Consider the following 72089-nt stretch of genomic DNA (forward strand, 5'->3'; position numbering starts at 1 on the left):
ATTAACCATGGATTATTGTCATCACTACTTACCTGGAGTCTCTTTCATGTACTGTATATGAACAAAATATATTTTTTAAACTGTTCAATAAAAGTCATTTACATTTTCAATCTAATTGTGGTCTGTCTTCTTGTAAGTTTAATAATTTTCTTTCACACACACTCATTTTTTTTATTTTCTGAATCGTTAAATAAAGATCTATTTATCCCACATACCTCCCTTATGTTCTTCCAAATGTACATTATTTGCTAAACCTTTAGTTATTTTTATATCTGAATTGTACATTTTCCCATATCTTCCTTCTAAGATGTGAGTGGTTCTTCCTGGGTGTGAAGTAGGAAGAAGCACTCGCGAAACGCTCGTCGCATTTTTGGGATTGGTGCAGACCCAGGTAATATGAATGTGGTGTGGGGTGGTTGGAAGTTTACTTGTCTTGTGACCGCAATATTATTGTGACACACTGAGTGCACTTTGAGTTATGGCCTAACATGTAGGTATACGGCAGCGGGGTTGTGCAAGCCCTGCCTCTGTATTTATCATAAGGACTGCATTGAGTCATATGCATGAACCTTGTTATAGCTAGCTATATATATCCATGCGTTGCCCCCCTCACTTTATACCAGAAATATTGCATTTTCTTATGTATATGCACTTTGATAAAGAATGTTAAGAGGTGGCAATGGTGATTGGTCTTTTTTCTTACAAATGTGTTTTCATGACTAACGGGCAGTGGCAGTAAACCATTATAAATGTGTTTGCATGGCTAATGGACAGTAGCAGTATGCCATTGAACTATAATAGTCCATGATTATTTTTTAGTAATCCAACACCCCATGCATGTGTATTGTTCATATATATAACTCCCTGTGTGTATATGTGTCCTGCACCATGTCTATTGTTTATTTGTGTATTTATATGTATTTAAGCTATCTATAATAAACATAGTAACATAGTTACATAGTTATTAACCCCTTCACCCCCGGAGCTTTTTCCGTTTTCGTTTTTCGCTCCCCTCCTTCCCAGAGCCATAACTTTTTTATTTTTCCGTCAATTTGGCCATGTGAGGGCTTATTTTTTGCGGGACGAGTTGTACTTTTGAACGACATCATTGGTTTCAGCATGTCGTGTACTAGAAAACGGGAAAAAAATTCCAAGTGCAGTGAAATTGCAAAAAAAGTGCAATCCCACACTTGTTTTTTGCTTGCCTATTTTGCTAGGTTCACTAAATGCTAAAACTGACCTACCATTATGATTCTCCAGGTCACTACGAGTTCATAGACACCTAACATGACTAGGTTATTTTTCACCTAAGTGGTGAAAAAAAATTCCAAACTTTGCAAAAAAACAAAACAAAACAAAATTGCGCCATTTTCCGATACTCGTAGCGTCTCTATTTTTCGTGATCTGGGGTCAGGTGAGGGCTTATTTTTTGCGTGCCGAGCTGGCGTTTTTAATGATAGCATTTTTGTGTAGATACGTTCTTTTGATCGCCCGTTATTGCATTTTAATGCAATGTCGTGGCGACCAAAAAAACGTAAATCTGGCGTTTCGAATTTTTTTCTCATTACGCCATTTAGCGATCAGGTTAATGCTTTTTTTTATTGATAGATTGGGCGATTCTGAACGCGGCGATACCAAATATGTGTAGGTTGGGGTTTTTTTTATTGATTTATTTTGATTGGGGCGAAAGGGGGGTGATTTAAACTTTTATATTTTTTTTATTTTTTTCACATTTTTAAAAACTTTTTTTTTTTACTTTTGCCATGCTTCTATAGCCTCCATGGGAGGCTAGAAGCAGGCACAGCCCGATCGGCTCTGCTACATAACAGCGATCATCAGATCGCTGTTATGTAGCTAAAATGCAGGTGTGCTGTGAGCGCCGACTACAGGGGGGCGCTCACAGCCACCGGCAATCAGTAACAATAGAGGTCTCAAGGACCTCTATGGTTACAATGGAGGAGCATCGCCGACCCCCGATCATGTGACGGGGGTCGGCGATGCGCTCATATCCGGCCGCACGGCCGGATGCGGTAGTTAAATGCCGCTGTCTGCGTTTGACAGCGGCATTTAACTAGTTAATAGCGGCGGGTGATCGCGATTTCACCCGCCGCTATTGCGCGCACATGTCAGCTGTAAAAAACAGCTGACATGTCGCGACTTTGATGTGCGCTCACCGCCGGAGCGCACATCAAAGCGGGGGTCCCGACATGTGACGTACTATTCCGTCACATGTCGGGAAGGGGTTAAGGTTGAAGGAAGACTTTAAGTCCATCTAGTTCAACCCATAGACTAACCTAACATGCCCTAACATGTTGATCCAGAGGAAGGCAAAAAAACCCATGTGGCAAAGAGTAAGCTCCACATTGGGGAAAAAATTCCTTCCCGACCCCACATACGGCAATCAGACTAGTTCCCTGGATCAACGTCTATCAAGGAATCTAGTATATATAACCTGTAACATTATACTTTTCAAGAAAAGCATCCAGTCCCCTCTTAAATTTAAGTAATGAATCACTCATTACAACATCATACGGCAGAGAGTTCCATAGTCTCACTGCTCTTACAGTAAAGAATCCGCGTCTGTTATTATGCTTAAACCTTCTTTCCTCCAGACGTAGAGGATGCCCCCTTGTCCCTGTCTCAGGTCTATGATTAAAAAGATCATCAGAAAGGTCTTTGTACTGTCCCCTCATATATTTATACATTAACATAAGATCACCCCTTAGTCTTCGCTTTTTCAAACTAAACAGCCCCAAGTGTAATAACCTATCTTGGTATTGCAGAACCCCCAGTCCTCTAATAACCTTGGTCGCTCTTCTCTGCACCCGCTCCCGTTCAGCTATGTCTTTCATATATACCGGAGACCAGAACTGTGCACAGTATTCTAAGTGTGGTCGAACTAGTGACTTGTATAGAGGTAAAATTATGTTCTCCTCATGAGCATCTATGCCTCTTTTAATGCATCCCATTATTTTATTTGCCTTTGTAGCAGCTGCCTGGCTCTGGCCACTATATGTGAGTTTGTCATCCACCCATACACCCAGGTATTTTTCTTTGACGGTTTTGCCCAGAGTTTTAGAGTTAAGCACATAGTTATACATCTTATTACTTCTACCCAAGTGCATGACCTTACATTTATCCCCATTAAAGCTCATTTGCCATTTATCAGCCCAAGCTTCTAGTTTACATAAATCATCCTGTAATATAAAATTGTCCTCCTCTGTATTGATTACCCTGCAGAGTTTAGTGTCATCTGCAAATATTGAAATTCTGCTCTGTATGCCCCCTACAAAGTCATTAATAAATATGTTAAAAAGAAGAGGGCCCAATACTGACCCCTGTGGTACCCCCACTGCTAACCGCAACCCAGTCCGAGTGTGCTCCATTAATAACCACCCTTTGTTTCCTATCCCTGAGCCAGCTCTTAACCCACTTACACATATTTTCCCCTATCCCCATTATTCTCATTTTATGCATCAACCTTTTGTGTGGCACCGTATCAAAAGCTTTTGAAAAGTCCATATACACTATGAACGCTGGGTTCCCTTGGTCCAGTCCGGAACTTACCTCTTCATAGAAGCTGATCAAATTAGTCTGACATGATCGGTCCCTAGTAAACCCGTGCTGATACTGGGTCATGAGGTTATTCCTCTTCAGATACTCCAGTATAGCATCCCTTACAATACCCTCCAGGATTTTACCCACAGTAGAGGTTAAGCTTACGGGCCTATAATTACCGAGTTCAGTTTTTGTACCCTTTTTGAATATTGGCACCACATTTGCTATACGCCAGTCCTGTGGTACAGACCCTGTTATTATGGAGTCTTTAAAGATTAAAAATAATGGTCTATCAATGACTGTACTTAATTCCTGCAGTACTCGGGGGTGGATCCCATCCGGGCCCGGAGATTTGTCAATTTTAGTGATTTTTAGACGCTGCCGTACTTCCTGCTGGGTTAAGCAGGTGACATTTAATGGGGAATTTTTGTTATCACTGATCATTTTGTCTGCCAAGGGATTTTCTTGTGTAAATACTGATGAAAAAAAGTCATTTAGCATATTGGCTTTTTCCTCTTCCTCATCCACCATTTCACCCACACTATTTTTAAGGGGGCCAACACTTTCATTTTTTAGCTTCTTACTATTTATGCAGTTAAAGAATATTTTGGGATTATTTTTACTCTCTCTGGCAATGAGTCTCTCTGTCTCAATCTTTGCTGCCTTGATTTGCTTTTTACAGAATTTATTTAGTTTTCTGCATTTATTTAATGCCTCATCACTACCTACTTCCTTTAATTCTCTAAATACTTTATTTTTGTCCCTTATTGCGCCCCTTACAGCTCTATTTAGCCATATTGGTTTCCTCCTATTTCTAGTATGTTTATTCCCATACGGTATATACTGTGCACAGGTCCTATCCAGGATGCTAATAAACGTCTCCCATTCTCTTTGTGTATTTTTATGTCTCAGGATATCGTCCCAGTTAATTGCATCCGTTGGAAATTTGCCCTCCTGAAGTTTAGTGTCCTTGTAACCCCCCTACTACCCATCTTATTAAAGGATACATGAAAACTTATTATTTTGTGATCACTATTCCCCAAATGACCCCCAACCCTTATATTTGATATGCGGTCTGGCCTGTTGGTTAACCCCTTAATCCCATATGTCGTACTATCCCGTCGAGGTGGGGTGGGCCTTATTTCCCACCAACGGGATAGTACGTCATATGCGATCGGCCGTGCTCACGGGGGGAGCGCGGCCGATCGTGGCCGGGTGTCAGCTGACTATCGCAGCTGACATCCGGCACTATGTGCCAGGAGCGGTCACAGACCGCCCCGGCACATTAACCCCCGGCACACTGCGATCAAACATGATCGCAGTGTTCCGGTGGTATAGGGAAGCATCGCGCAGGGAGGGGGCTCCCAGCGGGCTTCCCTGAGATCCTCGGAGCAACGCAATGTGATCGCGTTGCTCCGAGCGTCTCTTACCTCCTCTCCTTGCAGTCCCCGGATCCAAAATGGCCGCGGGGCTGCATCCAGGTCCTGTAGGGAGGTGGCTTACCAAGCTCCTGCTCAGTGCAGGCGCTGGTAAGCCAGGAGCGCTGTAAGTCAGATCGCTGATCTGACAGAGTGCTGTGCAAACTGTCAGATCAGCGATCTGTGATGTCCCCCCTGGGACAAAGTAAAAAAGTTAAAAAAAAATTCCCACATGTGTAAAAGAAAAAAAAAATAATTCCTAAATAAAGAAAAAAAAATATTATTTCCATAAATACATTTCTTTATCTAAATAATAAAAAAAACAATAAAAGTACACATATTTAGTATCGCCGCGTCCGTAAAGACCCAACCTATAAAACTGTCCCACTAGTTAACCCCTTCAGTGAACACCGTAAAAAAAATAAAAATAAAACGAGGCAGAAAACAACGCTTTATTATCATACCGTCGAACAAAAAGTGGAATAACACGCGATGAAAAAGAAAAATATAAATAACCATGGTACCACTGAAAATGTCATCTTGTCCCGCAAAAAACGAGCCACCATACAGCATCATCAGCAAAAAAATAAAAAAGTTATAGTTTACAGAATAAAGCGATGCCAAAATAATTATTTTTTCTATGAAATAGTTTTTATCGTATAAAAGCGCCAAAGCATAAAAAAATTATATAAATGAGGTATCGCTGTAATCGTACTGACCCCAAGAATAAAACTGCTTTATCCATTTTACCAAACGCGGATCGGTATAAATGCCCCCCCCCAAAAAAGAAATTCATGAATAGCAGGTTTTTGGTCATTCTGCCTCACAAAAATCGGAATAAAAAGCGATCAGAAAATGTCATGTGCCCGAAAATGTTACCAATAAAAACGTCAACTCGTTCCGCAAAATACATGACCTCACATGACTCTGTGGACCAAAATATGGAAAAATTATAGGTCTCAAAATGTGGAGACGCAAAAACTTTGTTGCTATAAAAAGCGTCTTTTAGTGTGTGACAGCTGCCAATCATAAAAATCCGCTATAAAAGACGCTATCAAAGTAAATCAAACCCCCTTCATCACCCCCTTAGTTATGGAAAAATAATAATATTAAAAAAATGTATTTATTTCCATCTTCCCATTAGGATTAGGGTTAGGGTTAGGGCTAGGGTTAGGGTTAGGGCTAGGGTTATGGCTAGGGCTAGGGTTAGGGCTAGGGTTAGGGCTAGGGTTAGGGTTAGGGCTAGGTTTATGGCTAGGGCTATGGTTAGGTCTAGGGTTAGGGTTAGGGCTAGGGTTAGGAATGGGGCTAGGGTTGGAGCTAATGTTAGGGTTGGGGCTAAAGTTAGGGTTAGGGCTAAAGTTAGGGTTAGGGTTGGGGCTAAAGTTAGGGTTAGGGTTGGGGCTAAAGTTAGGGTCAGGGTTTGGATTACATTTACGGTTGGGATTAGGGTTGGGATTAGAGTTAGGGGTGTGTCAGGGTTAAGGGTGTCGTTAGGGCTACCGTTGGGATTAGGGTTAGGAGTGTGTTTGGATTAGGCTTTCAGTTAGAATTGGGGAGTTTCCACTGTTTAGGCACATCAGGGGCTCTCCAAACGCGACATGGCGTCCGATCTCAATTCCAGCCAATTCTGCGTTGAAAAAGTAAAACAGTGCTCCTTCCCTTCCAAGCTCTCCCGTGCGCCCAAACAGGGGTTTACCCCAACATATGGGGTATCAGCGTACTTGGGACAAATTGGACAACAAGGTTTGGGGTCCAAGTTCTCTTGTTACCCTTGGGAAAATAAAAATTTGGGGGGCTAAAAATCATTTTTGTGGGAAAAAAAGATTTTTTATTTTCACGGCTCTGCGTTGTAAACTGTAGTGAAACACTTGGGGGTTCAAAGTTCTCACAACACATCTAGATAAGTTCCTTGGGATGTCTAGTTTCCAATATGGGGTCACTTATGGGGGTTTCTACTGTTTGGGTACATCAGGGGCTCTGCAAATGCAACCTTACGCCTGTAGACCAATCCGTCTAAGTCTGCATTCCAAATGGCGCTCCTTCCCTTCCGAGGTCTGCCATGCGCCCAAACAGTGGTTCCCCCCACATATGGGGTATCAGCGTACTCAGGACAAATTGGACAACAACTTTTGGGGTCCAATTTCTCCTGTTACCTTTGGGAAAATACAAAACTGGGGGCTAAAAAATAATTTTTGTGGAAAAAAAAATATTTTTTATTTTCACGGCTCTGCATTATAAACTTCTGTGAAGCACTTGTTGGGTCAAAGTGCTCACCACACATCTAGATAAGTTCCTTAAGGGGTCTACTTTCCAAAATGGTGTCACTTGTGGGGGTTTCAATGTTTAGGTGCATCAGGGGCTCTCCAAAAGCAACATGGCGTCCCATCTCAATTCCAGTCAATTTTGCATTGAAAAGTCAAATGGCGCTCCTTCCCTTCCGAGCTCTGCCATGTGCCCAAACAGTGGTTTACACCCACATATGGGCTATCAGCGTATTCAGGACAAATTGCACAACAATTTTTGGGGTCCAATTTCTTCTCTTACCCTTGGTAAAATAAAAAATTGGGGGAGAAAAGATCATTTTTGTGAAAAAATATGATTTTTTATTTTTATGGCTCTGCATTATAAACTTCTGTGAAGCACTTGTTGGGTCAAAGTGCTCACCACTAGTGTTGAGCGATACCGTCCGATACTTGAAAGTATCGGTATCGGATAGTATCGGCCGATACCCGAAAAGTATCGGATATCGCCGATACCGATACCAATACAAGTCAATGGGACACCAAGTATCGGAAGGTATCCTGTATGGTTCCCAGGGTCTGAAGGAGAGGAAACTCTCCTTCAGGCCCTGGGATCCATATTAATGTGTAAAATAAAGAATAAAAATAAAAAATATTGATATACTCACCTCTCCGACGCAGCCTAGACCTTACCGATGAAACCGGCAGCTTCCGTTCCTAAGAATGAGCGCTTGAAAGACCTTAGATGATGTCGCGGCTTGTGATTGGTCACGTGGCGGTCACGTGACCGCTCACGCGACTAATCACAAGCCGCAATGTCATCTAAGGTCTTTCAAGCGCTCATTCTTAGGAACGGAAGCTGCCGGTTACATCGGTAAGGTCCAGGCTGCGTCTGAGAGGTGAGTATATCAATATTTTTTATTTTTATTCTTTATTTTACACATTAATATCGATCCCGATACCGATTCCCGATATCACAAAAGTATCGGATCTCGGTATCGGAATTCCGATACCACAAATATCGGCCGATACCCGATACTTGCGGTATCGGAATGCTCAACACTACTCACCACACATCTAGATAAGTTCTTAAGGGGTCTACTTTCCAAAACGGTGTCACTTATGGGGGGTTTCAATGTTTAGGCACATCAGGGGCTCTCCAAACGTAACATGGCGTCCCATCTCAATTCCAGTCAATTTGCATTGAAAAGTCAAATGGCGCTCCTTCCCTTCCGAGCTCTGCCATGCGCCCAAACAGTGGTTTACCCCCACATATGGGGTATCAGCATTCTCAGGACAAATTGTGCAACAACTTTTGGGGTCCATTTTCTCCTGTTACCCTTGGTAAAATAAAACAAATTGGAGCTGAAATAAATTGTGTGTGAAAAAAAGTTAAATGTTCATTTTTATTTAAACATTCCAAAAATTCCTGTGAAACAACTGAAGTGTTAATAAACTTCTTGAATGTGTTTTTGAGCACCTTGAGGGGTGCAGTTTTTAGAATGGTGTCACACTTGGGTATTTTCTATCATACAGACCCCTCAAAATGACTTCAAATGAGATGTGGTCCCTAAAAAAAATGGTGTTGTAAAAATTAGAAATTGCTGGTCAACTTTTAACCCTTATATCTCCCTAACAAAAAAAAATTTTGGTTCCAAAATTGTGCTGATGTAAAGTAGACATGTGGGAAATGTTACCTATTAAGTATTTTGTGTGACATATCTCTGTGATTTAAGGGCATAAAAATTCAAAGTTGGAAAATTGCAAAATTTTCTAAATTTTTGCCAAATTTCTGTTTTTTTTCACAAATAAACGTAAGTTATATCGAATAAATTTTACCACTATCATGAAGTACAATATGTCACGAGAAAACAATGTCAGAATCGCCAAGATCCGTTGAAGCGTTCCAGAGTTATAACCTCATAAAGGGACAGTGGTCAGAATTGTAAAAATCGGCCCGGTCATTAACGTGCAAACCACCCTTGGGGCTTAAGGGGTTAATATTAGGTCTAGCAGTGCCCCCCTTCTTGTTGGGTCCTGAACTAATTGTGAAAGGTAATTGTCTCTCATAGTTGTCAAAAACTGATTACCTTTGCTGGAACTGCAGGTTTCTGTTCCCCAATCTATTTCAGGGTAGTTGAAGTCCCCCATAATAATGACCTCTCCTTAAGTCGCAGCTTCATCTATTTGCTTTACGAGGATATTCTCCGTTGCTTCCATTATTTTGGGAGATTTATAACAAACCCCTATCAGTAATTTATTATTTTTCCCCCTCCCCTTATCACCCACAGGGACTCTACATTTTCATTAGATTCAACTACATTATCACGCCGGATGGGTTTTAAGGACGATTTTACATACAGACACACCCCACCCCCTCGCTTATCTGTACGGTCATTTCTGAAAAGGCTATAGCCCTGCAAGTTAACAGCCCAGTCATGGCTCTCATCCAGCCATGCTTCAGATATCCCCACCATGTCATAATTATGCTCCAACAACATTAGTTCTAATTCGTCCATTTTGTTGGCGAGGCTTCTGGCATTAGTATACATGCACTTGATGTTCCTCTCTGCACCTCTGTTCTTTCTTAAATTATTAACTGTTCTAACCCCACCCCCCATGCCACCGCCACCCCCAACCTCCTTATTTGGGCCCAGGTCTAAATATATTTTGTTTTTTAAGATATCTATGTGACACTTCTTTGACCATAGTGTATAGAACTGTGGGATTAGTATGATGTATCATTATATGAAGTGTTGCCCATTCCTTGTCTAGGGAGAATGCACTTGGGTAGTATGTTTACCATCTCTATGGGAAGGTAGGATCCTGCTGTAATTAAAAACACCTGAGGCTGAGGGTGATGTGCTCAGTCAGAGAGCCAATTTATTATTATTATTATTATTATTATTATTATTATTATACATTTTTACAGCGCCATTTATTCCATGGCGCTTTACATGTGAAAAGGGGCAAATATAGACAAATACAATAAACATGATCAAAAAACAAGGCACTAACAGGTACAGAAGGAAGGAGGACCCTGCCCGCGAGGGCTCACAGTCTGCAGGGGGTGGGCGAGGACACACTAGGAGAGGAACAGACCCAGATTTGGTCTGCGCTCTGCTGTACTTTGCGGTCTGCTGAAATTCCCTCACTGCCATTAGAGCTTTTAGACAAGGGGGACCTCTGTCACCCCACTGAATTGCCTAATGACAGCCTGAGGCGAAGGGATGTCCGAACGTAAAGCTTTACTATGGGGCCTGTGGATTTCTATGCACTCCTCTGCTGACTTGGTTTTCTTGAGGTTAATTAGGTGAACTAACCTGATCTGTGACCTCCCAGTATTCCTCTCTTTGCATATCACACTGTGATTACACCTTCATACTTGTCATTTTTAAAATATTATTTATATGTTTGATTTTTTTTCTAAAACTGTATATTTTGCATCATAATAAAACACATGAATTGGACATTTCTTTTCACTTAACTGATTGGTTGCAGTGGTCATCCAGTGGCCCTGATGGAGTAGAAGGCCAGGATATCGGCGGGGGGCACAGTATTACAAGTCTGGTAGCTGAGCATGTGTGTTTTTTATATTTTATTTAGAACCACCATAATAAACATGTTCTACAGGGACTGAGGTTTGTATAGGGAATAATGCACCAACTAAAATAAATTATATAAAATATATTATTCCTCGAAATCTAATATTCTCAGTGTGTGTCTTCTAATATTCTTCAGACTCTATATATACTGTATATACACATATAATGAGAATATTAGATGCCTAGTAACCTTACAATATGTGTTATAATACACAATAATATAACATATATAATACATATAACAGAGTGGAGGGTCGGCCATTACTAGCGCGCTGCTGCTCTCACATATGATTTCACACTGACATAGAATGTTGTGAGGTTCTACAATCTCTGCGCACGGTGATATCAGCGCCATTTTCAGAGTTGAAGCTTTCGCTGAGACTCCACTTTGGTCTTGGAAGTGCGAGCTAGTTTGTGTCATACATTTAGTGCTTTACTTCTACAGCTTTGTATTCATATTTGGGCACCATAACATCTGTGCTATCAGAGAACTTAGTTCTCATTTTCTATCTTTCCATCATCTCAGCCCCTGAAAACGAAGCCATGACTACCCGGGAGCTGCATCGGCTTATTGCTGACAATAAGACATGGGTGAGCTGACCAGAAAATGAGGGTAAGTGAGAGAATATTCCCCCTTATAGGAGGTTTTCTGGGAGATTTCCCTGGGGTAAGAGGCTTCAGGACACTCAGTGCATCCTCCACCTTCCCATTCATATTCCTTGGGGGCGGTGTTAGTTACAGTCTGGTCCCACCCCTGCTTTGCGGTGTTGCAGGGAAGGGATACACTGAGCAGGTTTATTTAGCTCAAATATTAATCAATTTTAGCTCCTCTCCCTAAACCCTAAAGTAACAGCATGTTCTATCCCTTTGGCCCAAAAGTGTTGTTTTTTTTAATCAAATTTTGTATTATTAATTATAGTAAATGTTATTTCTTTATAGGTCAGGTCATGACTGTCCATCAATTGAGATCTTCTCAATGTGATCAGAGAAGACCAACTCCTACTGATGGACACCAATCAGACATCACTGCTGTCACTGCGAGAGGGAGACAGGCCAGAACTCCTCTGCGGCAAAGAGGACTAAAGAGATGGGAAAGAAGCCACTCTCCACTTAGACCGGTCCCTGTAGAGTCCTCCAGAGAAACATCAGAGAGCGGAAGGGATGACAATGGATCCTCAGACACCGCCACTGAGTTTGAGTTCAGACGGCCATTTCCCGTTCCACCCAATCGAAGACCCAGGGAGTTTCCAGCTGCAAGTGGATCTCCAGTACAATTACAGCAGGAAAGCCGTATATTCAACATCATCCTTCAGCGTCAGAGAATGGGAGTGATGACGCCTCCGTCACAGATACGGCCACCACCACCTGCACAGTATCATCTGCTGCAGGAAAGGCAGCAGACGTGGCGAGAGCAGCAAATTAGGAACCTCCCAACAAGAGCTGTAACATCTCAGGAGGAGGCCGAGTCGTGTGTCATCTGCATGACGGAGTATGAGAGCGGAGAGGACGTCACAGTGCTTCCATGCGACCATTGTTTCCATCAGGGTTGTATCTCCACCTGGCTCAGCTCCAACCTTCGGTGCCCCCTGTGTCGCAAACACTGCTTCCTTCTAAAATTCAAAGGAACATCTTAACGCTTCAAGGAAGGAGCTAAGTGTTTGTCAGTGACACTAGAAGAGTCCATCTTGTGCTTCAGGCCAGGTAAGAGAGAACTTATGGATAATAACTATATTGTTGTCAAATGCCTAAACAATAATTCCCCTTTACTTCTATTCTGTCTTTTCTTTAGTTTACCATCAGCTTTGGCTAACATCGTACCAAGCATAAAGGGCTCCTCACCTACTGTATTCTCACCCATCCCTTGTAGATTGTGAGCCTTCGCGGGCAGGGTCCTCTCTCCTCCTGTACCAGTTTTGACTTGTATTGTCTAAGAATATTGTACTTGTTTTTATTATGCATATGGAGCGCCCCCACAGTCGCAGGGCCGAGGGGCACGACGGTTGCGAAGTGTGGCAAAGCATCGCAAAGCGACGCTAATGCAAAGCAATGGAGAAAAAACGCATCCTGCAAGCACTTTTGCAGGATGCGTTTTTTCTACAAAACGACGCATAGCGACGTGCAGTGCACGACGCTAGTGTGAAAGTAGCCTAAGAGTTACTGTGTCCGCCTCAGGGGTTTCTATTTGACTGGTTGGCAGGGATTTTATTGTTACGTTTATTATTCTTTGCTTTTCTTTGTTACACTTTTATTCTCTCTTCTATTTCTTTTATGATGTGTGACTTTGTGCTATATGTGCAGACGGATGAATTGTATCAACTCCAATTCTGTTTTTAAAGTGAAAATATTAAATATTAGTTAGATTGATTGGTAACAAGAGGGGGAGAAACAGCCTTTTCCAAAAAAAAAAAAAAAAAAGAGATCTAAGAGCTAGCCTTCTATAAATGTGGACATAACTTGGGGATGCATTCATGCAGGGGTGCATTCGTGCACTATTATTCGTGTACTTTTTTTCAAAGTATATATTTTTTTTAAGTATGACGCAGTTATAACATGGCAGTTAGACAGGGCAGGAGACAGGTAAGACAATCTAAACCTACTCCCTACTCACTTGAAACAGAACAAATACACACCATATGTATCTGTTTAATCTATATCCTGGCTGCTGCATTCACTCACCGCCCTTGCATAAACTCTTTAAACTCCATCCATATTGGCCCCTCTGTCCTTGCCTCTCCTATGTATAGCACTCATGCTTTGTTCACTTTGCTTAACAGCGCAGATCCATTCAGTCCCACCATCCAACACAAAAGACGCTCTCACAAATCACTTAACCATCTGCTCACTCTTTCTATCCTCCTTCTCCTAGTCGCTGGAGACATCTCTCCAAACCCCGGCCCCCCATGTTATAGCCAGTCAAACCTCCCAACTGCTACACCCAGAAACCCCTCTAACCTTATTAATATTCCATGCATGCCTTCTGTCTCTTTCAATTGTGCTCTTTGGAATTCTCGCTCTGTGTGTAATAAACTCTCCTTCACCCATGATTACTTCCTTTCTAAGGCTCTTAATCTCCTGGCTCTTACTGAAACCTGGATCCAGCAGTCAGACACAACCGCTGCTGCTGCTCTCTCCTATGGTGGACTACACTTTTCTCATACCCCAAGATCAGACAACAGAGCAGGTGGAGGCGTTGGATTGCTCCTTTCACCCAAATGTACCTTCCAAGTTATCCCCCAAGTACCCTCACTTGTATTCCCTTCCTTTGAAGTCCATGCTGTCAGACTCTACGTCCCCTTCTCCATGCGAGTGGCGGTGGTGTATCGTCCTCCTGGCCCCTCTCATCAGTTCCTGGATCACTTTGCCACCTGGCTTCCACACTTTCTCTCCTGTGACACCCCCACCCTTATCATGGGTGATTTCAACATCCCCATTGCTTCTCCCCTTTCCCCGTCTGCTTCTCACCTTTTATCTCTAACCTCCTCTTTCGGCCTCTCGCAGCATACTAACTCTCCAATGCATGAAGATGGAAACTCCCTTGACTTGGTCTTCTCCCGACTTTGCTCAGTGGATGATTTCACAAACACCCCTCTCCCGCTCTCTGACCACAACCTTCTTTCATTCTCTATCAAGAACTGCCATCCCGCTCAGGTCACCCCCACTTTCCACACTTATAGAAACATACAGGCCATTAACACCCAGAAACTTATGAAGAACTTGCAGTCCTCATTGGCCCCAATCTCCTCCATCTCATGTCCTGATTCTGCTCTGAACCATTAAAATGAAACCCTGCAAAGTGCCCTGGATGAAGCTGCTCCTCCTATACATAGAGCAACTCGACACAGACGGCGACAACCATGGCACACGCTGCAAACACGTTTCCTGCAGCGGTGCTCCAGGTGCGCCGAACGTCTGTGGAGAAAATCTAATCTACCCGAAGATTTCATCCATTATAAGTTCATGCTAAAAACATACAACTCTGCCCTTCACCTCTCCAAACAAACCTATTTCAACACCCTCATCACCTCACTGTCCAATAACCCTAAACGTCTCTTCGACACTTTCCAGTCCCTACTCAACCCAAGAGAGCAGGCCCCAACCACAGATCTCCGCGCTGACGATCTGGCCAATTACTTCAAAGAAAAAATTGACCACATTCGACAGGAAATCATCTCCCAATCTTTTCATACCAGGCACTGTCCTCCCTCCCCCACTGCATCTAGTTCACTCTCTGACTTTGAACCAGTTACTGAAGAAGAAGTAAGCAGGCTCCTTGCATCTTCTCGCCCGACCACTTGCACCAGTGACCCCATTCCGTCACATCTCCTCCAGTCCCTTTCCCCGGCTGTCACCTCTCACATAACAAAAATATTCAACCTTTCCCTCACTTCCGGTATTTTTCCCTCCTCATTTAAGCATGCCATCATACATCCATTACTTAAAAAACCCTCCCTCGACCAAAACTGTGCCGCTAATTATAGACCTGTCTCTAATCTTCCCTTCATCTCTAAACTCCTGGAACGCCTGGTCCACTCCCGTCTTACCCGCTATCTCTCAGATAACTCTCTTCTCGACCCTCTTCAATCTGGCTTCCGCTCTTTACACTCTACTGAAACTGCCCTCACTAAAGTCTCTAATGACCTACTAACAGCTAAATCTAATGGTCACTACTCCATGCTAATTCTCTTGGATCTTTCCGCAGCATTCGACACTGTGGATCATCAGCTCCTCCTCACTATGCTCCGCTCCATTGGCATCAAGGACACCGTTCTCTCTTGGTTCTCCTCCTATCTCTCTGACCGATCCTTCACTGTATGTTTTGCTGGTTCCTCCTCCTCTCACCTTCCCCTTACTGTTGGGGTTCCTCAAGGATCAGTCCTAGGCCCCCTCCTCTTCTCTTTGTATACTGCCCCTATTGGACAAACAATCAGTAGATTTGGGTTCCAGTACCATCTCTATGCTGATGACACCCAATTATACACCTCTTCTCCTGCTTTCACTCCGACCTTCTTAGAAAACACCAGTGATTGTCTTACCGCTGTCTCTAACATCATGTCCTCCCTCTATCTGAAACTGAACCTGTCAAAAACTGAACTCCTCGTGTTCTCTCCCTCTACTAACCTACTTTTGCCTGACATTGCCATCTCCGTGTGCGGTTCCACCATTACTCCAAAGCAACATGCCCGCTGCCTTGGGGTCATCCTTGATTCCGAGCTTTCATTCACCCCCCACATCCGATCACTGGCTCGCTCTTCTTATCTGCATCTCAAAAACATTTCTAGAATTCGCCCTTTTCTTACTTTCGACTCTGCAAAAACTCTTACTGTTTCTCTTATTCATTCCCGTCTGGACTATTGTAACTCTCTACTAATCGGCCTCCCTCTTACCAAACTCTCCCCGCTCCAATCTGTCCTGAATGCTGCTGCCAGGATCATATTCCTCACCAACCGTTACACCGATGCCTCTACCTTGTGCCAGTCATTACACTGGCTATTAGTGTTGAGCATTCCGATACCGCAAGTATCGGGTATCGGCCGATACTTGCGGGTATCGGAATTCCGATACCGAGATCCGATACTTTTGTGGTATCGGGTATCGGTATCGAAACAACATTAATGTGTAAAATAAAGAATTAAAATAAAAAATATTGCTATACTCACCTCTCCGACGCAGCCTGGACCTCACCGAGGGAACCGGCAGCGTTCTTTGCTTAAAATGCGCGCTTTTCCTTCCTTCCGTGACGTCACGGCTTCTGATTGGTCGCGTGCCGCCCATGTGGCCGCGACGCGACCAATCACAGCAAGCCGTGACGTAATTTTCAGGTCCTTCTAGGCATTCAGTATTTTAAAATTACGTTCTGGCTTTGTGATTGGTCGCGTCGCGGTCACATGGGCGACGCGACCAATCACAAGCCGTGACGTCACGGGAGGCAGGAAACGCGCGCATTTTTAAAATTACGTCACGGCTTGTGATTGGTCGCGTCGCCCATGTGACCGCGACGCGACCAGTCACAAAGCCGGAACGTAATTTTAAAATACTGAATGCCTAGAAGGACCTGAAAATTACGTCACGGCTTGCTGTGATTGGTCGCGTCGCGGCCACATGGGCGGCACGCGACCAATCACAAGCCGTGACGTCACGGAAGGAAGGAAAAGCGCGCATTTTAAGCAAAGAACGCTGCCGGTTCCCTCGGTGAGGTCCAGGCTGCGTCGGAGAGGTGAGTATAGCAATATTTTTTATTTTAACTCTTTATTTTACACATTAATATGGTTCCCAGGGCCTGAAGGAGAGTTTCCTCTCCTTCAGACCCTGGGAACCATCAGGAATACCGTCCGATACTTGAGTCCCATTGACTTGTATTGGTATCGGGTATCGGTATCGGATTAGATCCAATACTTTGCCGGTATCGGCCGATACTTTCCGATACCGATACTTTCAAGTATCGGACGGTATCGCTCAACACTACTGGCTACCCATCCACTCCAGAATCCAGTACAAAACTACTACCCTCATCCACAAAGCACTCCATGACTCAGCACCACCCTACATCTCCTCTCTGGTCTCAGTCTACCACCCTACCCGTGCCCTCCGCTCCGCTAATGACCTCAGGTTAGCATCCTCAATAATCAGAACCTCCCACTCCCGTCTCCAAGACTTTACACGTGCTGCGCCGATTCTTTGGAATGCACTACCTAGGTTAATACGATTAATCCCCAATCCCCACAGTTTTAAGCGTGCCTTAAAAACGCATTTTTTCAGACTGGCCTACCGCCTCAACGCATTAACCTAACTATCCCTGTGTGGCCTATTAAAAATAGAAAAAACAAAACAAAACACATAATCAGGTTCCTTGCATCGTGTTCTCATACACTTTATGCAGTTAATAGCACTCTGTGTCTGTACTGCTACATACTTAGGCTGTTAACTGGTTCATGCAGCTTTACATGAACACCCGAGCCTTACACTATGGCTGGTCCAAATAACTAAAGCAATTGTCACCATCCACCTCTCGTGTCCCCTTTTCCTCATAGTTTGTAAGCTTGCGAGCAGGGCCCTCATTCCTCCTGGTATCTGTTTTGAACTGTGATTTCTGTTATGCTGTAATGTCTATTGTCTGTACAAGTCCCCTCTATAAGTTGTAAAGCGCTGCGGAATATGTTGGCGCTATATAAATAAAAATTATTATTATTATATTATTATTATATTCTATACTGTATACAAGGACAATAAATAGATCGATGTTCCCATTTTAATACAATAAATGTGTCCCTTATGTTTGTACAGGAGCCATTTAAAGGGAACCTGTCAGCAGTTTTTGAGCCTATGAAGAAATGCCAGCACCTTTATGTGCTCCTGTGCTGCATCCCACAGACGTGTCTATCAGCTCCTGACTCCCCCTGCATACCACAAAAATACCATTTGATATGATCCCTGCTCTGTATGTAAATGAGGGTGGTCTGGTACGATGGTCGTCCTCGCTGCGACGTCTGGGTCAGGTTCAGCTGCACATGGGACGAGTAGTGTAGGGGGCTCCCGGGGCAGGGTGGCCCATTTGCACTACAGGTTGCTCAGATAATGTGGTCGTTCCATTTTTTACTTATGTAGATTTTGTCTCTCTCTAGTCCTGCACAGGGGCCCTTCACAGTCAGTGTCCGCCCCTGTATATGACAGCACACTTCATGGAAATTGAGAACACTAATTACCCCCAGTACTATCCCCTGGCCACAGGGGGGCACCATTTCCCCTTTTACTCCTTCACAGACTCTTGTTGGAACTTCTATACAGGAGATATATACACTGCTCAAACAAAATAAAGGGAACACTAAAATCCCACATCCTAGATATCACTGAATGAAATATTCCAGTTGTAAATCTTTATTCACTACATAGTGGAATGTGTTGAGAACAATAAAATCTAAAAATGATCAATGTAAATCACAACTAATATCCCACGGAGGTCTGGAGTTGGAATGAACGCTCAAAATCAAAGTGGAAAATGAAGTTGCAGGCTGATCCAACTTCAGTGGAAATGCCTCAAGACAAGGAAATGATGCTCAGTAGTGTTTGTAGCCTCCACGTGCCTGTATGATATCCCTACAATGCCTGGACATGCTCCTGATGAGGCGGTTGATGGTCTCTTGAGTGATCTCCTCTCAGACCTGGAGTAAAGCATGCACCAACTCATGGACTGTCTGTGGATGTTGCGAGACATGATGTCCCAGATGTGTTCAATCGGATTCATGTCTGGGGAACGGGCGGGCCAGTCCACAGCTTCCATGCCTTCATCTTGCAGGAACTGCTGACACTCCAACCACATGAGGTCTGGCATTGTCCTGCATTAGGAGGAACCCAGGGCCAACCGCACCAGCATATGGTCTCACAAGGGGTCTGACGATCTCATCTCGGTACCTAATGGCTGTCAGGCTACATCTGGCAGGTGCATGGAGGACTATGCGGCCCTCCAAAGAAATGCCTCCCTACACCATTACAGACCCACTGCCAAACCGGTCATGCTGAAGGATGTTGCAGGTAGCAGATCGCTTTCCACAGTGTCTGCAGACTCTGTCACGTCTGTCACATGTGCTCAGTGTGAACCTGCTTTCATCTGTGAAGTGGCGAATTTGAAAATCCTAGTATTCTGTGGCAAATGCCACATGTCCTGCACGGTGTTGGGCTGTTAGCACAACCCCCATCTGTGGACGTCGGGCACTCAGACCATTCTCATGGAGTCGGTTTCTAACCATTTGTGTGCACATTTGTTGCATGCTGGAGGTCATTTTGCAGGGCTCTGGAAGTGCTCCTCCTGTTCTTCCTTGCCTAAAGGAGGAGCTAGCAGTCATGCTGCTGGGTTGTTGCCCTCCTACAGCCCCCTCCACATCTCCTGGTGTACTAGCCTGTCTCCTGGCAGCACCTCCAGCCTCTGGACACTACACTGATAGACACAGCAAACCTTCTTGCCACAGCTTGCATTGATGTGCCATCCTGCATGAGCTGCACTACCTGAGCCACTTGTGTGGGTTGTAGAGTCTGTCTCCTGCTACCAGCACAACCATCATTCAAAAGTGACCAAAACATCAGCCAGAAAGCATTGGTACCGAGATGTGGTCTGTGGTCCCCACCTGCAGAACCACTCCTTTATTGAGGGTGTCTTGATAATTGCCAATAATTTCCATCTGTTGTCTATTCCATTTGCACAACAGCATGTGAAATTGATTGTCAATCAGTGCTGCTTCCTAAGTGGACAGTTTGATTTCACAGAAGTTTGATTTACTTGGAGTTAGATTCTGTTGTTAAGTGTTCCCTTTATTTTTATCATCAGTGTACAATCAGCTGCTTTACACGTGCAGTTATTTCTAGCATGTATCCCCTGGCTTTCCCAACTTATCTCTCCCTGTGCTACTGGAGCGGCCCCTAGACGCAGGACGGCGGGGTACTCGGTACCGGGTCTATCGGTTCTGAGGATGTCACAGTGGCCTGACCCGGTCCGTGGTCCTGCTAAGGGGTGCCCAATAAAAGGTGTAGGTGGTAGTGTAGGTCGCAGTAAATAACGAGGACACAGGGTTGCAGTCTCTTTACCTCTTTACTGAAGGCTTCGGCATCCACAATCCAGAGCACTGCTAACAGGGCTGGCTGAGACCAACCGGTCCGAAGGCACATCCAGAGTTCCCTTTGCAGGTGGAAATCAGTGCCTACCTACTAGCGCCTGGGTGTTGTAGTACTTCCCTGCTGAGCACCACGGGATAGTCCTCACAACTGTCGTGTATGTTTCTGTTCTTTCTCTCCGTCCCCCAGATGATATGGATAGGACGCACCCGTATGACGGGGTAGGCCTGGAGCTATTTTATAGGGACCCTAGAGACGCCCATCTCCCACAATTGCCTCCGTTGTCTTCATTAGGTGATTTAGGTGAGGCAGCCAACCTAAAATTAACTGCCCTGCCGTTGGTTTGAAGTAATGCGTGGAGCCTAATACTTCCTCGGCGTTCCGGCCACCGGCTACGCGCCTCAGTAGGATGTTGCCGATCTCGGGGCACGACTCCTACTGGTTCTATCGCCTTTGTGCTGTGATCTCGTTTCTCACTTCTCCACAATATACTTTGCTTCGTGTCCTTTCTTAAGATGCCGCCGCAATGAAGTGCAAGCGCGGCTCCGTAACGATCTGTCCTTTTCGCTAGGCCTCTGCCAGGATCCCACCCCTGACAGGGATCCCCCTGGATCTTCCCAAGCAACCTCTTCTCTCACAAGGTGTTACCTGGGCAAAACCCAGTCAGCTTCTCTCTAACTTCCTATCCAGCCCCCAGTTTTACCAGAGTGTGAGGAGTGGCCTAATACATAGAACCCTTTGCTCCCCCTGGTGGCCGGAGTGTGAAGTGTAGTGTGTGACTGTGATACCTGGTCAGGTGAACTCCTTCAGTGCCATCAGACGTACCATCACTCCCCTTAGTGGCGGAGCATCAGTACTGCAACGACCAGGACTCTGGGGCGCTGCACTACTATCACTTACACTTTAGCACTGTATATTTGGATACCCTGACTTGTGCCCTATATTTGCCCACTTTGATGTTGCCATAATATACTTCTTTTTGTATATATTTATTACCTGGCTCTCATTTTTTTTCTACTTTACTTCCTCTTTTAAATAACATCTTTTATTGTATGACTCCTATGATTTAATTCCATCTGATTTCTGATCAGAGAGAAGGTCCTCTGTAAGTCGCGATCTGTAACTGTGCTGTGATCTGTTATATGTTCTGTAGGGCTGGTATCTACCACTGACCATATGGCGGTAATATCAGTGTTGGTCTTTGTATAGAGATTATCTTCAGTAACAGCGCGGTCATCTGCTGAGGTTCTCCTCCACTATTAGGGTGCATCACTCAGTTGTAATCAAGGTTACCTGGTTAGGGGCCCACTCAGAAGTTTTGCCCCCATGAACCAAAACCCTAGCTACACCTCTGGATCTAGGTGCCTAGCGATGCCCCTGATGGCGGCCATATTGGTTGTCAGACTATATTCCCTGATACAGATCCCTAGGAAATGACTCAGTAACTGCTCCTATCACGTCTGTCGCTGTGGATGCCGCTCTACAGAGGATTCTCCTTCTTCATGAATGTTCTCTGGAGGATCTGATCACAGGGCGTCCATGATATTGGTTCCTGACTGCAAGTGGGCAGCATTGTAGCAGAATCACATCCCCCACTGCGCCGCCTCCAGTGTATCCAGTCCAGGCAATGCTCTGTGAGCTGACTAGTTCCCAGCTGCACTGACGCACTGTATCAAACCCTCTCCTCTATTATATGACAATTATCTCGTTTAGGAAATCAATTCTTCTCTGTCCTGTTAGGAAATTCTGAGGTAATAGAGGACGGAGCGGCTCAGTGTTCTCATTTATTAGCGGAAATGGAGAAAGGCCCCAACGTCTCCTGCTCCAGACCTGACACTCCCAGGAATCAGAGCAATTAGCTGATTTATCCCCATCTCCTATATAATTGTCACGGATATTCATTGGTCGCGGCCTCTGTCTGTCATGGAAATCCAAGTCACTGATTGGTCGCGGCAAAACGGCCACGACCAATCAGCGACGGGCACAGTCCGGCGGCAAAATGGCCGCTCCTTCCTCCCCGCAGTCAGTGCCCGCTCCACAATCCCCTCCACTCAGCGCTCACACAGAGTTAATGGCAGCAGTAACGGACCGCGTTATGCAGCGGTGTACTGCACTCCGTTACCGCTGCTATTAACCCTGTGTGACCAACTTTTTACTATTGATGCTGCCTATGCGGCATCAATAGTTAAAAGATCTAATGTTAAAAATAATAAAAAAAATAAAAAATCGTTATATACTCACCGTCCATCGGCCCCCGGATCAGGAACAGGCCTTCCCCGCTCCTTGCGACGCTCCGGTGACCGCTCCATGCATTGCGGTCTCGCAAGATGATGACGTAGCGGTCTCGTGAGACCGCTACGTCATCATCTCGTGAGACCGCAATGCACTCTTGGGACCAGAGCGTGCGAGGAGCGTCGGTAACTGCTTCGCCTGGATCCGGGGCCAACGGAAGGTGAGTCTATAACTATTTTTTATTTTATTTTAACAGGGATATGATGCCCACACTGCTATATACTGCGTGGGCTGTGCAATATACTACGTGGGCTGTGCAATATAATACGTGGGCTGTGCAATATAATACGTGGGCTGCTATATACTACATGGCCTGTGCAATATACTACGTGGGCTGTGCAATGTACTGCGAGGGCTGTGCTATATACTACGTGGGCTGTGCTATATACTACGTGGGCTGTGCGATATACTATGTGGGCTGTGCAAAATAATACGTGGGCTGTGAAATATACTACGTGGCCTGTGCTATACACTACGTGGCCTGTGTTATACACTACGTGGCCTGTGCTATACACTACGTGGCCTGTGTTATATGCTACGTGGGCTGTGTTATATACTGCGTGCTTGGGCTGTTATAAACTACGTGGCTGTGTTATATGCTATGTGGGCTGTTATACACTCTGTGGGCTGTGCTATATACTACGTGGCTGTGCTATATACTCCGTGGGCTGTGCTATATACTTCGTGGGCTGTGCTATATACTACGTGGCTGTGCTATATAATACGTGGCTGTGCTATTTACTACGTGGCTGTGCCATACACTTCATGGCCTGTTATATACTACATGGCCGGCCGTGAACAATCAGCGACAGGTGCAGTCCGGCTGCGAATTGGCGTGGGATTTGAACCACGCTTCGTTAATTGGTCGCGGCCGGCCGAATCCTATGTATTCAATGTATTATTCTAAAATCTTCATAAATAAACTACATACATATTCTAGAATACCCGATGCGTTAGAATCGGGCTACCATCTAGTAGGATATAACAATATCGGGGCTCATCCAGCTTTATCTCATGTGTGACAGTGATCCCCAAACTCTAGTCCTCACTGCCCCAACACATCATGGTGTCAGGATTTCCTTCATTTTGCACCGGAGATGGAATTATTATTGAGGCCTCAGAAGCTGCCGCAGGTTCTCTCCCCCGAGAAATACGAAGGAAATCCTGACACCATGATGTGTTGGGGCCGTGAGGCCTGGAGTGTGGGGGACACTGCTGTATGCGCCCACCAGACATAGGGGGCAGTATAATAATGACTACATGGCCGAGCAATGGAGTAAAGACAACACAAAGATATAGGGGGTAAAAAGAAGATTTTATTTATAAATGAGCTTATTATATATTATATATTATGTATATGTGTAAATTATTCATCTATCAGACTAAACCTATTTATGGGCCGTGTTGGTCCAAAGGAAGGCGAAAACCCCCTGTGAGGAATCGGCCAATTATCCTCATATCAGGGGGGAAAATTCCTTCCTGACCCCAAATAAAGTATGGCGGTCAGAATAAATCCCAGGATCAAGGGCTGATACCGAACAGATGAGATTAAAGTAAAAAAAAAAAAGGTATATTATTTTTTTTTAACTAACTTACTGCATATATATATATATATATTAATTAACATGTTTGCACTAATTTATGTCTATATTTGGCTTAACTAACATTGTTTTTAACTAATAAATATTTTGTTATTAATTATTATTATTCTTTATTTTAATGTTGCTAATTTTGTACCTTTTTTCTTATGTTCTGAAATTGTGCACTTACTTATTAACCTATACAATAAATGTATTTATCAGCCGTGTTGATCCAGAGGAAGGCGAAAACCCCCTGTGAGGAATAAGCCAATTGTCCTCATGTCAGGGGGGAAAATTCCTTCCTGACCCCAAATATGGCGATCAGAATGAATCCCAAGATCAAAGGCTGATACCTAACCTGTGTAATGTACCTAACCTGCGTAATGTACCTAACCTGTGTAATGTACCTAACGTGTGTAATGTACCTGTCATGTGAAAAAATATATTTTATTTACTTGGTCTAATTATTGTTTATATTCGTAGGATCTATTTTTTATGTTAAACTGAGATATTTTTAATTTTATTTTATTGTAACTTTTTTCTTATGCTACTAGTGTGTGATTCTACTTATTAATCTATTATATTAAACCTATTTAAGGCCGTGTAGATCCAGAGGAAGGCGAAAACCCCCTATGAGGAATGAGCCAATTGTCCTCATATTAGGGGGAAAAATTCCTTCCTGACCCCAAATATGGCGATCAGCTTAAATCCCAGGATCAGAAGCCGATCTATGTCCTACATCTATGTGCTGATATGTACTGTGCTATGTGTGTGCCTGTACTGATGATGTAGTGTGGGTGATGTGTGATGGGTGCGATACTTACCTAGCCTGTGCTAAGGTGAGTTCAGGGATAATGGCCGCTCCTTACATGCTGCTGCTCAGTGGCCCCAGGACTGAAAGGTGCGACTATTGTTCCTGAACTCACCAGATGGAAACTTAGCACAGGCCGCTCCTGGGGTAGAAGATCTACGGGCTGGAGGGATGTTAGATGCCAGCCCAGGAGGTCAAGGGTCTGGGGCAGCAATGGCAGTGGTCCGGCATGAAGATGGTATAGAGAGATGATGTTGAAGGGCAGCCGAGGTGATGTACAGCAGCAGAGACATGAGGCACGGGTCGGGAGACATGAAGTTCTGGGCAGTTGGCACAGGATCATCCTGCAAGACATACGAGGAAGATAGTAAGGCCATGTTCACACTTTGCGGTTTTTACCGCGGCGATTTTGATGCTGCGGGTCCGCAGCAGTTTCCATAGCGTTTCCATTTACATGTAAACCCTATGGAAACCGCAAACCGCTGTGCACATGCTGCGGGAAAAAACGCGCCGAAACGCAGCGGTTTAAAACCCGCAGCATGTCACTTCTTTGTGCAGAATCGCTGCGATTCTGCACCCATAGGAATGCATTGAACCGCTTACTTCCCGCATGGGGCTGTGCCCACGTTGCGGGAAGTAAGCGGTTAATGTGCGGGTGGTACCCGGGGTGGAGGAGAGGAGACTCTCCTCCAGGCCCTGGGAACCATATTTGGGGTAAAAAAAAGAATAAAAATAAAAAATAATGCTATACTCACCTCTCAGCGCTGCACGCGGCCGGCCGGTCAGAGTTGCTGTGCGAACAGGACCTGCGGTGACGTCGCGGTCACATGACCTTGATGACGCCCGGGTCACATGACCGTGACATCACGAAGGTCCTTCTCGGCACAGCATCTTTGGAACCGGAGCGCCGTGTGCAGCGCCGAGGAGATCCGGACATCGGAGGGTGAGTATAACCAATTTTTATTATTTTTAACATTACTATTGATGCTGCATATTGCTGCATATGCAGCATCAATAGTACAGGAGTAATCCCACAGCGGAAACCGCGGAACAAACCGCAATAAATCTGCAGGGATAACGGTTTTGCCCTGCAGATTTATCAATTCCGCTGCGGGAGAACCCGCAGAGGGATGCCGCAAAGTGTGAACATGGCCTAAATCTTCTATCTACCGGATCTTCTGTTACATTAGGGGAATGGTCTTTATAATGAACCATTCCACTATATAGTATCAGATGCAATGTACTGACATAATAGGTGTCCTGTGTGTACATCGGTCACTCACCAGATGGTCATGGATTCTTTCACAGTCCAGATCTTTTCATCCACCTAAGAAAAATAGAAACATAAAGTCACTGTCAGATAAAGTGAAAAAAGGCAAGATGGATGATGATGATTATCATAGTGGGAGAACAGCACCCGATGAGTGTTATCCCCAAAGGAGGAGATACTTACCGGGCCCAGCTTGGTGACCCGTACGTAAATCCAGCCACAGGGTGAAGGACTGTATGCTCCGGCCACTGCAGATGGTGGTTCTCCAGAACTGGCCTGAATGGTGTAAATGGTGGCTCTACTCTCCTTTCCTCCAGATCCTCCCAGCCGATGGTGGTAAAGAATCGATGTTCTCGGATGTTCCCGCTCACACCCAGGCGTGTCTGAGGGTCTTTGCGCAGCAGCTTCTTGATGAGATGTTTCACGTCAGCATCAAGCCAAGTTGGAAATTTTGGCTTCTCGTTGATGATGGCTTTGAAAGCCATTTGCTTGATGGGGCCGTTGTAAAATGGGTATCGTCCTGCTGCCATCCTGGACACCACGATCCCCAGGCTCCACCAGTCCACTGCTGCGCCGTATCGTTTTCTGCGATGCACCTCAGGGGCCATGTAATGGAAAGTGCCCGTCACTCCAGAGATGTTTTTGGAGGAGGTGACGCCATCTTGGGCAACCCCAAGGTCGATGATACGGATGTGGCCATCTGCATCCAACATGATGTTATGCGGCTTTATGTCACTGCAATGAAAGAAGAAAACAAAATAAGAAATCTGTCCAGTGATACAAGAGATGGAAAATGGGTCACTAGAAGATAAGGTAGAATAGGCGGCAGGACCCCAGGGAAGGCGGGGGCCATATCTACAGCATGTAAAGGGGGCAGAGAGAAGGAGCAAAGTTCTGCTTACCGGTGGACGATGTTGTGTCCGTGGAGGAACTGGAGGCCACATACCATCTCTGCTGTGTAGAATCTGATGGAGAGAACAGAGTGCAGAATCAATGTCATGAAATCCTTCTCTGGCAATCCCCAAATACCATGGCACCCCACCTCCTGCTTCCAGCACCCTAAATATATGCCCTGCCAGTGCTCCCCTAGCTGCACCCCAACCTCAGGTTTTTTCCCTTTCTCTTAGTTCTCTTTTAAGTTCATTTTACCCTTTCTCACCTCACATTGCCAATGTTCAGGCAGCCGCACATCCTGATCAAATCCTCCAGGCTGCCACCGGACAGGTACTCCATGATGAAATATGCCCTGTGCTGAGACTGGTGTGCGGCATAGAGGTGGCACAGGAATGGGCAGTGTCTGGCCGCCAGGAGTGTCCGCCGCTCTCTCAAGATGGTGTCCTCATTGTCCCTTTTGGTGATCATTTTGACGGCCACGTTGATGTTACTGCCGGGGACAGATGCCAGAACCACCTGAAAAACACAAATGGAGAATACTTAGAAGGTGTCTGCATTTTATAGTGCACAAGGCAGATGTGAAAACTGAGTGATCGCTCAGTCTGCTGGTGACCAGGACCATGTAGAGGAGCAGATCTATCTATCAGCACAATGCACTGCCTGCTCCATCAATGTGCTATGGAGAGGTCTTAATGAATATTCGTCATTTCTATCTGATAAATCAATAATATACATGAAAATAAACAATTTTGTAATACATTTTATTGCTTTCTCTGCCAGGACTGATTTTCAATTTTCAAACTTCTCTATTTCCATATAAAATCTACATTCAATAAAGACAGACTGTTACATTACTGAGAGGAGATGACAGTTGGTGCTGATAATATTCTATGTAAGAGGGATGGGGGAGGAGGAGGGAGGAGTTTTGCATTTAGCCCCTCCCCTCTACATAGAGTACTATCAGCACCAACTGTCATGATTTCATTTGGCATTAGTTTGATTCAAATATCCTTGTCTATCTAGATTCATTAAAAACACAGAGACAAATGAATATACAATATGGCAGCCTGATAGGAGCCAATATTGACAGTGACATGAAAAACAACAATGTCCCCTGCCCTCTACAGCTGTGACCCCCGAGTTCTACCCTCCAGTATAGAAGAATACCAGGTTATAGCCCCACTAGCCCTAACTATGGTGATGTCTTATACCTCATCTCACAGTAAAACACTACAATGAGCAATAACAAAGCAAGACATGGCTGATAACAGAGAACAATACATGGGGATATATGAAAAATCTCAGATTTCAAATAAATACAAAAATATGTAGGCCTTACTTTGCCAAAGGCGCCTCTACCCAGGACCTGGTGGATGTTGAAGCAGCTGATGCTAAGCCTGGCATAGGGGCCGGATGATCCAGGGTCTCCGCTGCATCCAGGTGTTGGCTCCTCCAATCCACTGTTGTCTTGTCTCCTTTTCTTCTTTAATCCGGTCACACTGTCCTCTTCTCTCTTCCGCTTCTCCTCGCTCCTCTTCTCGCTCTCTTCTCCTCGTCCAGTAGTCGCCATTCTCAGTAATCTCTTCCCGCCTGTAGACCTCGGTCCAATCACTTCAGCCGACAGTTGAAAGTAAACGGCAGTTGGTCGTGTGCAGGTGACCAGAGGTCAGAGGTGACGGAACCCTCAGGTGGCTCCTGCCAGGCAGCGGCTCCTGGCCCTGCTCTGCCCTATACACTGTGATGTCGGCATCATGGGTGACAGTTTAGGGTCCAGAGGAACGGCAGAGAACTTCATGGTGACTGTTAGTGTTTTTCTTAAATATATTCCCATATACATCAGGAATAATAAAATAAAATTATATAAAAAATAATACTATGAATTTACTGGCTCTTCCCTTTCCTATGTAATCCTTCTATATTGTAGAATTTTTTTCTTCTTTATGTCTCATTATAAGATGCCACTTTTTATATGCCGTAGTTATAGATTATTTTTCTATAGCATTATACACTGTGTGAACAATTATTAGGCAATTTGGATTTTTGGTGATTAATTCTACGGTTGATATCTACGAACTCATATTGACATGGAGAATCATAATGGCAGGTCAGTTTTAGCATTTAATGAATATGGTAAAAAACAGTTGTGGAATTGCATTTTATTTTGCTATTTAACCACACTCTGATTTTTTCCTATTTTCTTATTTTATATGGTAAATCCAATAGTGTCATTCAAAAGTACAATTCATCCCACAAAAAACAAGACCTCACATGACCATATTGACAGAAAGGTTAAAAAGTTATGTCTCTGGGAAGAAGGAGAGCAATAAATGAGAACTCAAAAACGGAAAAACCCAAGGTGGTAAAGGGGTTAATAAACGTAAAATCTGAATCCAAACAACCCTGAGGATAGGAAGAAAAAAAAGGGAACAACACCGCGCACAATCTAAGTGCAGTAGAAACTAGGTGTAAGTTGCACGCTTACAGTATAAAATTGCACTCACCTAGTCAAAGATGAAAAAGAAGCATTGAAAGTGGATCCGACAGGAATCCAAGGGGATCGGTCTGCAGCTCGGCCGACTGGGCACACGGAAAAGGCCCTCAGACATCCGTGGTAAAGCCATAGACAGCAAGGAAAATCCCAGTATGTAGCCAGCATTCCCATATGGAGATTCTCATAGATGTTATATATAAATATCTGCTTTATTGAGGTAGTAAAAAATTACAGGACGAGTTTCGACTCCTACCAATGGTAGGAGTCATGAGTAAGACTGCCTAGTGCAGCCGAAATGTGTCGACTGGGTCATGTCGACCATGTAAATTTTTCTTTTGTATCCACCATAGGTGGATGAGCATAGAGCAACTGGGTGAGCTGGAAATAACTTTCTATAAGTAAATAAAATATATATATTTTCCATCTGAATTGTTTATTTTCATCTGTTAAAATAAGAATCATAACGGAACAACTCAATATGTACAAAATATATTTCTGAGGTTTCAAAAATAATATCAGTGAACAATGTTGTAATATAGCCGCCCTTCTATTCAATAAGAGTCATAAGATCCATCCATGGAGCCTGTCAGTTTCTTAATCTGTTGACGATCAACTTCATGGGTAGCACCAACCACAGCCGCCCAGACACTTATAAGGCAGGGGAGTGGTTATCCTTCCTGTACATCTTCTATTTAAGAAGGGCACACAAGTTCTCAGTAGGGTTTATTTAGATCAGGTGAAGAAGGGGCCGTGTCATTATTCTTTAAGGCCTTTAGTGGCACCAAGCAGTGGAGACTTCGATGGTGTGATGGTGCATTGTCCTGCAGAAGTATCATGGTTTTCTTGAAAGATGCAGACTTTCCTGTACCACTGCTTGTAGAAAATGTTTTCTGAAAACTGGCAATAGGTTTGGGAGTTTATTTTGAGTCCATATTCTACCCGAAAATGTCCAACAAGCTCTTCTTTAATAAAACCAGTCCAGTGGAGTACCCACCTCTACCTTGCCACCTGATGAAGATGGTTTACCGTCGAAACACATTGTGGGCTTAAGAAATTACTACCTTGTCCTTGTGTTCTTTGCGCTCATTTTAACTGTTTTCTACATTGTCCCACCTCTACCTTGCTGGCTTCTGAGTCGTAGAGGAGGTCTGTGCCCTTACTGATCCAGTCACGGTCCAACCATCTTGTCCATCAAGAGTCACTCATCTCATCAGTCCATAGAACCTTTGTACAATCTGTCTTCAGTTATTTCTTGACCCAGTCTTGACGCTTCCCTTTCTGTGTCTTGCTCAGTGTTGGTCGGGCTCAGCCTTCCTTACCTTGGCCATGTCTCTGATCAGTGAACACTTTGCACTTCTGGGCTCTGGGGAGGTTGCAGATCTGGAACATGACAGCACTGGAGGATAATGGGGCCCAGGACGTTTCACACATGATTCTTCTCAAATCTTTGTCAGTTAATGTGAGTCTTTTCTTCTCCACACGTATTTTGTGACCCTGTTGACTATTGGCAACAAAACTTTTGCTAGTTCTGTGATGGCACCCCAATAACTTAGCAATTTCAGCAGTGTGGCTCCCTGTGCAAGACTTAACAATTTTTTTCTTTTAAGAGTCAGTTAAGTCTCTTTTTTTAGCCCATTTTGCCTGAGGAAAACAAGGTGCCTAGTAATTCCTCACACCTTGGTAAAGAGCATCGTATCCTTAGTCTGAACCCACTCATTAAACAAAAACACATCACCTGAGCAGTAGTTCTCCTTATTTTAGTGCAGAGTAAACCTGCATTTATTATCATTGTTTGGCGCCAGAGCCCTTCCTCCCGACTTCCCAGCCCTCCACCTCCAAAACCAACTTCTCCACCATTACAGAAGATCAACTCTCCACTCTACTCTCAAGATCGCATCTCACCACCTGTGCACTTGACCGGCTCCCATCCCACTTCATCCCAAACCTCACCACAGTCTTCATCCCAACCCTAACCCATCTCTTCAACCTATCACTAACAACTGGTGTTTTCCCCTCAAGCTTTAAACATGCCAGTGCAGCGCCCCAGAGTCCTGGTCGTTGCAGTAATGTCGCTCTTCTACAAGGGGGAGTGATGTTACGTCTGACGGTACTAAAAGAGTCCACCTTGCCAGGTATCACAGTCACACACTACACTTTACACTCCAGTCCACTAGGGGGAGCAAAGCTTCTATCTACTAGGGCACTCCTCACACATAGGTAAAACTGGTGGGTTGGATAGGAAGTGAGGCAGAAAGAAGCAGACTGGGCTTCGACCAGACAACATCGAGGGAGAAGCAGCCTGGGTTTAACCCAGAGAGGTCCTGTCAGGGGTGGGATCCTGACAGAGGTCTAGCAAGAGATAGAATGTCACGGAGCTGCGCCTGCACTTCATTGCGGCAGCATCCTAAGAAAGCACACGAAGCAAAGTATATTGTGGAGAGTGAGAACCGAAGTCACAGCACAAGGAGATAACACCGGGAGGAGTCCTGCCCCGAGGTCGGCAGCCTCCTTCCGAGGCGCGTAGCCAGTGGCCGGAACACCGAGGGAGTACTGACTCTACGCATTACTCCAAACAACGGCAGGACAGTCAATTCCAAGTTGGCTGCCTAACCTAAATACCTAAGAAGACACGGAGGCAATTGTGGGAGAGGGGCGTCTCTAGGGTCCCTATAAATTAAATCCAGGCCTACCCCGTCATACGGGTTGTCCTATCCATATCATCTGGGGGACAGAGAGAGAGAACATCAGAAATATTCACAAAGGTTGTGAGGACTTTCCCGTGGTGCTCAGCAGGGAGGTACTACAACACACAGGCGCTAGTAGGAAGGCTACTGATGTCCTCCTGGCTAAGGGAACTCTGGATGTGCCTTCGGACCGGCCGAACTCAGCCAGCCCTGTGAGCGGTACTCTGGACTGTGGACTCTGAAGTCTTCAGTAAAAGGTAAAGAGACTGCAACCTTTGTGTCCTCATTATTCATCGCGCCTTACAACGACCACTATCATCATCCACACACTTTGGGAAGCCCTGGGGACATACTTCACCTGTGAGAAGGTATACCATCTGGCTGCCATTCCATCACCCCAGCAGACCCCCAGCAGCGTCGGTCACCCTGACCGAATACCACAGGTGGCGTCACGAACACCGTACAAACTTAAACCTTTAATTGGGCGCCCCTCAGCAGGGCCACGGACCGGGTCGGGCCACCGTGACATCTCCAGAACCGAGACCGAGGGACCCGGTGCCGAGTACCCCATTGCCCTGCCCCTGGGGACGATCCACCTCCATCACACCTATCCTCAAAAAGCCCTCTCTTGACCCATCCTCTGTATCTAGCTATCGCCCTATATCACTTCTTCCTTATGCCTTCAAGCTACTGGAACAATACGTCTTCCTTGAACTGTCCTCCCATCTCTCTTCTTGCTCCCTCTTTGACGGCTTACAATCTGGCTTCCGGTCACACCATTCCACTGAAACTGCCCTAACTAAGGTCACCAACGACCTCTTAACCGCCAACAGCAAGCGACACTACTCTGTCCTCCTCCTCCTCGACCTGTCGGCTGCCTTTGACACAGTGGACCATCCCCTATTATTACAGACCCTCTCATCCCTTGGCATCACAGACTTGGCCCTATCCTGGATCTCAACATACCTAACAAACCGGATCTTCAGCGTCTCCCACTCACACACCACCTCCTCACCTTGCCCCCTATCTGTCGGAGTCCCACAAGGTTCAGTCCTTGGGCCCCTGCTCTTCTTCATTTACACCTTTGGCCTAGGACAGCTCATAGAATCTCATGGCTTTCAGTATCACCTCTATGCTGATGACACACAGATCTACATCTCTGGACCAGATATCACCTCCCTACTAACCAGAATCCCTCAATGTCTGTCCACTATTTCATCCTTCTTCTCCGCTAGATTTCTGAAACTTAACATGGACAAAACAGAATTCATCATCTTTCCCCCATCTCATGCGACCCCCCCAACGAACCTATCCATTACAGTACATGGCTGCCCACTCTCCCCAGTCCCACAAGCTTGCTGCCTCGGGGTAATCCTTGACGCTGATCTCTCCTTCAAACCACGTATCCAAGCCCTTTCCACTTCCTGCCGACTTCAACTCAAAAATATTTCACGAATCCGTACATTCCTCAACCAAGAATCTGCAAAAACCCTTGTCCATGCCCTCATCATCTCTCGCCTTGACTACTGCAACCTCCTGCTCTGTGGCCTCCCCTCTAACACTCTCGCACCCCTCCAATCTATTCTAAACTCTGCTGCCTGACTAATCCACCTGTCCCCCCGCTATTCCCCGGCCTCTCCCCTCTGTCCATCCCTTCACTGGCTCCCCATTGCCCAGAGACTCCACTACAAAACCCTAACCATGACGTACAAAGCCATCCACAACCTGTCTCCTCCATACAGCTGTGATCTCGTCTCCCGGTACTTACCTACACGCAACCTCCGATCCTCACAAGATCTCCTTCTCTACTCCCCTCTTATCTCCTCTTCCCACAATCGTATACAAGATTTCTCTCGCGTATCACCTCTACTCTGGAACCCTCTACCACAACACATCAGACTCTCGCTTACCATCGAAACCTTCAAAAAGAGCCTGAAGACCCACCTCTTCCGACAAGCCTACAACCTGCAGTAACCACCGATCGACCAAACCGCTGCATGACCAGCTCTATCCTCACCTACTGTACTCTCACCCATCCCTTGTAGATTGTGAGCCTTCGCGGGCAGGGTCCTCTCTCCTCCTGTTCCAGTTATGACTTGTATTGTTTAAGATTATTGTACTTGTTTTATTATGTATACCCCTCCTCACATGTAAAGCGCCATGGAATAAATGGCGCTATAACAATAAATAATAATAATAATAATGTTTCATTTAAATATTCCAAAAGTTGCAAATGTTCCTATTGGAAAGTGGCTTTGTGATCCTGCCTTGCAAATGGAGCCAAAGTTGATACTGTAAGAGCTTTGCATGTAATTTGTGAATGAATATTTCATATTTATAGAGAGATGGGTTTTCAGTACATGAACATCTTTGTATAGTCACCTTCAGCCCTGAATAGATTGAATGACCAAACGCCATTAATCCTTTCCCACTATTGGATGTACTGGTAGCATATGTTGGGAGCGGGCTCAGGAGATGATCCTCCTCTGCACTCTGCAGGTGTCGTCTGTGTTATACAGTCACCACCTGTGCGAACAGCAGCGACCAGAGCTAGCTTAGACTGTTGCTGATGTGACCACCTAAATGCCGCTGGCACTCTCACACAGCTGTAGGGAAATATAGCTTCCATGGCGCAATCATTCAGGTGCCCATTGCACCCCATCCCAAATGATCACAGGTTCAGGCCCTGAGGGAGCACTGAAAATAATGAAAGTTTAATAAAAAGCGCAAGAAAAATCCTAAAGAACAATTATTTTATTATTTATTTATTTTTATTATCATGTCCCCAAAAGAACTGAAATTAAAAAAGTCTCTTAGACCCATTCATTAAATGTTAGAATTGCCATTTTTCTGCCTCCCCAACATCTCAAAAAAAGTGATCAAAATGGAGTGAAACTACAGGAATGCACAAAAAATAAGCTGTCACATGGCTTCAATGGTTATAGATCACAAAAAATAGCACCACAAACCACTTAATTTTTATAAACTTGTACGTTTTTTTTTATTTTTTTCACTAAAAAACCTTACCAATATTGTCAGGTTATCATTACTCATCACAAATGCCACAAAAAACAAAACCCAAAATGGAGTCATGAATTTGTTGACTTTTTGTTTTTTTCCCACCATTGTTTCACCCCACTGTAACCCCATAATGACCACCAATATGCTGTCATGATCCAGGCTTGGTTTTGAGTCCTGTCTCCCCTTTTCCTGGTCTGATCATGTCAGGGGTTCACTTTTCTCAGTCTGGTCTCAGGTTTGCTATTTAGCCCTGCTGTGTCCTGCAGATCATGTCAGTTATAGTTTCTGCCTAGTGCTGCTGTAGTTGGCTCTGATTGCTCCGATTTGTCCTGCTGCGTTTGCTTTCTTAACCCGTGTCTCGGTTTTCCCCTGTTCCCGTCTTGACTCAGTGTTTCCCTTTAGTGTGCAGACTCCCTGGTTTGACTTGACATGTATCCTGACCTGTTTCTGTACTTTGTCTTTTGGCCTATCCGCTCCTGACCATTACTTACCCCCTGGCTTGTCTCTAACCGCGAGTTTGCTTATTCCTTTGGTACTGCGCTACAGTCTAGGATTTGACCCGATTTGTTTTGACTATTCTGCTGCCACCTGTGGTAGCCTCACAGTTGCACTGCAGGTTAGCTTTGTTTAGGTTCAGACCTGCTTCCTTTATACTGCCATCTAGTGAAGCCTACCTGCATTGCAGCAGCATCACATATGCATTGAAACAGCAGACAATAAGGGGCCCTATTCCAAATTGTCATTTTAGAACGGCAATGAAGACAGTTTTGGAACTGACCGGGGCTGACTAAAGCAGAATCTAACGGGCTGAGTCAATGATATGCTGACTGCTCTCATGCTCTGCAGTACACGAGTATTAGGGCTTGATCCGGCTTGCGATTAAATCAGACAAATGCAATCCGATTAAAAATCAATGTTATTTTATCATTGTGTGTTCATCTGTGTTTTTTTTTCCAGCTCTGATTGGATCACGATCCGACTGGAAGTAAATCGTAGCATGCTGCGATTGTAATCGGAAATCGAATCGCATTCACCTATTGAAATCAATGGGTGTGAAAAAACAAAATTGCACCATGGGAGTACCATCCCATTTTTACACACCCATATCCTTTGAAAAGATGGCAAAGATGATAGATATAACGATGTCAGTCACATATATAGTTAATACAGTGCTTGTGCAGCTTACTGTACATGAATATTTTTCCTTACTAAATTATTCTCTGAAAAAAATCTTGTTTGATCCATCCAAAATTTTATTAACCAGCACAGGGAAAGCAGACAGCTGGAGGCAGATGTTTATAGCATGGGAAAGGGGGTAATACCCATGGAGCTTTCCAGGCTATTAATTAGCTTACAGCAGTATACTTAGCCTTTACTGGTAAAATAAAGAGGGAGATCCTGCCCCCAAAAATAACGCAGGGTTCCCCTACAATTAATAACCAGTAAAGGCATGAGGGCCGTTAGATCTTTTCCCACAGTGCTCCTGCTGACATCAGTGAGTTAAGCCAAGTTCATTGTCTGTGAACTCCCAGGGCTTTTCTGACAGTGCCGTGAGCGTGAGAAATTTCTCACACTTGCAGTGATGTCAGTGAGGTGAAAAGAGTTTATCGTGAGGCAAGGAGCTGAGCAAGCTCTGCTAGATGACAAGCTGTATAGTAGCATCATGCAACAATGCAGCCTGACATCTTGATGGATTGTTATCTCTTGGGTAGACAGGTGAGGAATAGAGTTGTTTATTAATTTAGTTCTGTTACAAGAGAAATTGGCTTCAGTTGATTGGGTGCTGTTGTGAGTAATGTATACATGTATTTGGTAAATATAGGTCCATTAAAGGAGTCTGTGTCAATATTTCAACTAAAGGACTTTTTTCAGGGTGTTTTTATAATCTCACTATGGGGTTAGGAATAGGGGTGCCTTATAGACGCCTCGCATTACTAAACCCTGGGCTTAATGTCACTTGACAATACGAAGGTGACATCAATCCCAATACTATCACCCCACTTGCCACTGCACCAGGGTAAGTGGGACTAAGAGCTTGAATTTGTGCATTTTATGGATACAATTTTTCAGGGGGTGGCTGAGATCTGAAGCTGATGTTTTTGGTCTGGAAGGGGACAAATATCCATGGCCCTTTCCTAGGCTATTAATATCAGCCAGCAGCTTTCTGCCTTGCCTTTGCTGGTTATTAATTATAGGGGGACGTCTTTTTTGGGGGGATCCAACATTTCAATAACCAGGAAAGGCTGTGAGCTGATATTAATAGTCTGGGAAGCTCCTTTGCTATTACCCCTTCCCAGGCTATAAACATCAAGCTAATAAAATGTCCAGGGATCCCATGACATTTTTTCCAACAGAAATTTATTTAGTAAAAAAAATATGCACAGTAAGCTACACACACAAAGCACTGAGTATATTACATATTTATATATATCCTTTTGTCTCAAACTATCTATCTTTTTGTATATATCTGTATATCCATCTAACCGCTCACTCTGTATATATAAAAACATATATATCTTGAAGAATATTTCCTTGCATTACTATGTGTAAATGACAGAGAATTCTTCTATGCAAATGCTCATGTTAAAATTGCATTGCAATTGGATCACATTCACACGTAAGTTGGATGCTAGGTGTTAAAAATGGGATTTTACTCCATGAAAAATGTATGACACTCGCATGACACTCGTCCGACTTATCAGGAACAAAATCAGACTGTTTTTAAAAAGGCTAGTGTGTCTCCGGCCTTACAATGCATGAGACCAGCGATCAATGTAAAAAATATACGTGTCCCACAGTGGGACTAGGTGAAAAAGTAAAAATAAATAAATAAATAAAATGCGTAAAATTTAAATAAACACACAAAAAAGTGCACACAAATCAGAAAACCTGATTTGCTTCTAAAATCACAGCTTTGTGTCAAAAGAAAACTAAACAAAAAACGTATACTTAATTGGTATCACCACGTCCAGAACGACCTTAACTATAAAACGGTCACTTTATTTATTCTGTACAGAGAACACTGTAAAAAAAGAATAATAAAAAGCATGTAAAAAATGTCATAGAAAGCAATCAAAAAGTCATTTGTAAAAAAAACTGTATTAATGAAGACGCCAAATAGTTTGTCTACTAACATTCGGCAGTAATATAAAAACAAAGTTATATCTCTCAGAATATGGCGATGCAGAGACAAATTCATATTTGTAAAATATTGTTTTTAGTGTGTAAAAGCAGCCAAGCAGCAAAAAAAAAAATAGAATTCTGGTATCACTGTGATTGTATTGACCTGAAAAATAATTCCATTTTATCACTTTTACCACACGGTGAGCAGTGCAAAAAATATATAAAAACAATAGCTACATTTCTGTTTTTTGTTCATTCTTTGTCTGAGAAATCTGAATAAAAAGTGCCCAAAATATGTTGTGTGCCTCAAAATGGCACCAAAAAAATCTGCAATTCATCACGCACAAATAAGCCCTCATACACCTCTATTCACCAAAAATAAAAAAAATTATAGCTCTCACAATATGACGACAAAAAAACTATATTTTTTATAAAAAGCATTTTTAGTGTGTGATAGAAGCAAAATATAAAAAACTATGTAAATCTGTTATCGCTGTAATCGCATTGACTCAAAGAATAAAGCCGTGTTGTCACTTGTACAGCATGGTGAACCATGCAAAAAAAAAAAAAAATAAATAAAAGCAGTTTTTGTACTGCTGTCTATTTCCCAGAAAGTGGAATAAGGCTCAGCTCACATTTATCCTGCGCTCTCCTTTGAGCTCAGGGGTTTCAGTGTAAATCAGAAAATTCATGATTCAGACAAAACCCCCACTGGAAAGACTCACTATAAGGAGGCAGATGCAATCACATCGGCCTCTGCCTGGTCTCTATTCCACTGGTGTCACATTATTTTATATGTCTTTTTAGCGCACAAGTGTGGCTGCCAACAGATCTGTGCACGCCTGAAAAGATGAATACCATCGAAACAGAAGCCAACCAAAGTCCATATCGTCTCCATGTGCCTCATTATAGTGAGCGGTTCCTTCAGGTATTGCCTGAATCGCATTTTCGGGGATTTATGCAGAAATACCATCGTAAGTGCTCAACGTAGAAAACAAGAATATGATCCCGTCTTAAACTGAAAGCGATCAAAAAATGTTATGTACCCCAAAGACTCTGGAAAAGTGACATGCCTCCCACCCCCTCAAATAAGATCCAGTGAAATATACGCTCCTAAATTCACCCTCCTTCTGATCCCCCCAGTGCCTAAACCACAATAAGCACCCACATTTTTGGCGTTATTGTAGTGGGAGGGAGCTTTTAATTTATTTGATGTCCACAGAAGTACAAGCTGGGCACAATGTGTGGGGGGCTACAATATATGGGCCTCTACACTGTATGGTGGCACAATGCATGGTGGTGCTACAACATATGGGGCCTCTATATTGAATGGTGGCACAATGTACGGGGGGCTACAATATATGGGGGCTCTACACTGTATGGTGGCATAATGTATGGGGATGCTACAATATTTGGGGGCTCTATACTGTATGGAGGCACAATGTATGGGGGTGCTACAATATATGGGGGCTGTACACTGTATGGTGGCACAATGCATGGTGGTGCTACAATATATGGGGGCGCTACACTGTATGGTGGTACAATGTATGTTGGTGCTACAATACATGGGGCTCTATACTGTATGGACTCAAACCGAAAGGCAGCACACTGTAGCGCCATTGCATGCAAACATAAACATTGAATTGCATTACTGCATTAGAAATATGAAAAGTATGAAAAATGAAATATGAAAAATTAAGAAACTTTATTGCATAAACTGGCCAATTCATGTGTACCTGGAAGCCACGATAAGGCATTTCTTGTTTCCAGGGCCTAAATGGCTTTCCACACTTAGCATAAAGTCTTCATCTGAATGGGAGCATAAATCCTCTGTTAGGCTAATATCTATATCTCTGTGGAGGGGTAGTGGCCCTGCTGAGATTAAAAACACCTGTGGCTAAAAGGCGGAGTGCTCAGTCAGAAGGCATTTAGGCCCTGGAAGTGAGAAATGCCTTATTGTGGCTTCCAGGTACACATGAATTGGTCAATTTATGCAATAAACTTTCTCAATTTTTCATATTTCATTTTTCATATTTTTCATATTTCTAATGCAGTAATGCTATTCAATGTTCATGTTTGCATGCTATGACGCTACAGTGTGCTACCGTTCTGTTTAAGAGTATATGAGATGGTGACTCTAGGTTCAGCACCTGTTCACACTTAGGGTACGTTCACACAGGACTTTTTTGCTGCTTTTTTTTGCTGCTTTTTTTATGCTAATTTAGGTGCGTTTTTTTGGTGCGTATTTGGTGCGTTTTTTGGGTACGTTCACACAGGACTTTTTTGCTGCAGATTTTTGCTGCAGATTTTTGCTGCAGATTTTTGCTGCTTTTTTTATGCCAATTTTCAGCTGCTAGGACACCTCACAATGGCTCTTCACACCTCACAATTGCTCTTCACACCTTACTACCAGGAACTCCCTCACAATAGATCACAATCAGGACACCTCACAATGGCTCTTCACACCTCACAATGGCTCACAATGGCTCTTCACACCTCACTAACCACACCCCTAAGCTCTTGGCTGTGAGATCCCTTCCTGCTGGCCATGATTTTCTGCACAAAAAACGCAGCAAATAATGCTACATGCGTTTTTTTCAGCGTTTTTGCAGCGTTTTTTTCATCACCCATTCAAGTCAATGGGTGAAAAAACGCTGCAAAAACGCAGCAAAAACGCTGAAAGAAGTGACATGCCCTATGTCCAAAAAAAGCAGCAAAGCAGAAAATACTGAGCAAACAAAAAAACAACGTGTGTGCATGAGATTTCTGAAATCTCATAGGCTTTACTGGTACTGTAAAAAGCAGCTGAAAATTAGCATAAAAAAAAAGCAGCAAAAAAGTCCTGTGTGAACGTACCCTTAGTCTATGTTTGGATGTAACGGTCAGTTTTTTGAACTTTGTATTCGTTAGCCTTCTGACTGAGCACTCCGCCTTTTAGCCACAGGTGTTTTTAATCTCAGCAGGGCCACTACCCCTCCACAGAGATATAGATGTTAGTCTAACAGAGGATTTATGTTCCCATTCAGATGAAAACTTTATTCTAAGTGAGGAAAGGCATTTAGGCCCTGGAAACGAGAAATGCCTTATCGTGGCTTCCAGGTGCACATCAATTGGCCAATTTATGCGCTAAACTTTATAAATTTTTCATATTTCTTTTTTCATATTTTTCATATTTCTAATGCAGTAATGCAATTCAATGTTCATGTTTGCATGCTACGGCGCTACACTGTGCTGCCTTTCTGTTTGAGAGTATATGAGTTGGTGACTCTAGGTTCAGCACCTGCTCACACTTAGTCTATGTTTGGATGTGACGGTCAGTTTTTTGAAGTTTATATACTGTATGGAGGCACAATGTATGGTGGTGCTACAATATATGGGGCTCTACACTGTATCGTGGCACAATGTATGGGGGTGCTACAATATATGGGGCTCTACACTGTATGGTGGCACAATGTATGGTGGTGCTACAATATATGGGGCTCTACACTGTATGGTGGCACAATGTATGGGGGTGCTACAATATATGGGGCTCTACACTGTATGGCGCACAATGTATATGGGTGCTACAATACATGGGGGTTCTATACTGTATGGTGCCACAATGTATGGGGGGCTACAACATATGGGGCTCTACACTCTATGGGGCACAATGTATGTGGGTGTTACAATATATGGGGCTCTATACTGCAAGGGGCACAATGTATGGCGGTGCTACAATATATGGGGCCTCTATACTGTATGGGGGCACAATGTATGGCGGTGCTGCAATGTATGGGGGCTCTACAATGGATGGGAGTGCAACAATATATGGGGCTCCACACTGTATGGTGGCACAATGTATTGGAGCACTTTAATATATGGGAGCTCTACACTGTATGGGGGCACAATGTATGGGGGTGCTACAATATATGGGGGCTCTTTACTGTATGGGGGTACAATGTATGGGGGTGCTACAATATATGGGGCTCTACACTGTATGGGGGCACAATGTATGGGGGTGCTACAATATATGGGGCTCTACATTGTATGGTGGCACAATGTATTGGGGCACTTAAATATATGGGGGCTCTATACTGTATGGGGGCACAATGGATGTGGGAGCTACAATATATGGGGGCTCTACATTGTATGGGGGCACAATGTATGGGGGTGCTACAATATATGGGGGCTCTTTACTGTATGGGGGTACAATGTATGGGGGTGCTACAATATATGGGGCTCTACATTGTATGGTGGCACAATGTATTGGGGCACTTAAATATATGGGGGCTCTATACTGTATGGGGGCACAATGGATGTGGGAGCTACAAAATATGGGGGCTCTACACTGTATGGGGGCACAATGTATTGGGGCACTTTAATATGTGGGGGCTCTACATTCTATTGGGGGCACAATTTATGGTCATTAAATTGACATATCTGCAATTCTCCAAAAATAAAAGCCTGGCTTGGATGTTAGAAAATAGTTACTGCAGCCGTAGATAAATTCATTGAGAGGGGTATTTTCTATAATGAGGTCACTTTGGGGGTTTCCTGCTGTAATGGCACTTTAGGGGCTCCGCAAATGTCGCTCGCAAACTATTCTAGCAAAATCTGTGCTCCAAAAGCCAAATAGCGCTCCTTCCTTCTCAGCCCTGACGTGTGGCCTAACAGTAGTTTCCGACCACATGTGGGGCAACACCACATTAGGGAGAAATTGTGCAATAAATTGTGGGGTCCAGCTTCACCTATTAACCCTCGTGTAACTGACATTTCCTGCTAATAAAAAAAAAACACTAAAATGTCATATTTCCACGTTCCAATATTACACAATCCTGTGAGGCAGCTGTGGGTTCACAATACTCGCTACACTCCTAGATGAAATCCTTAAGCAGCGAAGTTTCCAATATGGGGTCACTTGGGGGGTTTCTGCTGGTCTGGCCCCTCAGGGGCTCGGCTAGTTTCTCCATACAGGAGGTGACACGAAGCTTCATCACCAACAAAGTCCTATGTACAAAGTATTACATAGATTTCAGTAAATTAGTTCAATACTTTCCCCTGTGTCATTTCTCATTATTACACATCATTTATGGACATCTATGGATGATTTCTTTGCCTGTATGGATTGGACGGGTTGTAACCGACATCTGGCGAGAATTTCATGCCAATAGCATCTTAACAAATAGATTTATGTAGAATATTGGTGCCGTGTTCAATACTTATTTCACATGCTGGATATTTGCAGTTATTGTATCATTTGGATTGTTAGAACCAGAACTTTATAAATTATTTAATGTTATTTTGACCTCTGTGATTTTATACATAAGAATATATTGTATAAATTTGGTTACAAGTGCTCGGGCCCCACATTTGTTTCTATACAGGCACAATATCTGCTCCCATTGGACTGCTCGTCTTCTGCATTAGTCTTATGTATTCATCTTGTCCTGTTACATAGATGACACATTACTCTCAGAGATGTAATTATTCTATTTTCATATGTCACCAATCAAAAAGGTAACGAGATTAATAAAGAAAAGCGTTTTCTTCTTTTTTCTGCACATGTACATTCATAGAGGCAGAATGAGATTATATTAGATAGAATTTTACACATGTCTATATATAAAGAAAAACCTACATTAGAGCATTACCCGGAGAGATGGTTTCTATGTCTTCTGTATTTCATTTCAATGGTCATTCTCCAAGGTAAGAAGCGCAGCAGTTACAAGCTCTTTGCTGTAGAGCTTACAAGCGCTGCTCCGATGTTGGCCAGATCAGTAGATCCTTCCAGATTCAGTACTTCTGTGATCGTCTGATGCTGTAGAGACAAAGGTTCCTCATATAGCCGCACGGGGGCACAGTTTGGGCCAATGGCAGAACCATGATGATTCTCTAAACAGTCATTCAGGAGCGCACTTCTCCCTGCTGAGCAATAAGTTTGAAGACAGGGGAGCAGCGTGCTCCTGTAGGAGAGATAAGAATAACCCTTTATAGGTGTGCTACAAAGATTGCAAGTTATCACTTTTCCACCGGAAGAGTAAATACTTGCTGACCACTGGGTTTCCCCCACTGGGACCTCCACAGTCCAAAACATGAGAAATCATGGGGCTGTAGAGTGTCTCATATGAATGGAGGGATAGTCCTGCACAAGCCTCACTACTCCATGCATTGCGCCATTCATTCACTGGTGCTGCTGGAGATATAGAGCCGATGGTACTGCTGGAGATATAGGGCCGATTCATCATGTTGTTTGATAGTTTTCTAGCGCTAAAACTTTGACGCAAATTGAAGTAGCACAAAAATGTTGTGACTTTTAGCTTTTTACTTCACTCCCGGCTAGATCTATCAGAAGTTGGAAAACTAAGACACTGCTGGGGTTGTAAAAGCCTGGCGGGCAAATTCATCAAGAATTATGCCACTATAGGTGCATGAATAATCTATGCATATAAATGACTAGGAAAATTATTTTACTCATTGTGTGAGCCCTTTTTCAGGCTCCAACATTAGTGAAGAGCGTGTCAACACACTTCATGAAGAAAAACATCACAATATGTTTTTACTCTATAAATACAATCATGACGGTACTGTGGTGAATATAGTTACGGACCTAAGACTGAAACCAGTCGCAAAATCAATACCAAAACACTAAAGCAACACGACCAAAGAGGCTCCAAAAATATTTAAGTTAATCCAATATATATTTTATTAAGGGAAACAGGTACAGATGAAACACAGGAAAAGGAGGGGGTACAACAGCTAGCACATGCCAGTAATGGACGCTCTACAGGACATGCGATAGTATGACAGGCAGGAAAAATAACGATATTAAATATGTATATTGCACTGATACCACACAGCCTGACTTAATATTGGCCCAATACAGGAGGAAATAAATAGGTAAAATAAAAGACCTAACATGTTAGGATGACACATTACCCGTATATGCGGCCAAGAGATGTCCAGGAGCGTCCCCCCGACGCGCGTTTCGGCGCTGTAGCCTTTCTCAAGCCTTGAGAAAGGCTACAGCGCCGAAACGCGCGTCGGGGGGACGCTCCTGGACATCTCTTGGCCGCATATACGGGTAATGTGTCATCCTAACATGTTAGGTCTTTTATTTTACCTATTTATTTCCTCCTGTATTGGGCCAATATTAAGTCAGGCTGTGTGGTATCAGTGCAATATACATATTTAATATCGTTATTTTTCCTGCCTGTCATACTATCGCATGTCCTGTAGAGCGTCCATTTCTGGCATGTGCTAGCTGTTGTACCCCCTCCTTTTCCTGTGTTTCATCTGTACCTGTTTCCCTTAATAAAATATATATTGGATTAACTTAAATATTTTTGGAGCCTCTTTGGTCGTGTTGCTTTAGTGTTTTGATTAGTGAAGAGCGTGCATGAATAGGAGGCGCTGACTTCTTTAAGAGGCGCACAACACTGAATGGACTTGGCGTATCTGATCAGTGGTTTACGTCTCCATCTGCCTCTTCAGAAATGTTACTCCAGTCATGACCCTGGTAATGTCGAGTACCCGGGGTAAGGAAGGACCACCTCCCCTCACCTTCTAAAACCCCCATAAAGAATGTTGTCACTCCAAATAAAAACATAAGTCAATTTCTTTGGAAATTATAGGCCACAGCAGCCATTTTATTTAACATAAAACAAAATACATTACACAATAAAACATTAATAATTTTTTAACCACTAGGAGGAGTCCTTGGAGCTCCCAGGAATCTGGTGATTAACACTGCATAGCATGAACGCACATCAAACCAAAACTACTCCCAGCCGCTACCACACTGGCTCGGGAGCACCAAAAACCCAGCGGGTTCACTGTTCACGCTAAAATTCAAGGGGAACCGACCACCTGCCGGAACTCCCTTCCACAATTCACAAGATCCAACAAACGAGTTGAATTCCAAAGACAGAGGAGCCATAATCCAATGGATCCCCCAACCCAATTTCCACCAACTCCAATGACTCCGCCCAGCCACCACGAGGGTCTTTGAATACCTCAAAGGCCCGAGACCCCACCACAACAAAAAGCTATGGCCTTCTCCACACCCTCTTGTAAACCCAGAGCCCAAAAATCCATGCCGACCGCATTTAAGTGTACTCCATCGGCCAACCAAAAAACACCATCACCCCTCTCCAGCTCAAAATGCCTAACAGCAACCACACCGTTCCTGACCACAAAAGCCGACTCAGCCCTGTTAACTTTTATCCTGGCCTTGTCAAGTTTTGCCAACGACCGCATATTCCTCCAACGTTTCCGCGGCACAATATCCGACCAGGCCACAGATAACCCGGGATACAAAAGCCATAAACGTAACAAATCCTGCTTTATATCCCTGATCAATTCCCTAAAGGGCCGCACCCCAAGATCGTTACCCCCAACATGCAGCACCAAAATATCAGGGGCCTTATCCAAACTGACAGCATTATGTATTTCCCGCAACACCCTGCTCCATGCCATTCCCCTAAAACCAATCCATCTGACCACGGCCATCTTCCGATTAAATCCCAGCTGTCTACCCTCTGACCGTACATCCACTCGCAGCTCTCCCCAGTGCACATAGGAATGGCCGAAAATCCACACCAAGAGCGGCAAAGGACCTGCAAAATACAAGCACAAGTCACTCAAAAACAAGCCCCTGTCAGTTTTTTTTTTATAAACAAAACTAACAATTCCAAGGCACAACCAACCACCTCTTATGTCCTCACATAACTGCGATATCTATCATATCTCCATCTCCCAATACGCTTGATGGCTTCAACCCCCAAACCACCAACAGCCGCCTCCGTCGCCGCACCAATTTGAAAAGAGTGAGGTGCGAAACGATCCTCATCCAACCCCAAAACTCTAAGCGCCTTCCTGAAAACCATATTAAACTGATATGCACTGGTGTGCACCCTGCAGCAGCAAAAAGAGCAGGCCCCGCTCCCGCTTGTCCGGGACCGCCCGCCCCTGACCGCGCCGCGCTGCTTTGCCTGCCGGATGATGCTGCAGAGGCAGGCCACGCGGCAAGAACATCACCGCTGCAGCCACCTGAAGTAGAAATGCTTAATGGATGCCTGGCGTGCGCTGGCTCTGCCCCACGGGCACTACGGGGTGCAGGCCTAGCAGCCGCCGACGGACCCCGCCGGGCTATAGGATTCCTCCCAGGCCAGGGCCTGCTGGCAGCACGACTTACCGGCGCCCGGCCTGGAGGGTCCCTGGAGGGGCTCCTGCGCCTACGGGGTCCTGGGAGCTGAATCCGGAGATAAGCTTTCCGGCGGCCTAGTCCGCCTCGAGCGCCTCACTGGCGATGCTGCAGCCGCCGGCACCGAAACCGAGCTCCCACCGATAATAGCCGCCACCTGCTCCTCTAGCCAGCCCTGAGGCTGCAACGCCGCTGCTGCCCGCAAGCTCTCAAGCACGCTGTCCACGGCCGCCATTGTGAGTCCACACACGTTGCTTAGAGAGCGGGAAGTGATTAGGCCACTCCCTTCCCCCTCTACTAACCTGTTTTTCTTCAAAACAAATGCAGCGCCCCAGAGTCCTGGTCGTTGCAGTACTGTGGCTCCGCCACTATGGGGAGCTATGGTGCGTCTGATGGCACTGAAGGAGTTCATCTGATCAGGTATCACAGACACCAATACATTTCACAGCCGAGCCTCCGGGGGGAGCTAAGGGTTCTATTCACTAGGCCACTCCCCACCATAGTGGGTAAACTGGGGGTCAGGCAGGAAGTTAGATCAGAAAGCTGACTGGGTTGGAACCAGGCAACACCTTGTGGCAGAGGGTGTTGTGGGGGAAGATACAGTAGGGTCTCTGTCAGGGGTGGGATCCTGACAGAGGCTTGGCAACTCGAACGTAACGGGACCGTGCCTGCTCAGGACAGCGGCGGTGCCCAAGGAAGGACCAGAAGCGAGATAGATTGTGCTGAGTGAGAAACGAGATCAAGGCGAAAGGAGAATACCAGTAGGGGTCGTGCTGTAAGACCGAAGCAACACCCTACTGAGGCGCACTACCGGTGGCCGGAACACCGAGGGAGTATTACAACATCCAGCTTCAAGCGATACTCTAAACAGCGGCAGGACAGTCAGTCTAAGGCGGGCTGTCTCACTTAAATCACCTATGCAGTCTTGGGGGGCAACTTGTGGAGAGGGGCGACTCTAGGGTCCCGGAAGAGCTCCGAGCCTACCCGTCAAACGGGTGCCGTCCCAACCAGAACATCAGGGAGGGACGGAGGATTAGCAGAACATCATCTAATCGAGTTGTGAGGGAACTTAAGAAACAGACACAACAGTTGTGGGGACTTTCCGTAAGCACAGCAGGGAAGGACCGCAACACATAGCGCTAGAAGGAAGGCACAGATTTCCGCCTGCTAAGAGAACTCTGGAGGTGCCATTGGACCGGCCGGACTTGCGCAGCCTGGTTATCCGGATTCCGGACTGAGGACTCAGAGATCTTCAGTAAAGAGGTAAAAAGACTGCAAACCTGGTGTCCTCGTTATTTACTGCACTGCACCACTAACATCATCTATTCACATACCTATCACTGTGCGCCCCTCGGCAGGGTCACGGACCGGGCCTAGCCACCGTGACAACCCCAGAGCAGAGACTCAGAGGCCCGGTACCGGGTACCCCTCGGCCCTGCGGCAGTGGGGGCGCCGCAACTTGGCGTCACGAACAGGATCTACTTAAGCCTGAAGAGTCAGGTCATGTGTGCCTAGGAACTGTGATTTACTGTACTTTATTGAGAGACTGTGTGCTGCGCCATTTACCGCCAAAAATCCACCACCATTACAGCGCTGAGGAGAGCGCAGGAGTAGAAGAGGGGCGTGGAGTGGGCGTAGGAAAGCTGGAGAGCGCGAAGGACAATGGCCGCCCAGTCTAAATATTTCTGTGTCCTGAGGACGTGTCCGTCAACAGCCGAGGTCCGCCTCTTGATCCTGTTTGGAGGGTGGAGACCATGGAGACGGGGCCGCCCACGAAAGAGACCGCGGGAAGAAGACGCTGGAGAGGAGATAAAGATGGCGACGCGGGGAACACCACGTGGGGATGACCTGACTCGGCATGGAGCCGCATTACCGGACACAGCCTCGGAGGCGCCATCGTTGCGGGGACTGGCCCTCGCGGAACCACCGATGGGTCGACCCAACTGGCAGATGTCCGAGGAGTGTGTGGCCGCAGCCGAAGCCCGACAAATAGCACGCCGCTTGGAGGCTGATGCCCGCGTGCTCGCTCGGCTGGGCCAGCCCACGGAGGTCCGCCTGTCTCCGGTGTCTCCTGCTCCTCCCAACCCGGCCGCGGCTGAAGATCCGCTGCAGGCGCAGGGCTTGAGGATCTTCCCGGAGGCAGAACACCTGCGGCGCCTGATGACAGCATGGCGGAACAGGCCCCAACCTGCAGCCCAGGTAGATCTGACCAGCGTCGCGGAGACCCCACCGTCACACTGGGGTGTCGTGGTGTCCTTCAACTCCCGGAAGGGAAGGGGAGTTATCCAGGAGATCGGGGAGCCACTACAGGTCCGTGTTGACCGGGAAGAAGTAGAGCCCTGCGGGGGAAGGTACGATTCCGACCTGGAGCCTGGCGACGCAGTGACCTATACCCGGTGGAGGAGAGAAGCGGGTGGAACCGGCTGGATAGCTCGGGGCGTTCAGCGGTGCGTCGCTCTCCAGGCTGCTGCCGGAACGCCAGAGGACGAGCCTTCTGCAGGGAAGGTGCTGGAGCCCGTCCCCGCGGAGCCCCAGGAGGTCCAGGTTCACCACGTGCCTCTGGGTCGCGCTCGCCCACAAGCTGGGAGGGCATCCCGGCGAGGGATCCTGTCGCTGCTGGAGCCAGGACCGGCCCTTGCTACACCAAGGCGACCCGTTGGCCGGGTGAGGCCTGGAAGAAGACCACCCCCCACATTACAAGATGAGTAAGATAATACTACTCTTGAACATGTAAATAGTTCTTTAACTGTTTGTTCGTTTTCCTGGTTTTTGCTGCTAGACCCGTCCAGGGTTAACTCTTAAAGGGATCCCTTTGTTGACCCGGGATCCCTATTGTTTTGTTTGTTTTTCTAAGTTTTTCACAAGTTTCCAGAACTGCCGCAATCATGAACAGTGCATGATACAAACTTTTTGTAAATAGTTTGCACCTTATTAAAGGTGCTCCCTACTGGTTTTACTTAAAGAAGGACTCTTTGTGAAGATACCACACTGGAACCTTTGCTGAGTATGGACTGGTAGCTTGAGAAGATATGCTACCTCATAGAGACTTGGTCCCCTCTTAAAGGGGATGTTCATTTGTTGCACTTAAATGGTGATATTGCTTTAAGACAGGTAGCAATAATGTTTTGACGAAAGAAAGTGATAATAATGTTTACATGAGAAAGTTATATGTATCCAACTAGTTAATTGAAAAGAAAATGTTTGATAATGTTGATAGACAACGAGGATAGAAGGTGAACCCTGAGTCCTCCTAGGAGCCATATAGAAATGGCTGAGTGCTCTTAAACTGAAAGTAATGTTATGCTCTATACTGTGTATAGTAGTTGAAAAGGCAGTAGGCCCGGGCTGAACGGGGCGGTCCTGTAACAGAAAGGAGAGGCAGAAGGTCTGGTGCCGTTAGGACAGGCGGTCCTGCAGATTTAAAGTATGAGAATGAAAAAGTTAAATTGCCTTATAATGTGATTATAAGAAGGTCTTTAGTGCATTCAGAGTGTATGTCCTTAAAGGCAATGTTAAATTATTGTTCAACAATTTTGCACTTAGTAGAATACCCGGTTGGGTAAAAGAAAGTTATTTATAGCATGTTGCTATGACATTTAACCATGTTTGTAACGTTCAAGCGTCCTCACCTCCCATAAAGGGAAGCTCTGTTTAAATATGCTTATTGTTATTGCACTCAACAAAACTGTATGTCTTTTTGCTAACTTGTATTGTTGTTTCCTTCTCAGTCCCGGAGTACTGTGTTTAACCAGGGGGGAGTGCAGCGCCCCAGAGTCCTGGTCGTTGCAGTACTGTGGCTCCGCCACTATGGGGAGCTATGGTGCATCTGATGGCACTGAAGGAGTTCATCTGATCAGGTATCACAGACACCAATACATTTCACAGCCGGGCCTCCGGGGGGAGCTAAGGGTTCTATTCACTAGGCCACTCCCCACCATAGTGGGTAAACTTGGGGTCAGGCAGGAAGTTAGATCAGAAAGCTGACTGGGTTGGAACCAGGCAACACCTTGTGGCAGAGGGTGTTGTGGGGGAAGATACAGTAGGGTCTCTGTCAGGGGTGGGATCCTGACAGAGGCTTGGCAACTTGAACGAACGTAACGGGACCGTGCCTGCTCAGGATAGCGGCGGTGCCCAAGGAAGGACCAGAAGCGAGATAGATTGTGCTGAGTGAGAAACGAGATCAAGGCGAAAGGAGAATACCAGTAGGGGTCGTGCTGTAAGACCGAAGCAACACCCTACTGAGGCGCACTACCGGTGGCCGGAACGCCGAGGGAGTATTACAACATCCAGCTTCAAGCGATACTCTAAACAGCGGCAGGACAGTCAGTCTAAGGCGGGCTGTCTCACTTAAATCACCTATGCAGTCTTGGGGGGCAACTTGTGGAGAGGGGCGACTCTAGGGTCCAGGAAGAGCTCCGAGCCTACCCGTCAAACGGGTGCCGTCCCAACCAGAACATCAGGGAGGGACGGAGGATTAGCAGAACATCATCTAATCGAGTTGTGAGGGAACTTAAGAAACAGACACAACAGTTGTGGGGACTTTCCGTAAGCACAGCAGGGAAGGACCGCAACACATAGCGCTAGAAGGAAGGCACAGATTTCCACCTGCTAAGAGGACTCTGGAGGTGCCATTGGACCGGCCGGACTTGCGCAGCCTGGTTATCCGGATTCCGGACTGAGGACTCAGAGATCTTCAGTAAAGAGGTAAAGAGACTGCAAACCTGGTGTCCTCGTTATTTACTGCACTGCACCACTAACATCATCTATTCACATACCTATCACTGTGCGCCCCTCGGCAGGGTCACGGACCGGGCCTAGCCACCGTGACAACCCCAGAGCAGAGACTCAGAGGCCCGGTACCGGGTACCCCTCGGCCCTGCGGCAGTGGGGGCGCTGCACAAAAACCTCCCCGCCTCCTCCACCCTAACCCCTCCCTCCATACCATCGTCACGCTGGCCTTCTCTTACGCCACGGGGGGAGGGGCGGCTCAGCTCCGGCCGGTACTGGACTATAGGACCTGGAATGCCATTTCTGGAGAAGACATGGTTCCACTTTTGAAGAATTTGATGGCGGGCACAGCAACGCCGCGTCCTGCACTGGCTCTTCCCCAGATCTAACCATTTTGGAGGAGCCCCCTGAAGGTTGTGGAAATGCAAAAAAAAACTATTTTTTTTTCCTACCTCTTTGCCTTTCACTAAATTTTGACACATTTCAAAGTGTTTTATGCCACTTTTCTGGTGTTATCACTTCCATAAATTGGGATCTAAAAGTTTTTGAGATTCAAGAAATAAAGGGCACATTCTGGAGATGCTTTAAAGATGCCGGTGAGCTGAGCTTAAGACTGAGGGTATAAAGAATTAAATATCAGGATTGTGATAAAATAATTCAGCACAAAATTTTGAAGAAAATGACAAAGTGGCGCAAAAATATTGACATTTACGACATGATACTGAATAATGCACAAGTACTAAAAAACATTTTCAATTGCAGAAAAATATCATAAATCTAAAAATCGTCCTGAAAGTCTCTAAGACCTAAAGCTACAAGAAATCAGGTATCACTATTACAGGGCTGAGACGTAGAGGGCTGTTCAGTGGAGTTCGTTTTCACACTTGAATCATGAGTAATGATGTAATAAACATCTTTCAATGTCACTTTAGCCGGACATCCCCACAAGAGTAAAAATCAAAAGATAAAATTGATTATTATATTATTAATCTTATTCATTGACTTTATCAAACATTTGTAGGTTGTTTTAGTCACATATGTGCAGGGACGGTTTTAGACGAAGTGGGGCCCTGGGCAAAAGATTAAAGTGGGGCCCCAAATGCTCACATATTGCCCATCACATGGAAGCATTTTTATAGTATTTACATGTGCTGAGTACAGGCCTCTAAACGAGCATGATCGACAATATTGAAGGCGCTCAACGCTTGTTCCCGGGTCTTCTTACACGGACTGAGAAACAATGATGGGCACAGAATCACAATAGATCAATCTGTCCTCATAATGTATCATGTTATCAGCAGCATATATGCAGTTTTCACCGGCGATGTGATGTTTAGAACAATGATTTTTCCGGCATTTTGCCTGTTTAGTGTAAAACACCCCATAACCCTCCACATAGTATAATGCACCCTACAGTCCTCCAGATAGGATAATGTGTAAACAGTCCTTCATATTGTTTAATGCACACCTCAAAGTCCTCCATATGCTATAATGTGCACCATATTCCTCCATATTGTATAATGCACACCCCATAGTTCTCCCTGTGCTATAATGTGCCCCATAGTCCTCCATATAGTATAATGTGCCCCGTGGTCCTCCATATACAATAATACACTCCACATAGCCCTCCATATAGTATAATATACTCCCCATAGTACTCCACATAGTATAATGTTCTCCCCATAGTCCTCCATTTAGTATAAAACATTAACCATGGATTATTGTCATCACTACTTACCTGGAGTCTCTCTCATGTACTGTATATGAACAAAATATATTTTTTAAACTGTTCAATAAAAGTCATTTACATTTTCAATCTAATTGTGGTCTGTCTTCTTGTAAGTTTAATAATTTTCTTTCACACACTCATTTTTTTATTTTCTGAATCGTTAAATAAAGAACTATTTATCCCACATACCTCCCTTATGTTCTTCCAAATGTACATTATTTGCTAAACCTTTGAGTTATTTTTATATCTGAATTGTACATTTTCCCATATCTTCCTTCTAAGATGTGAGTGGTTCTTCCTGGGTGTGAAGTAGGAAGAAGCACTCGCGAAATGCTCGTCGCATTTTTGGGATTGGTGCAGACCCAGGTAATATGAATATGGTGTGGGGTGGTTGGAAGTTTACTTGTCTTGTGACCGCAATATTATTGTGACACACTGAGTGCACTTTGAGTTATGGCCTAACATGTAGGTATACGGCCGCGGTGTTGTGCAAGCCCTGCCTCTGTATTTATCATAAGGACTGCATTGAGTCATATGCATGAACCTTGTTATAGCTAGCTATATATATCCATGCGTTGCCCCCCTCACTTTATACCAGAAATATTGCATTTTCTTATGTATATGCACTTTGATAAAGAATGTTAAGAGGTGGCAATGGTGATTGGTCTTTTTTCTTACAAATGTGTTTTCATGACTAACGGGCAGTGGCAGTAAACCATTATAAATGTGTTTGCATGGCTAATGGACAGTAGCAGTATGCCATTGAACTATAATAGTCCATGATTATTTTTTAGTAATCCAACACCCCATGCATGTGTATTGTTCATATATATAACTCCCTGTGTGTATATGTGTCCTGCTCCAGCTGACCTCTTTTGGAATTGTTTGGTTGGATTGAGGCACCATGTCTATTGTTTATTTGTGTATTTATATGTATTTAACCCCTTAGTGACAGAGCCAATTTGGTACTTAATGACCGAGCCAATTTTTACAATTCTGACCACTGTCACTTTATGAGGTTATAACTCTGGAACGCTTTATCGGATCCCGCTGATTCTGAGATTGTTTTTTCGTGACATGTTGTACTTCAAGTTAGTGGTAACATTTCTTCGATATTACTTGCGATTATTTATGAAAAAAATGGAAATATGGCGAAAATTTTTAAAATTTTGCAATTTTCAAACTTTGTATTTTTATGCCCTTAAATCAGAGAGATATGTCACAAAAAATAGTTAATAAATAACATTTCTCACATGTCTACTTTACATCAGCACAATTTTGGAAACAATTTTTTTTTTTGTTAGGGAGTTATAAGGGTTAAAAGTTGACCAGCAATTTCTCATTTTTACAACACCATGTTTTTTTTAGGGACCACATCACCTTTGAAGTGATTTTGAGGGGTCTATATGATAGAAAATAATCAAGTGTGACACCATTCTAAAAACTGCACCCCTCAAGCTGCTCAAAACCACATTCAAGAAGTTTATTAACCCTTTACGTACTTCACAGGAACTAAAACAATGTGGAAGAAAAAAATGAACATTTTACTTTTTTTTGCAAACATTTTACTTCAGAACCATTTTTTTTAATTTTCACAAGTGTAAAAACAGAAATTTTACCACAAATTTTGTTGTGCAATTTTTCCTGAGTACGCCGATACCCCATATGTGGAGGTAAACCACTGTTTGGGCGCACCGCAGAGCTTGGAAGTGAAGGAGCACCGTTTGACTGTTTCAATGCAGAATTGGCTGGAATTGAGATCGGACGCCATGTCGCGTTTGGAGAGTCCCTGATGTGCCTAAACAGTGGAAACCCCCCACAAGTGATACCATTTTGGAAACTAGACCCCTTAAGGAACTTATCTAGATGTGTGGTGAGCACTTTGAACCCCCAAGTGCTTCACAGAAGTTTATAACGTAGAGCCGTGAAAATAAAAAATCGCATTTGTTTTCACAAAAATGATTTTTTCGCCCACAAATTCTTATTTTCACAAGGGTAACAGGAGAAATTAGACCACAAAAGTTGTTGTGCAATTTCTCCTGAGTACGTCGATACCCCATATGTGGAGGTAAACCACTGTTTGGGCGCACCGCAGAGCTTGGAAGTGAAGGAGCACCATTTGACTTTTTCAATGCAGAATTGGCTGGAATTGAGATCGGATGCCATGTCGCGTTTGGAGAGTCCCTGATGTGCCTAAACAGTGGAAACCCCCCACAAGTGATACCATTTTGGAAACTAGACCCCTTAAGGAACTTATCTAGATGTGTGGTGAGCACTTTGAACCCCCAAGTGCTTCACAGAAGTTTATAACGTAGAGCCGTGAAAATAAAAAATCTCATTTTTTCTACAAAAATGATCTTTTTGCCCCCAAATTTTTATTTTAACAAGGGTAACAGGAGAAATTAGACCACAAAAGTTGTTGTACAATTTCTCCTGAGTACGTCGATACCCCATATATGGGGGTAAACCACTGTTTGGGCGCACCGCAGAGCTTGGAAGAGAAGGAGTGTCGTTTTACTTTTTCAATGTAGAATTGGCTGGAATTGAGATCGGACGCCATGTCACGTTTGGAGAGCCGCTGATGTGCCTAAACAGTGGAGACTACCCACAAATGACACCATTTTGGAAACTAGACCCCTTATGGAACTTATCTAGATGTGTGGTGAGCACTTTAATCCCCCAGGTGCTTCACAGAAGTTTATAACGTAGAGCCGTGAAAATAAAAAAATCGAATTTTTTCTACAAAAATGATCTTTTTGCCTCCAAATTTTTATTTTACCAAGGGTAACAGGAGAAAATGGACCCCAGAAGATGTTGTACAATTTGTCTTGAGTACGCCGACACCCCATATGTGGGGGTAAACCACTGTTTGGGCGCATGGCTGAGCTCGGAAGCAAAGGAGCGCCATTTGACTTTTCAATGCAAAATTGACTGGAATTGAGATCGGACGCCATGTCGCGTTTGGAGAGCCCCTGATGTGCCTAAACAGCAGAAACCCCCCAAAAGTGACCCCATTTTGGAAACTAGACCCCCCATGGAACTTATCTAGATGTGTAGTGAGAACTTTGAATGCCCAAGTGCATCACAGAAGTTTATAATGCAGAGTCGTGAAAATAAAAAATATATATTTTTTAACAATAAAGATTTTTAGCCCCCAAGTTTTTATTTTCACAAGGGTAGCAAGAGAAATTGGACCCCAAAAGTTGTTGTCCAATTTGTCCTGAGTATGCTGGTACCCCATATGTGGGGGTAAACCACTGTTTGGGCGCACGGCAGAGCTCGGAAGGGAAGGAGCGCCATTTTGGAATGCAGACTTTGATAGAATTGTCTGCGGGCGTTATGTTGCATTTGCAGACCACTAATGTACCTAAACAGTAGAAACCCCCAACAAGTGACCCCATTTTGGAAAATAGACCCCCCAAGGAACTTATCTAGATATGTGGTGAGAACTTTGAATGCCCAAGTGCTTCACAGAAGTTTATAATGCAGAGTAGTGAAAATAAAAAATATTTTTTTTCCCACAAAAAAGATTTTTTTAGCCCCAAAATTTTTATTTTCACAAGGGTAACAAGAGAAATTGGACCCCAAAAGTTGTTGTCCAATTTGTCCTGAGTATGCTGGTACCCCATATGTGGGGGTAAACCACTGTTTGGGCGCACGGCAGAGCTCGGAAGGGAAGGAGCGCCATTTTGGAATGCAGACTTTGATAGAATTGTCTGCGGGCGTTATGTTGCGTTTGCAGACCCCTAATGTACCTAAACAGTAGAAACCCCCACAAGTGACCAAATTTTGGAAACTAGACCCCCTAAGGAACTTATCTAGATATGTGGTGAGAACTTTGAAAGCTCAAGTGCTTCACAGAAATTTATAATGCAGAGTAGTGAAAATAAAAAAATATATTTTTTTCCAACAAAAAAGATTTTTAGCCCCCAAGTTTTTATTTTCACAAGGGTAACAGGAGAAATTGGACCCCAAAAGTTGTTGTCCAATTTATCCCGAGTACGCTGATGCCCCATATGTGGGGGTAAACCACTGTTTGGGCACACGGCAGAGCTCAGAAGGGAGGGAGTACCATTTGACTTTTTTAGCGCAAAATTGGCTGTCGTGTTTGGAGACCCCCTGATGTACCTAAACAGTGGAAACCCCCCAATTCTAACTCCAACCCTAACCCCAACACAGCCCTAACCCTAATCTCAACCCGATCCATAATCCTTATCACAACCCTAACGATAATCACAACCCTAACCCCAAAACAGCCCTAATCTCAACCCTAACCATAACCCTAATCAAAACCCTAAATCCAACACACCCCTAACCCTAATCCCAACCCTAACCCTAATCCCAACCCTAATCCCAAACGTAACACTAATCCCAACCCTAATCCAAACCCTAACCCTAATCCCAACTCTAACCCTAACTTTAGCCCCAACCCTAACTTTAGCCCCAACCCTAACCATAATTTTAGCCCCCGTCGTCACAAAAAAAGTTCAATGTAACCTTTTTTTTGTACGTCGCGTCTGCCATTTCCGCGGATGCGTGGCCGTAACTCTGCCCCCTCCTCCCCAGGACATAGACTGGGCAGCGGATGCGTTGAAAAACTGCATCCGCTGCCCACGTTGTGCACAATTTTCACAACGTGCGTCGGTACATCGGGCCGACGCATTGCGACCGCCCCGTACCGACGCAAGTGTGAAAGAAGCCTAAGGCTACTTTCACACTAGCGTCGTACTCGGCCCATCGCAGTGTGTCGGGCCGACGTACCGAGGCTAGCGTTGTAAGCGCCGCACAACGGGTGCAGCGGATGCTGTTTTTTCAACGCATCCGCTGCCCCATTGTGAGGTGCGGGGAGGCGGGGGCGGAGTTCCGGCCACGCATGCGCGGTCGGAAATGGCGGACACGTCGCACAAAAAAGTTACATGTAGTTTTTTTTGTGTCGACGGTCCGCCGAAGCACGACGCATCCGTCGCACGATGGATGCGACATGTGGCAATCCGTCGCAATGCGTCGCTAATGCAAGCCAATGGAGAAAAAACGCATCCTGCAAGCACTTTTGCAGGATGCGTTTTTTCTCCAACGACGCATTGCGACGGAAGCCAAAAAACGCTAGTGTGAAAGTAGCCTAACCCTAACCCTAGCCCTAACCCTAACCCTAAATTTAGCCCCAACCCTAACCCTAACTCTAACCCTAACCCTAACCCTAACCCTAACCCTAACTCTAACCCTAACTCTAACCCTAACCCTAACCCTAACCCTAACTCTAACCCTAACCCTAACCCTAACCCTAACCCTAATTTTAGCCCCAACTTGTCTTCTCCTGCCGGCCGGCAGATGGCAGCAGATGGCGGGCGCACTGCGCATGCGCCCGCCATGATGAAAAAGCCGGCTGGCAGGAGAAGACAGAAGAGGACCCAGGGACCCCGGGTGAGTATGATAGGGTCCCCGAATCCCCCTATTTCTCTGTCCTCTGATGTGCGATCACATCAGAGGACAGAGAAATAACTGATCGCTTTTTTTTTTTTTTTTTTTTTTGCGGTCGCCGGTAAACTGTTAATTACCGGCGATCGCAAAGCAGGGGTCGGTGCAAACCGACCCCGATCATGTTCTTTGGGGTCTCGGCTACCCCCAGCAGCCGAGACCCCAAAGAACATCCGGGTGCCGGGCGGCGGGCGCACTGCGCGTGCGCCCGCCATTTTTTCCCGGAAAAAAGATGGCGGCGCCCATGGGGAGACACGAGGAGCACCGGGGGAGGTAGGTAAGTATTGGGGGGCTATTGGGGGCCATCGGGGACCACATTTCTCTGTCCTCCGATGTGCGATCACATCGGAGGACAGAGAAATTAAACGGCAAATCGCGTTTTTTTTGTTGTTGTTGCGACCGCCGGTAAACGGTTAATTACCGGCGATCGCAACTCGGGGGTCGGTAAAAAACCCCCGAATCATGTTCTCTGGGGTCTCGGCTACCCTCGGCAACCGAGACCCCAGAGAAAATCCGACTCTGGGGGGCGCTATTCACTTTTTCCACAGCGCCGTTAATTAACGGCGCTGTGGTTTAAGTACCCTTAGCGGCCGCCGTTAAAAGGCGTATCGGCGGTCGTTAAGGGGTTAAGCTATCTATAATAAACATAGTAACATAGTTACATAGTTATTAAGGTTGAAGGAAGACTTTAAGTCCATCTAGTTCAACCCATAGACTAACCTAACATGCCCTAACATGTTGATCCAGAGGAAGGCAAAAAAACCCATGTGGCAAAGAGTAAGATCCACATTGGGGAAAAAAATTCCTTCCCGACTCCACATACGGCAATCAGACTAGTTCCCTGGATCAACGCCTTATCAAGGAATCTAGTGTATATAACCTGTAACATTATACTTTTCAAGAAAAGCATCCAGTCCCCTCTTAAATTTAAGTAATGAATCACTCATTACAACATCATACGGCAGAGAGTTCCATAGTCTCACTGCTCTTACAGTAAAGAATCCGCGTCTGTTATTATGCTTAAACCTTCTTTCCTCCAGAGGATGCCCCCTTGTCCCTGTCTCAGGTCTATGATTAAAAAGATCATCAGAAAGGTCTTTGTACTGTCCCCTCATATATTTATACATTAACATAAGATCACCCCTTAGTCTTCGCTTTTTCAAACTAAACAGCCCCAAGTGTAATAACCTATCTTGGTATTGCAGACCCCCAGTCCTCTAATAACCTTGGTCGCTCTTCTCTGCACCCGCTCTAGTTCAGCTATGTCTTTCTTATATGCCGGAGACCAGAACTGTGCACAGTATTCTAAGTGTGGTCAAACTAGTGACTTGTATAGAGGTAAAATTATGTTCTCCTCATGAGCATCTATGCCTCTTTTAATGCATCCCATTATTTTATTTGCCTTTGTATCAGCTGCCTGGCTCTGGCCACTATATGTGAGTTTGTCATCCACCCATACACCCAGGTATTTTTCATTGACGGTTTTGCCCAGAGTTTTAGAGTTAAGCACATAGTTATACATCTTATTACTTCTACCCAAGTGCATGACCTTACATTTATACCCATTAAAGCTCATTTGCCATTTATCAGCCCAAGCTTCTAGTTTACATAAATCATCCTGTAATATAAAATTGTCCTCCTCTGTATTGATTACCCTGCAGAGTTTAGTGTCATCTGCAAATATTGAAATTCTGCTCTGTATGCCCCCTACAAAGTCATTAATAAATATGTTAAAAAGAAGAGGGCCCAATACTGACCCCTGTGGTACCCCACTGCTAACCGCAACCCAGTCCGAGTGTGCTCCATTAATAACCACCCTTTGTTTCCTATCCCTGAGCCAGCTCTTAACCCACTTACACATATTTTCCCCTATCCCCATTATTCTCATTTTATGTATCAACCGTTTGTGTGGCACCATATCAAAAGCTTTTGAAAAGTCCATATACACTACATCCACTGGGTTCCCTTGGTCCAGTCCGGAACTTACCTCTTCATAGAAGCTGATCAAATTAGTCTGACATGATCGGTCCCTAGTAAACCCATGCTGATACTGGGTCATGAGGTTATTCCTCTTCAGATACTCCAGTATAGCATCCCTTAGAATACCCTCCAGGATTTTACCCACAGTAGAGGTTAAACTTACGGGCCTATAATTACCGAGTTCAGTTTTTGTCCCCTTTTTGAATATTGGCACCACATTTGTTATACGCCAGTCTTGTGGTACAGACCTTGTTATTATGGAGTCTTTAAAGATTAAAAATAATGGTCTATCAATGACTGTACTTAATTCCTGCAGTACTCGGGGGTGTATCCAATCCGGGCCCGGAGATTTGTCAATTTTAGTGATTTTTAGACGCTGCCGTACTTCCTGCTGGGTTAAGCAGGTGACATTTAATGGGGAATTTTTGTTATCACTGATCATTTTGTCTGCCAAGGGATTTTCTTGTGTAAATACTGATGAAAAAAAGTCATTTAGCATATTGGCTTTTTCCTCTTCCTCATCCACCATTTCACCCACACTATTTTTAAGGGGGCCAACACTGTCATTTTTTAGCTTCTTACTATTTATGCAGTTAAAGAATATTTTGGGATTATTTTTACTCTCTCTGGCAATGAGTCTCTCTGTCTCAATCTTTGCTGCCTTGATTTGCTTTTTACAGAATTTATTTAGTTTTCTGCATTTATTTAATGCCTCATCACTACCTACTTCCTTTAATTCGCTAAATACTTTCTTTTTGTCCCTTATTGCGCCCCTTACAGCTCTATTTAGCCATATTGGTTTCCTCCTATTTCTAGTATGTTTATTCCCATACGGTATATACTGTGCACAGGTCCTATCCAGGATGCTAATAAATGTCTCCCATTTTCTTTGTGTATTTTTATGTCTCAGGATATCGTCCCAGTTAATTGCATCCGTTGGAAATTTGCCCTCCTGAAGTTTAGTGTCCTTGTAACCCCCCTACTACCCATCTTATTAAAGGATACATGAAAACTTATTATTTTGTGATCACTATTCCCCAAATGACCCCCAACCCTTATATTTGATATGCGGTCTGGCCTGTTGGTTAACCCCTTAATCCCATATGTCGTACTATCCCGTCGAGGTGGGGTGGGCCTTATTTCCCACCGACGGGATAGTACGTCATATGCGATCGGCCGCGCTCACGGGGGGAGCGCGGCCGATCGTGGCCGGGTGTCAGCTGACTATCGCAGCTGACATCCGGCACTATGTGCCAGGAGTGGTCACAGACCGCCCCGGCACATTAACCCCCGGCACACTGCGATCAAACATGATCGCAGTGTTCCGGTGGTATAGGGAAGCATCGCGCAGGGAGGGGGCTCCCAGCGGGCTTCCCTGAGACCCCCGGAGCAACGCAATGTGATCGCGTTGCTCCGAGCGTCTCTTACCTCCTCTCCTTGCAGTCCCCGGATCCAAAATGGCCGCGGGGCTGCATCCGGGTCCTGTAGGGAGGTGGCTTACCAAGCGCCTGCTCAGTGCAGGCGCTGGTAAGCCAGGAGCGCTGTAAGTCAGATCGCTGATATGACAGAGTGCTGTGCAAACTGTCAGATCAGCGATCTGTGATGTCCCCCCTGGGACAAAGTAAAAAAGTTTAAAAAAAATTCCCACATGTGTAAAAGAAAAAAAAAAAATTCCTAAATAAAGAAAAAAAAATATTATTTCCATAAATACATTTCTTTATCTAAATAATAAAAAAAAACAATAAAAGTACACATATTTAGTATCGCCGCGTCCGTAAAGACCCAACCTATAAAACTGTCCCACTAGTTAACCCCTTCAGTGAACACCGTAAAAAAACTAAAAATAAAACGAGGCAGAAAACAACGCTTTATTATCATACCGTCGAACAAAAAGTGGAATAACACGCGATGAAAAAGAAAAATATAAATAACCATGATACCACTGAAAACGTCCTCTTGTCCCGCAAAAAACGAGCCACCATACAGCATCATCAGCAAAAAAATAAAAAAGTTATAGTTTTCAGAATAAAGCGATGCCAAAATAATTATTTTTTCTATGAAATAGTTTTTATCGTATAAAAGCGCCAAAGCATAAAAAAATTATATAAATGAGGTATCGCTGTAATCGTACTGACCCGAAGAATAAAACTGCTTTATCCATTTTACCAAACGCGGAACGGTATAAATGCCCCCCCCCCCCCAAAAGAAATTCATGAATAGCTGGTTTTTGGTCATTCTGCCTCACAAAAATCGGAATAAAAAGCGATCAGAAAATGTCACGTGCCCGAAAATGTTACCAATAAAAACGTCAACTCGTTCTGCAAAATACATGACCTCACATGACTCTGTGGACCAAAATATGGAAAAATTATAGGTCTCAAAATGTGGAGACGCAAAAACTTTGTTGCTATAAAAAGCGTCTTTTAGTGTGTGACAGCTGCCAATCATAAAAATCCGCTATAAAAGACGCTATAAAAGTAAATCAAACCCCCCTTCATCACCCCCTTAGTTATGGAAAAATAATAATATTAAAAAAATGTATTTATTTCCATCTTCCCATTAGGATTAGGGCTAGGGTTAGGGTTAGGGCTAGGGTTAGGGTTAGGGCTAGGGTTATGGCTAGGGCTAGGGTTGGGGCTAGGGTTAGGGCTAGGGTTAGGGTTAGGGCTAGGTTTATGGCTAGGGCTATGGTTAGGTCTAGGGTTAGGGTTAGGGTTAGGGCTAAGGTTAGGGTTGGGGCTAGGGTTGGAGCTAATGTTAGGGTTGGGGCTAAAGTTAGGGTTAGGGCTAAAGTTAGGGTTGGGGCTAAAGTTAGGGTTAGGGTTGGGGCTAAAGTTAGGGTCAGGGTTTGGATTACATTTACGGTTGGGATTAGGGTTGGGATTAGAGTTAGGGGTGTGTCAGGGTTAAGGGTGTCGTTAGGGCTAACGTTGGGATTAGGGTTAGGAGTGTGTTTGGATTAGGCTTTCAGTTAGAATTGGGGAGTTTCCACTGTTTAGGTACATCAGGGGCTCTCCAAACGCGACATGGCGTCCGATCTCAATTCCAGCCAATTCTGCGTTGAAAAAGTAAAACAGTACTCCTTCCCTTCCAAGCTCTCCCGTGCGCCCAAACAGGGGTTTACCCTTAGCGTACTTGGGACAAATTGGACAACAAGGTTTGGGGTCCAAGTTCTCTTGTTACCCTTGGGAAAATAAAAATTTGGGGGGCTAAAAATCATTTTTGTGGGAAAAAAAGATTTTTTATTTTCACGGCTCTGCGTTGTAAACTGTAGTGAAACACTTGGGGGTTCAAAGTTCTCACAACACATCTAGATAAGTTCCTTGGGATGTCTAGTTTCCAATATGGGGTCACTTATGGGGGTTTCTACTGTTTGGGTACATCAGGGGCTCTGCAAATGCAACCTTACGCCTGCAGACCAATCCATCTAAGTCTGCATTCCAAATGGCGCTCCTTCCCTTCTGAGCTCTGCCATGCGCCCAAACAGTGGTTCCCCCCACATATGGGGTATCAGCGTACTCAGGACAAATTGGAAAACAACTTTTGGGGTCCAATTTCTCCTGTTACCTTTGGGAAAATACAAAACTGGGGGCTAAAAAATAATTTTTGTGGAAAAAAAAATATTTTTTATTTTCACGGCTCTGCCTTATTAACTTCTGTGAAGCACTTGTTGGGTCAAAGTGCTCACCACACATCTAGATAAGTTCCTTAAGGGGTCTACTTTCCAAAATGGTGTCAATTGTGGGGGTTTCAATGTTTAGGTGCATCAGGGGCTCTCCAAAAGCAACATGGCGTCCCATCTCAATTCCAGTCAATTTTGCATTGAAAAGTCAAATGGCGCTCCTTCCCTTCCGAGCTCTGCCATGCGCCCAAACAGTGGTTTACACCCACATATGGGGTATCAGCGTATTCAGGACAAATTGCACAACAATTTTTGGGGTCCAATTTCTTCTCTTACCCTTGGTGAAATAAAAAATTGGGGGAGAAAAGATCATTTTTGTGAAAAAATATGATTTTCTATTTTTATGGCTCTGCATTATAAACTTCTGTGAAGCACTTGTTGGGTCAAAGTGCTCACCAATAGTGTTGAGCGATACCGTCCGATACTTGAAAGTATCGGTATCGGATAGTATCGGCCGATACCCGAAAAGTATCGGATATCGCCGATACCCGATACCAATACAAGTCAATGGGACACCAAGTATCGGAAGGTATCCTGTATGGTTCCCAGGGTCTGAAGGAGAGGAAACTCTCCTGCAGGCCCTGGGATCCATATTAATGTGTAAAATAAAGAATAAAAATAAAAAATATTGATATACTCACCTCTCCGACGCAGCCTAGACCTTACCGATGAAACCGGCAGCTTCCGTTCCTAAGAATGAGCGCTTGAAAGACCTTAGATGACGTCGCGGCTTGTGATTGGTCACGTGGCAGTCACGTGACTGCTCACACGACCAATCACAAGCCGCGATGTCATCTAAGGTCTTTCAAGCGCTCATTCTTAGGAACGGAAGCTGCCGGTTACATCGGTAAGGTCCAGGCTGCGTCTGAGAGGTGAGTATATCAATATTTTTTATTTTTATTCTTTATTTTACACATTAATATCGATCCCGATACCGATTCCCGATATCACAAAAGTATCGGATCTCGGTATCGGAATTCCGATACCACAAATATCGGCCGATACCCGATACTTGCGGTATCGGAATGCTCAACACTACTCACCACACATCTAGATAAGTTCTTAAGGGGTCTACTTTCCAAAACGGTGTCACTTATGGGGGGTTTCAATGTTTAGGCACATCAGGGGCTCTCCAAACGCAACATGGCGTCCCATCTCAATTCCAGTCAATTTGCATTGAAAAGTCAAATGGCGCTCCTTCCCTTCCGAGCTCTGCCATGCGCCCAAACAGTGGTTTACCCCCACATATGGGGTATCAGCGTTCTCAGGACAAATTGTGCAACAACTTTTGGGGTCCATTTTCTCCTGTTACCCTTGGTAAAATAAAACAAATTGGAGCTGAAATAAATTGTGTGTGAAAAAAAGTTAAATGTTCATTTTTATTTAAACATTCCAAAAATTCCTGTGAAACAACTGAAGGGTTAATAAACTTCTTTAATGTGTTTTTGAGCACCTTGAGGGGTGCAGTTTTTAGAATGGTGTCACACTTGGGTATTTTCTATCATACAGACCCCTCAAAATGACTTCAAATGAGATGTGGTCCCTAAAAAAAATGGTGTTGTAAAAATTAGAAATTGCTGGTCAACTTTTAACCCTTATATCTCCCTAACAAAAAAAAATTTTGGTTCCAAAATTGTGCTGATGTAAAGTAGACATGTGGGAAATGTTACCTATTAAGTATTTTGTGTGACATATCTCTGTGATTTAAGGGCATAAAAATTCAAAGTTGGAAAATTGCAAAATTTTCTAAATTTTTGCCAAATTTCCGTTTTTTTTCACAAATAAACGCAAGTTATATCGAATAAATTTTACCACTATCATGAAGTACAATATGTCACGAGAAAACAATGTCAGAATCGCCAAGATCCGTTGAAGCGTTCCAGAGTTATAACCTCATAAAGGGACAGTGGTCAGAATTGTAAAAATCGTCCCGGTCATTAACATGCAAACCACCCTTGGGGCTTAAGGGGTTAATATTAGGTCTAGCAGTGCCCCCCTTCTTGTTGGGTCCTGAACTAATTGTGAAAGGTAATTGTCTCTCATAGTTGTCAAAAACTGATTACCTTTGCTGGAACTGCAGGTTTCTGTTCCCCAATCTATTTCAGGGTAGTTGAAGTCCCCCATAATAATGACTTCTCCTTAAGTCGCAGCTTCATCTATTTGCTTTACGAGGATATTCTCCGTTGCTTCCATTATTTTGGGAGATTTATAACAAACCCCTATCAGTAATTTATTATTTTTCCCCCTCCCCTTATCACCCACAGGGACTCTACATTTTCATTAGATTCACCTATATTATCACGCCGGATGGGTTTTAAGGACGATTTTACATACAGACACACCCCACCCCCTCGCTTATCTGTACGGTCATTTCTGAAAAGGCTATAGCCCTGCAAGTTAACAGCCCAGTCATGGCTCTCATCCAGCCACATCTCAGATATCCCCACCATGTCATAATTATGCTCCAACAACATTAGTTCTAATTCGTCCATTTTGTTGGCGAGGCTTCTGGCATTAGTATACATGCACTTGATGTTCCTCTCTGCACCTCTGTTCTTTCTTAAATTATTAACTGTTCTAACCCCACCCCCCATGCCACCGCCACCCCCAACCTCCTTATTTGGGCCCAGGTCTAAATATATTTTGTTTTTTAAGATATCTATGTGACACTTCTTTGACCATAGTGTATAGAACTGTGGGATTAGTATGATGTATCATTATATGAAGTGTTGCCCATTCCTTGTCTAGGGAGAATGCACTTGGGTAGTATGTTTACCATCTCTATGGGAAGGTAGGATCCTGCTGTAATTAAAAACACCTGAGGCTGAGGGTGATGTGCTCAGTCAGAGAGCCAATTTATTATGGTGCTTGAACCTCCTAGGTTCAAGCAACATATTGTAATCCGATTTCTTATATTTTATTATTATTCTTCTCCGCGTTTTCCGCAATTAATGCGTCCCGAACCGCTCGGCGCAGAGACCCCGTTCAGGCGGCGTTTCGAAGGCCTCGGTGGGGACAGGTGTGCTATGACTTTTATAGTCGATCCGATATGTAGATTTTATTTAAATCGCATTTAAAAAAAAAAAATTCCCATAGGAAATAATGGCGAACTTTCCATTACCCCCAACTTGACCTTCCAAAGATGGCAGCTATGCAAATGTACGGTGTCCATTTTAGGACATGATCATTTATCAAAGTCAAACATCAGAATAAAGTGACTATGACACCCTCTCGTCCCGTGTGCAAAAGTAAGTGCGCCCCCGGCCCCGTGTGCAAAAGTAAGTGCGCCCCCGGCCCCGTGTGCAAAAGTAAGTGCGCCCCCGGCCCCGTGTGCAAAAGTAAGTGCGCCCCCGGCCCCGTGTGCAAAAGTAAGTGTGCCCCCGGCCCCGTGTGCAAAAGTAAGTGTGCCCCCGGCCCCGTGTGCAAAAGTAAGTGCCCCCGGCCCCGTGTGCAAAAGTAAGTGCCCCCCGGCCCCGTGTGTGAAAAGTAAGTGCGCCCCCGGCCCCGTGTGCAAAAGTAAGTGCGCCCCCGGCCCCGTGTGCAAAAGTAAGTGCGCCCCCGGCCCCGTGTGCAAAAGTAAGTGCGCCCCCAGCCCCGTGTGCAAAAGTAAGTGCGCCCCCGGCCCCGTGTGCAAAAGTAAGTGCGCCCCCAACCCCGTGTGCAAAAGTAAGTGCGCCTCCGGCCCCGTGTGCAAAAGTAAGTGCGCCCCCGGCCCCGTGTGCAAAAGTAAGTGCGCCCCCGGCCCCGTGTGCAAAAGTAAGTGCGCCCCCAACCCCGTGTGCAAAAGTAAGTGCGCCTCCGGCCCCGTGTGCAAAAGTAAGTGCGCCCCCGGCCCCGTGTGCAAAAGTAAGTGCGCCCCCGGCCCCGTGTGCAAAAGTAAGTGCGCCCCCGGCCCCGTGTGCAAAAGTAAGTGCGCCTCCGGCCCCGTGTGCAAAAGTAAGTGCGCCTCCGGCCCCGTGTGCAAAAGTAAGTGCGCCCCCAACCCCGTGTGCAAAAGTAAGTGCGCCCCCGGCCCCGTGTGCAAAAGTAAGTGTGCCCCCGGCCCCGTGTGCAAAAGTAAGTGCGCCCCCAGCCCCGTGTGCAAAAGTAAGTGCGCCCCCGGCCCCGTGTGCAAAATTAAGTGCGCCTCCGGCCCCGTGTGCAAAAGTAAGTGCGCCTCCGGCCCCGTGTGCAAAAGTAAGTGCGCCCCGGTCCCGGGTGTGGAAAAGTAAGTGCTCCCCTGGTCCCATGTGTGAAAAGTGCTGCTGTAAAGCTGGCAGCGCTGTTCAAGCACCATGTATTTCCTTCAGGAAATGCCCATCTAGTTATTATTATTATTATTATTATTATTATACATTTTTACAGCGCCATTTATTCCATGGCGCTTTACATGTGAAAAGGGGCAAATATAGACAAATACAATAAACATGATCAAAAAACAAGGCACTAACAGGTACAGAAGGAAGGAGGACCCTGCCCGCGAGGGCTCACAGTCTGCAGGGGGTGGGCGAGGACACACTAGGAGAGGAACAGACCCAGATTTGGTCTGCGCTCTGCTGTACTTTGCGGTCTGCTGAAATTCCCTCACTGCCATTAGAGCTTTTAGACAAGGGGGACCTCTGTCACCCCACTGAATTGCCTAATGACAGCCTGAGGCGAAGGGATGTCCGAACGTAAAGCTTTACTATGGGGCCTGTGGATTTCTATGCACTCCTCTGCTGACTTGGTTTTCTTGAGGTTAATTAGGTGAACTAACCTGATCTGTGACCTCCCAGTATTCCTCTCTTTGCATATCACACTGTGATTACACCTTCATACTTGTCATTTTTAAAATATTATTTATATGTTTGATTTTTTTTCTAAAACTGTATATTTTGCATCATAACAAAACACATGAATTGGACATTTCTTTTCACTTAACTGATTGGTTGCAGTGGTCATCCAGTGGCCCTGATGGAGTAGAAGGCCAGGATATCGGCGGGGGGCACAGTATTACAAGTCTGGTAGCTGAGCATGTGTGTTTTTTATATTTTATTTAGAACCACCATAATAAACATGTTCTACAGGGACTGAGGTTTGTATAGGGAATAATGCACCAACTAAAATAAATTATATAAAATATATTATTCCTCGAAATCTAATATTCTCAGTGTGTGTCTTCTAATATTCTTCAGACTCTATATATACTGTATATACACATATAATGAGAATATTAGATGCCTAGTAACCTTACAATATGTGTTATAATACACAATAATATAACATATATAATACATATAACAGAGTGGAGGGTCGGCCATTATCAGCGCGCTGCTGCTCTCACATATGATTTCACACTGACATAGAATGTTGTGAGGTTCTACAATCTCTGCGCACGGTGACATCAGCGCCATTTTCAGAGGTGAAGCTTTCGCTGAGACTCCACTTTGGTCTTGGAAGTGCGAGCTAGTTTGTGTCATACATCTAGTGCTTTACTTCTACAGCTTTGTATTCATATTTGGGCACCATAACATCTGTGCTATCAGAGAACTTAGTTCTCATTTTCTATCTTTCCATCATCTCAGCCCCTGAAAACGAAGCCATGACTACCCGGGAGCTGCATCGGCTTATTGCTGACATTAAGACATGGGTGAGCTGACCAGAAAATGAGGGTAAATGAGAGAATATTCCCCCTTATAGGAGGTTTTCTGGGAGATTTCCCTGGGGTAAGAGGCTTCAGGACACTCAGTGCATCCTCCACCTTCCCATTCATATTCCTTGGGGGCGGTGTTAGTTACAGTCTGGTCCCACCCCTGCTTTGCGATGTTGCAGGGAAGGGATACACTGAGCAGGTTTATTTAGCTCAAATATTAATCAATTTTAGCTCCTCTCCCTAAACCCTAAAGTAACAGCATGTTCTATCCCTTTGGCCCAAAAGTGTTTTTTTTTTTTATCAAATTTTGTATTATTAATTATAGTAAATGTTATTTCTTTATAGGTCAGGTCATGACTGTCCATCAATTGAGATCTTCTCAATGTGATCAGAGAAGACCAACTCCTACTGATGGACACCAATCAGACATCACTGCTGTCACTGTGAGAGGGAGACAGGCCAGAACTCCTCTGCGGCAAAGAGGACTAAAGAGATGGGAAAGAAGCCACTCTCCACTTAGACCGGTCCCTGTAGAGTCCTCCAGAGAAACATCAGAGAGTGGAAGGGATGACAGTGGATCCTCAGACACCGCCACTGAGTTTGAGTTCAGACGGCCATTTCCCATTCCACCCAATCGAAGACCCAGGGAGTTTCCAGCTGCAAGTGGATCTCCAGTACAATTACAGCAGGAAAGCCGTATATTCAACATCATCCTTCAGCGTCAGAGAATGGGAGTGATGACGCCTCCGTCACAGATACGGCCACCACCACCTGCACAGTATCATCTGCTGCAGGAAAGGCAGCAGACGTGGCGAGAGCAGCAAATTAGGAACCTCCCAACAAGAGCTGTAACATCTCAGGAGGAGGCCGAGTCGTGTGTCATCTGCATGACGGAGTATGAGAGCGGAGAGGACGTCACAGTGCTTCCATGTAACCATTGTTTCCATCAGGGTTGTATCTCCACCTGGCTCAGCTCCAACCTTCGGTGCCCCCTGTGTCGCAAACACTGCTTCCTTCTAAAATTCAAAGGAACATCTTAACGCTTCAAGGAAGGAGCTAAGTGTTTGTCAGTGACACTAGAAGAGTCCATCTTGTGCTTCAGGCCAGGTAAGA

General features: G+C 44.7%; 1 protein-coding gene across 1 annotated transcript; it reads right to left on the reverse strand.

The window, feature by feature from the left end:
- Positions 1-23814: 23814 nt before the first annotated feature.
- On the reverse strand, positions 23815-28967 carry LOC143768580 (protein kinase C delta type-like). The gene is made up of 6 exons (XM_077257220.1): positions 28611-28967; positions 27537-27787; positions 27280-27342; positions 26561-27112; positions 26391-26434; positions 23815-25451 (listed from the first exon to the last, which is right to left on the reverse strand). The coding sequence occupies exons 1-5, from the start codon at positions 28839-28841 to the stop codon at positions 26410-26412; spliced, it is 1122 nt and encodes a 373-aa protein (XP_077113335.1). The 5' UTR covers positions 28842-28967; the 3' UTR covers positions 23815-25451; positions 26391-26409.
- Positions 28968-72089: the final 43122 nt, after the last annotated feature.

The sequence above is a fragment of the Ranitomeya variabilis genome, chromosome 4, assembly GCF_051348905.1.
Source record: "Ranitomeya variabilis isolate aRanVar5 chromosome 4, aRanVar5.hap1, whole genome shotgun sequence".
NCBI classification, from domain to species: domain Eukaryota; kingdom Metazoa; phylum Chordata; class Amphibia; order Anura; family Dendrobatidae; genus Ranitomeya; species Ranitomeya variabilis.

Excerpts from the sequence above, each read along its gene's own strand:
- LOC143768580 (XM_077257220.1), bottom strand. The coding sequence starts at position 28,841 with ATGGCGACTACTGGACGAGGAGAAGAGAGCGAGAAGAGGAGCGAGGAG. Across the intron at positions 27,343-27,536 it reads CTGAACATTGGCAATGTGAG|ATTCTACACAGCAGAGATGG; the intron begins GTGAGAAAGGGT and ends TCTCTCCATCAG. Across the intron at positions 26,435-26,560 it reads GGGTCACCAAGCTGGGCCCG|GTGGATGAAAAGATCTGGAC; the intron begins GTAAGTATCTCC and ends TATTTTTCTTAG.